At 37.5% G+C, this 70,669-nt stretch overlaps 4 protein-coding genes and 1 long non-coding RNA gene across 8 annotated transcripts; 3 read left to right on the top strand and 2 right to left on the bottom strand.

The window, feature by feature from the left end:
* Nucleotides 1-9,951: 9,951 nt before the first annotated feature.
* cdc42 (cell division cycle 42) lies at nt 9,952-30,297 on the bottom strand. Of its 2 annotated transcripts, none has more exons than XM_067432429.1 (6): nt 30,180-30,297; nt 19,133-19,275; nt 18,904-18,976; nt 18,432-18,541; nt 14,431-14,628; nt 9,952-11,256 (listed from the first exon to the last, which is right to left on the bottom strand). In XM_067432429.1, exons 2-6 carry the CDS (start codon nt 19,235-19,237, stop codon nt 11,167-11,169), a joined length of 576 nt encoding a protein of 191 aa, XP_067288530.1. In that variant the 5' UTR covers nt 19,238-19,275; nt 30,180-30,297; the 3' UTR covers nt 9,952-11,166. The 2 variants fall into 2 exon arrangements, with proteins under 2 accessions (XP_067288530.1, XP_067288529.1); XM_067432428.1 differs by lacking the exon at nt 9,952-11,256 and adding an exon at nt 12,571-13,314.
* A 1,335-nt stretch (nt 30,298-31,632) lies between these two features.
* Nucleotides 31,633-35,538, top strand: ap5b1 (adaptor related protein complex 5 subunit beta 1). Of its 3 annotated transcripts, none has more exons than XM_067431602.1 (3): nt 31,633-31,738; nt 31,854-31,998; nt 32,749-35,538. In XM_067431602.1, the coding sequence occupies exons 2-3, from the start codon at nt 31,855-31,857 to the stop codon at nt 35,407-35,409; spliced, it is 2,805 nt and encodes a 934-aa protein (XP_067287703.1). In that variant the 5' UTR covers nt 31,633-31,738; nt 31,854; the 3' UTR covers nt 35,410-35,538. The 3 variants fall into 3 exon arrangements, with proteins under 3 accessions (XP_067287703.1, XP_067287702.1, XP_067287701.1); XM_067431601.1 differs by having other exon boundaries at nt 31,641-31,738; nt 31,839-31,998; XM_067431600.1 differs by having other exon boundaries at nt 31,678-31,738; nt 31,843-31,998.
* Nucleotides 35,539-35,728: 190 nt separating this feature from the next.
* Nucleotides 35,729-39,261, bottom strand: c22h1orf50 (chromosome 22 C1orf50 homolog). Its single transcript, XM_067431603.1, has 5 exons — nt 39,108-39,261; nt 37,997-38,112; nt 37,816-37,902; nt 36,264-36,395; nt 35,729-35,990 (listed from the first exon to the last, which is right to left on the bottom strand). The coding sequence occupies exons 1-5, from the start codon at nt 39,154-39,156 to the stop codon at nt 35,805-35,807; spliced, it is 570 nt and encodes a 189-aa protein (XP_067287704.1). The 5' UTR covers nt 39,157-39,261; the 3' UTR covers nt 35,729-35,804.
* Nucleotides 39,262-41,537: 2,276 nt separating this feature from the next.
* Nucleotides 41,538-54,314, top strand: p3h1 (prolyl 3-hydroxylase 1). Its single transcript, XM_067430963.1, has 15 exons — nt 41,538-42,073; nt 42,880-43,032; nt 44,049-44,238; nt 44,461-44,592; nt 45,450-45,589; nt 45,724-45,813; nt 45,904-45,956; nt 49,625-49,746; nt 49,839-49,996; nt 50,114-50,206; nt 50,857-50,995; nt 51,101-51,191; nt 51,755-51,830; nt 52,352-52,492; nt 52,769-54,314. Exons 1-15 carry the CDS (start codon nt 41,618-41,620, stop codon nt 53,273-53,275), a joined length of 2,541 nt encoding a protein of 846 aa, XP_067287064.1. The 5' UTR covers nt 41,538-41,617; the 3' UTR covers nt 53,276-54,314.
* A 4,499-nt stretch (nt 54,315-58,813) lies between these two features.
* LOC137058353 (uncharacterized) lies at nt 58,814-65,273 on the top strand. Its single transcript, XR_010900663.1, has 3 exons — nt 58,814-59,402; nt 61,838-62,075; nt 64,881-65,273. It is a non-coding gene; the product is annotated as an uncharacterized lncRNA (long non-coding RNA).
* Nucleotides 65,274-70,669: the final 5,396 nt, after the last annotated feature.

The raw sequence follows: 70,669 nt of genomic DNA, 5'->3' as shown, positions 1-70,669 counted from the left end.
AGATCTCCACCAACATACTTCTCATATTAAAAGAAAACAAGTTACACAAATGAGACAGATGTTTCTTGTTTGTGATGACAGTTGCCATACTCCTCCCCCCTCTTCCCTTATTTTTTTTTTTTTGGTAAAGCATCAGGTTGTGCAATGACCCTGGGCACTCACGAAGGCATCATCTTATAGATACCAAGTTCTGTTGCAGAATCGATTAGCATTCCTTGTGTATCATTTTCACATCTCATCTCAATTCATCTCAGCTCACCCTTAGCAGTAATTAACAAACTAAAGTTTATTTTTCTTTTGATGCATGTATCTAATTTGACACTTTTTCTGCTGAAAACTCGCCTATTACTGCCGAGTAACAAATAAAATAATTGTCTTAAAAACAAGAGATGATTATGAGAACTAAGTAGTTTACAGAGGATGTAAAGTAATAGTTCATACAAAAATTAAAACACTCATTTACTCATCCTTACATCTCTTGAAAGTTCATATGACTAATTTTCTTATATGGAATAATAGAAGACCATCTTCTATGGTTGTTTTGAAGAATGTCCAGTCAAGCTTTAAAATAAACACAAAGCAGTACCTATAGCACTATATTAATTTATTATAATTTTACTTTTGTGTGCTCTTTTCCACAAAAATGCTAGTTAATGTTATCGCCTCTGACTAAAACTATTGACTTTGCTCAAACAGGCTATAACAACTTCCCAAAAAAACCTGATAATGTGCCTTTTTGTTTTGTTTACTTTACCCAGTCACTTTTGACCAAGAACACCACAAAAATTGATTTTAAATCTTGTTATGCTATACCAAAATATTAGATAATTGGATAAATTTGTTTTCTTTTGATAGCCAGTTAAGTGTAAAAAAATACACTCAAGGACTGTCACCAAAAGCGCAGATCAACACAGCACATCATCAATAAAAAACAAAAAACAAAATGTGCTAATTGGATTAAAAAACATATTAAATCCAGTATTTGGTGATAATATAGCATAATGAGAGATTTACAAACAGCGTAAAAGGCTGGAAACACCAAATTAGGTAAAGTATTTTCAACAGCACAAGCGTTAATAAATGTATATTAATAACATTTAGTACCTAAGATAAAATTGTGAATCCTAAACGATTTTACAAATACTCAACAGGCAGCAGGCAACTCATGACAATTTTTTTAATTATGGCATAAAAACTAAAATGTGCCGATATCAATATTTCATGTTGCGATTAATTGATGAAGTTTTATCACGATATACGATATTATCACGATATTGAAATAAGTTGCAAAAAAAAGTGTTGCCATAGCATAACAGCTTTAAGAACTATTTTTGTAAGAACAAAAATAGCTGAATGTTTAAATACAATAATGCACCAAAAATATATACAGCTCTGGAAAAAAAATTAAGAGATCCCTCTTGAGAAATCAATGCTATGTGGTCTCTTGATTTTTTTCAGGGCTGTAAAAGTACAATTTTCAAACAGATTAAAGTGCAAAAGAATTAGGCTATAAAGAACAACAGGTAGGCTTACAAATTACAATAAGGGCTCATTAGTTTATGCATTAACTAAGATTGAGCAATAGCTACATTTGGTACAGAAAGTATAATGTTTTTGTTAATGTTAGTTAAGAAATACTGATCATTGTTAGTTTTATCTTAGGTCCATTAAAAAAGTTATTTTGATTTTGATTTTAATGTTATTAAAAAGTAACTAAGAAATTAACAGAATGATTAATTCTTTATAAGTATTTTTCATTGTCAGTTTGGTAATAATGAATTAACATGTTAACTAATGAAGTCGTATCTCAAAGTTATACTGAACAATAACAAATAATTAGAACAGTTCTAATTATTAGGGTATGTTGTAGTCCAGATTAAAACATAAAAATGTTTAAATTTGAAAATAAATAGCCTATTAAGTCTTTAAGTATTAAGTATTTGGTGCTGTGATGAACAACATTGAGATTACACAAACGAATGGCTGTTTTAAAAACTACACGCGTTTTTTTGTTTGTTTGCGGGGTTTCCGGGGTAACCGGCTGCATTCTGCAGTTCATCAGCGCCCTCTGCTGTCACTGAGCGGCACTTCAGCAGCGCATCTCCTTCACCGGTTCAGTCATGTCGTGTCCCTTTGGCAGAATACAGCGGTGTTGAGCATTTATACGGTTGATGGGCAAAGTATTCTTGAGTGCATTATAAAAAAAATTATAAATTGTTAATAAATTATTATTTACGATATTTTAAAGTGCCCACGATAACAATATTGTGCATATTCATTATCGTGATAAATCGCATTATCGAAAATCGGCACGTCTAAAATAGACTGCATCCATGTAAACAGGTTTTACTTGCATTTAAGACTAAGAGTTTGTTCACACTTGGCAAGATTGGTTCGATTAAAGCAAACCCTGGTGTGATTGCTCTTTTAGTGCGGTTCATTTGAAAGTGTGAACACTGCCATCCGAGACCTGGTGCGCGGCAAACAAGCGGACCGAGACCGCTGAAAAGATGGGTCTTGGTCCGCTTCCAAACAAAGTCTGGTGCGATTCAAATAAAATATAAATGCAACACGGACCAAAAACATGTAAACGAACCAAAAACAGGTGCGACCCTAAAAAGGACAGAATGCTCAAGCACACCCGTTTTTTTCTTGGTGTAGTCGTGATGTTGCCCGTCACAGTTCGGTACAGGCAGGGATTCCTTCAGCAGTTTTGACCGTTTTACATATTTTATAAGCTCTTCGCGAGTTCTCAGCTGGTCAAAAGATCATCATATGTAGGCTACGTACATACAACGAGCGCATTTTTCCCAGGACAAAGCATGCTGGAGCTAAGGTGACGTGATCACTAACAGACAGCAGACAAACGGCTATACACCTGTCAATCAAGTTGCCACGCCCTTAATTATGTAATATTTAAAAGCTTAATATAATGCATGCTCATGAAGGGCAAAATTAGCTATATACACCAAAAAAAAAAAAAAGCTATATACAACTTTTTGCACCAGGCTGTAAACATGCTTTTTTTTTCTGCTGTAAAGTTGGGTGTTATAATATGAAGCTCAATGAGATTCTGCTCCCTTCTGGACTTCAAGAGAAACTGGGGGAGGTTGCCGCTTGGTGTGAACACCCTAAAACACAATTAGTGCACCTTTACACTCAACAACTCCCATTTTGAGTTAAACACTAATGATTGTGAACAGCATGAATGACTAAGGTTCAAGTTGGGAAGTGGCTCAATACTAAGTATTGTTTTAGCATGAGCTACAGGGAATTCCTCCACACTGGCTCATCCATCATGTAGTGATATATAAGGCCTTCTAGCCCGATGAAAGCCCCTCTCTGCCTGGCAGTCAGGAATCTAAATTTGTATCCACATATCTCAGTGCTGATGCAATTACTAAATCTATAGAGGTGCTTTCCATGTGGCCAGATATCAGACCGTGTGATCGGACACAGGTGTAGGGACTGAGATCACGAATACCAAAATAAAAAAGAGGATACGGCTGTAAACAGGCCTTACACTTAATCCATCAACCGCAGCCATGCCGTCTTACCAAACGAGATCTCCCAAACACCTGCACCGCGACCGCATGCTGGTATCTCTAGTTTGGACATGGTTGTCCTGCATCCATGATATGGAAGCATGGTCAGAGAACTGAGCCGCTTGGCAGGCGGGACAGGCTGTCAACAGATAAGCTAAGGGTTTATGGATAGATGGGACAATCTAACACACCTGAGGGGTACTTATTCATTCGGTGGTGACCGAAGGAGACAGCCCATGGACGCGACACATGTATCTGCACACCACAAGAGAACTGGCGTGACATAATAAACTAAACGGAGGGATTAGAGGAGTCACTGCTGGATTCTCTGCACTCAAAACATATTTTCTTCACTGTGGAGAATATGGCAACACTTAAAACTGAGACTCTATATGTTAACATTAATGACATGAACTAATAATGAAAGATACTTCAACAGCATGTATTACTCTTGGTTAATTACATTAAATGGGTCATGAACTGGCTTTTTATTTATTTTTTATACTTTTGTCTGAGGTAATGACGTTTGTGTTGTTTATACATTCAAAAACACATAACTAATAAGTAATAGGATATTTTTTACACTGGTTTTGAGGCTCTCTCCTGAACGTTGGGTTTTGATGGGCGTGCCGCACTGGAGACTTGGAAGTAAACGCCCACGGCTATGAGTAGATAAGATTTGCATATTTAATGAGCTCATGCTCCGCTGTCAGTTCAGTTCACATGAGGGAGGGATTGTTTGAAAGCGGAAACCGGAATGACTCTCTCGACCACAGGGCTTGTAAACATCTTTATCTAACAAACACAATTATTTATTTCTCATCCACCCGCGATTGATTAGAATATTATTTCTGTATTACATGGCCCGTGAGATCGGTGAATATAAGCGCAAGTGCGAACACACACACACACACACACACGTCCAGATCAAGAAAGGAATATTATTTCAGTATAGCCCATCTGGAAAACACATAGCCCCGGGAGTAGTACTATTACATATAAAAAGACGTTTTACTCACATAAGTTTGTTGCACCATTCCTGTCGGATCTAATATAGAAGGCACAGCTTTGTGTCTGCAGATCCAGCATCTGAGACTTTACAAACGATTCCGCAGTGAAATGAAGTGAACACACAAACGTTCTTTCCCACATGAGCTGGAACTTCATTTAAAAAAAATGAAGTATCAAACATTCCTAATATTATGATCCGAAGGAAGCTGAAGCGTGAGCTGATGAGTCGGTGGGCGGGGCTACTGAATTACACGTGCTTATTATTCTGTAGAGGCGTTTCGTCAGCTGATGACGTCAGGATGAAGCATGCAATCGTTTTCTGGGCCTGGTGTCTATAAAAGCTTTTCTTTGACTATCAAGGAAGTTTTCAGCTCTGAAACTTACAGGATATTCTTATATTTTCATGACCTTTTATATATCAAAAGCTCAAGGGAAAGCTGATTTCTCAATTCATCACCCCTTTACCTAAAATTAACTTGCATGTACCGCTGTATTTTTATTGATTAAAATGAAAAGGTGTTGTCGCCTTGCCGGTGGAAAACAATCTGACAGGATTCAGGCAGAAATCATGTTCATGGATAAGCAAATTTATTAAAGATTTATTAACGTTACTTTAGTATGAAGCAGAGCGAGTCTGAAAGGATGGAGCAAGGCAGCTGGAGTGATTGCAATGAGAGATAAGCCGACACGAGCAGTAGAGCTTTTATTCTGCCACAGGCGAGCATTTCCGCTTCTTCATATGTGTGGTAACGCAGCGCTGTTTTATCATATTAGATCCATTTGAGTGTTTTGAAAGTTATGTTATAATGCTTCTCAGTGTTAGCTCGGCATCGACTATGACACTTGGTCACACTGCAGTGAGCTAGATCGATATTAGGCATGGTAAAACATGGTACTCGCGGTAAATCAGGAAAACCAGATTTAAAGAATAAGATTAACTGTGTTGAGCTGTATAACAATGATTAGTTCTCTGTTGATGAATGTATCCAAACAGTTTCTTACCTGACTAATAAAACAAATCATATATTAAAGCGTTTTTAGTGTTTCCATGGTTTATACAAAATTAAACTGGAAATCGAGGGTAACGTGGGTATGATGTCATTGATAGGCGACACAGACATGGGTCGTGTCCTGGATTAAAATTGCTTATTTCTCTGGATTTAAACAATCATGGAAACAATTGGGGATAATGTAAGCACATAAGTCAGTAAAATATTTAACATTGTTAAATATATAAACCTGGTTGTGTGATAAAAAAACCCCTCCACTTTTAAATACACTTACATATTTATTAGCTGTCCATTTTAGATGCAATTGAAATATATAAATCTTAAATTTAGGCCTATATTTTTTATATATGAGAAACATAAACATGCTCATATTATTCACATCTCACCGTCTAAACCAAAGGAACCAAAAAAAGTAGCAGCAAGGACCAATATTAGTCGTATTTCATGTTTTTTTTTTTTTAAGACGAGTGGGGAAAAAGTGTGAGAGACTAACATGTTCCCAAAGACGATCCAACATAAAGAAAGCCAGCGTTTTCTTGCAGTGCAGATGTGGTATGTGCGCAAGACTTGAGTTTAAGCTCTGCTTGTTGCCACGTTACAGATGGCCAAAGGGTGGCAGGGGGCAGGGGATGTGGGTATTGATATAAGACTCTGTAATATTTCAACGCTCATAGCTGTCGCAGTCCACAGCCTAACCTTTCAACACATCCCAAACGTGTTTGGCTTTGACTGGCACATCTGAGGCTTCAACCCAGCCCTCTACTGGCTTATCTGTGGCTTCATCGCTCATCATACGGACTTACGCTTGACACCTCAGTGACAACACCATCACTGAAAGACATGGAGTTGTATTTGTCACCTCCACCGCTAATATTTATGGGTCTTTGGAGGCTTACGTGATTCTTGCGGCCTTCCAGGTTTAGCCTTTGGCTCTAATTGGCCCTTCAGGCATGATGAAGAGAAATGCCATCCTGCGGGAGACATCACAGTGCTCTCCAAGAAGAGCATGGCAGAGCAGTGAAACGAACGTCAAACCTATGTTTGCTTTGGATGAGAATCAGCATTTGGGACAGGAGAGATCCAAGAGCACTGGACAGCTTGGACAATTTGTTTAAGTACTGCCCAGATGACAAATCACCCCTATTCTCAGATAAAAGTTGAACATTTCAGAATCATCCACCTGGAAATTGCGAGTGCAGAGCATGAAGGGATGGGGTAGACCTGCATAGGATCACAATGATCCTCAAATCACACCTCTGAGGATACACATGTGCAAATCACTGAGTACAAACGCTTGCCCTCAACCAACACACAAATCTACCCTCCTAAAAGACCAAGTAAAGAAAACGTGTAAGGACAGACCTGTAAAATTTGAAGCTGCATGATAATACGCAACTGAAAGTGCTTTAGGTGCTAAAGTTGCAGAAAAAAAAGGTATTTTTGCATTGTGAAAGCAAAAGTAATGTCCAGTCTAGGACAATTAACATCTTCATGCTTTAATCAAACATAATTAATTGCAAAATGCATCAGGGTTTCTGCAGCTTTTATTAAGGTACATTTCAGCAAAAGTTAAGGAATAAAGGAAGGGAACATACATGTATGTTCCAAAATGTAAATGTCTAAGAGAAACACGAGTTGCATTAGCAACACTTCAGTTTGAAAATACAATTTCCAACAGATATCCATTAGGTTTGAATTAGTTCTACAACAAAATAGCTTATTATATATATATATATATATATATATATATATATATATATATATATATATATATATATATATATATATATATATATATATATATAAATATAACTAGCTCTGCCCCCAAAAACTAGAATATGGAAACAACTTTACTACCTTCCGATCACACTGCAAAAAAAAAAGAAAAAAAAAAGGTGTTGTTCTTTTTTACTAGTTGTATCTTGATTTCCAGTGAAAATAAAAGATTATTGCAAGTTTCTCAATATTTAAACTTTTTTGCACCCTCAGATTTCTGATTTTTAAATAGTTTTTGGGGCAAATACTATCCTATCCTGTCCTATCCTAACCAACCATACATCAATGGAACGCTTATTTATTCAGCTTTCAAATTAATGTAAAAACAATTGAGCCGTATGACTGGTTTTGTGGCCCAGGGTCACATATCTGCCAAAAATCTTAAGTCAAATGAAAAAGTAAATTTATTGTATTAGTCAAAAAGCAAGTATAATTAAAAGAAATCATGAATTGTATACATTGTTGTATACAATTCAACAATTTATTAAAAGTTTAACAAAAATAATAAATTTTAGTGCCCTATGAAATACATTTTATTTTGACATTTTTGGGTGAATTATTTAATTGCATGAGGTCATTTCAATCATTGATCATTTGAATATACTCCAGGGATTCTACTGATACAAAGTCATTTGCTAATCGCTTAAGTAACCCTTTAATTTGAATAAACAAGTATTATAATAGTAGTAGAAATAATAACTAATAAAACCTTAATTCTTCCCTTTGATTTCTGGAGTGAAATACGACCTGCGCAGCTTCTGGTGAGATTCACCCGATGACGGCAGCACAGCTGGTGATGTTTTCATAACAGTCATCATCTGCATCAGAGTTCTGGCACAGCTGTCAGTAGGGCCAACCTGCACACTGATAATGAAGCTGATAATGAGTGAAGTCCTGCAGGTGGACACCCCCACCAACACAACATTCCACACTTCATAATTCATGCCTTTCTGTGCCGTTTAACACAAGTGAACGCTGACAGCAGTCACGTAAAACACTCAAAGAATGTGTTAACTCATCCACCCCAGCTTCATTTGTAAATCTTGAGTGGACGTCTCGTAAAAACTAAGGTTTCTGCTAAGAAGTGAGTATTTACTGATTATTTAATCAAAAAATGTTGTATGAATGTATGAAAAATATATTAACATGAAAAGTTCAGATTTGTCACTTTTTCTCTAACTGCAATCAGTTCATTTTTTATACTTATACAGCAATAAGGTTAAGAATTTCCCCTGACAAAAGTCAAACCTGCACTTCTTAAATTACAAATGGTTGAGTAGTTTACTAAGGAGTATTATAAATTAATTTACACAAAGGTGGGGGGAGGGGTCACATTTACACCCAAATGGTAATTAAAGTACATGAAATGGAACCCAACACTAAAGACGACTGACAGACTAAATTAGAAATTGTAAAAAATTGTCAACATGCATCTTTAAGAAAAAAAAGGCTGTGTGAATGCCGCAAACGTGCCGAAACTGCAATGATCACACATGAAGTGTGAACGCATTCTTAACCTTGTGGAACTTGAAGGTTGAAGGGATAGTTCAACCAAAAAAAATTCTGTCGTTAATTCCTCAGGTGTTGTTCCAACCCTGCAAGACTTTCGTTCATCTTCAGAACACAAATAAAAGGTATTTTTAAAGAAATCTGAGTCCACTGACAGCTATGCAACTACCACTTTGACGCTTCAAAGTTCAGATCGTAAAACTAATCCATATGAGCTGAGCAGTTTAGGCTTTTCTTCACATATGAACACTGATCTGTGATCATAAACAGAAGCTCAACTGAACCAGCTTGAGAAGCACAAGAATGAACCTCATTGGTTCTCGCAGGTCAAGTAAACATGCTTGAGCTTCCATTTACCACAACTGATGTGTGCGTTGATGAGTTTATGTGTGAATAAAAGCCTGAATTAAGAAAGAATTGAATTCAGTTTAAAGAAAGAAGATTCTCTTAAGAACATTTGGACTAAACTGCTCGATTCATATGGATGTTTTATGATATCTTTATGAACTTTTTGGAGCATCAGGTAGTTGCGTAGCTGTCAATGGAGGGAGAAAAAGCGCTCAGATTTATTCAAATACCTTCATTTGTGTTTCGAAAATGAATGAAAGTCTTATGGGTTTGAAACAGCATGAAGGCGAGTAAATAACAGAATTGAAATAAAAAGGGTTTAAAAGTTATACTGAATTCCACAAATCCTGCTTAAATACTGCTATGAGGACAATTTTAACAGATCTTTGAAAGTTATGCAATTACATTTGTATACTGAAAGTTGCTTAGGACAAAAGCATCTGGTAAATTACCAATTATGCATTTCTCTACTAGAGTGAATAAAAGTCCTATTCCTACGTGCGCATTTTCACATTCAAAGACTGCAAATGCTCACTAAACGTTCACTGCTACAGATCCCTGACGAAGAGGCTGCCTTTCCCCTATCTGGTCATTCAGCACACCCTGCTGGCAGAAAAGTGTTAGATCACAAAACATCATACTGACCAACATAGTCCTACTGAGTCCAACAACTGCTGAGGCTGAAGAGATTGCTATTTAACAAGTGATTAATACAATGTATGCAGCACCTTAAGAAAGGGATTGGAACATAATAAAGGCAATTAAGGTATAAGTTTAATATTTTTTTTTCTCAAAAGAATGCATATACAGTACAAAGGAGAGACTTCATACAGAGCATTTGGTTTCCACCAAAACAAAAACAAACAACTAGGGAGGGGAAAAGACCGGATATCAAACCAATTCTGATCCACCTGTGCTGCACTATTAAACTTGGTTCAGTTGAGAGTTTAACGAGGGGTTATCTTGCACAACCACATAAATGTTCAAGCTTAAAAAACAAAAACAGGTGGATCAGAGAATTGTTGGGATCCAGCCCCTGAACAAAAGGAGAGAAAACAAAAATAAGATAAAAAAACAAAAAAATAAAGGAAGGAAAAAAAATCATTTGGTAAAATAAAAACAATTGGAGCCTACAACAACTTTTGTCAGCTTACATTATTATTAATGTTAACCTATCCAAAGGAACCTGGAGGCTTACCCACATGCATCACAAGTTCTGGAAAACGCTTCCATGGTCCCTAGCGACGCATTAGAACACGCCACTTGTTCTGCTAACACTGTTAGAAAGTTCCCTGCTCGAGATGGACCAATTTCCTTTATATGAGGAGTCAAAGTTATCCACGGAAAACAACTGAACCATATGCAGGGCTTTTGTCTCGAATGCCTATTAAATGGGAATATTGGCAAAGAATAAGGAGCTATTTCTAAGCACTTCAGGTGATGTTGTTCAAAGGTGGAAGAGGGATTCTAATCATACAGCTTTATTTCTTGGGCTAGTGACATTTCAGATCAGGTCAGAGTGATTCAGTAGCCATTTTTGAAAGCTGAACAAAATGTTTGCACAGTACAATGGAAATGGATACAACCTGAATCTACTTAAGACTTTAGCAACAGAGTGCCTGCGAAGCATTACTACTGTATGCGTTACATGAACCCACTTAAATGTCGATATTCAGCTGGCAAACCAAGGCGGCATTCTCTAAATCTCACCATGAAGTACAGAAGTAAGACTCCTGGAATCAAAACTAGAAAAGGCCCTATAGGTTTTTAGATTAATGGGCATGTGGGTTGTGTGTTTTTTCTTGTGTACATGTAAATGTGCATGTGTATGGTGGGTACTCTTTATATCTTTATTGCAGAGCAAATATTGAAACTCACTTCTTTTACACATTGCTTTTTAGAGTGTAAAGCTGTGGACCAGCCTTAGCAGAGACAAAGAAGGGAGGGGGAGATGGGATACAGGGCGCTCATAGCAGCACACATTTACGCTTCTTCTTGGGCTCTGGGGGCTCCAGGGCTGCCAAAATCGCCTCATCAAATACGTTCTTTAGGCCTTTCTGTGAACACAAAGCAAGGGAGAGATGGACACTCAACATGGGTCAACACACAGACAAAAGAAGAAAAGTAAATCAATGGGTGGGTTGGAAAAAATCATTTCTTTCACAGACGCAAAATGATTGGATGACTCAGGACATCATAAAATGCAAAATATAATAGCATCATGGATAAGCATAAAATAAATGTCAATGTGCCATAAAGTAATATTTACAGTGAAACCAAGCAACAAAGACAGCAAATGGGAATACGCCAAAAAGAGCAAAATCACTTTAAAAATATATATATAGTTCAATAGTTTGTTTTTTTTTTTTTTTTTAAGAGTGTTACACTCTTTTTGGTTCCTAAAAGCATAATAACATTAGCCAATCTACTTAATATGGGGGATGTGTTGAATATATGTGTTGAATATAAATAACCAATTCTGCCGTCGTTTCAGCACAGTTCCCATATGGGCCTGAAAATGAACTAAAGCTAAATTTGGTTTGCTTTACACATCCAACCAAAACTTTACACATCTCTCTCTATATATATAAGCTGCAACTAAGTTCAGACCAAGTGAACTGAAAATAAACTGAATCAACCATGCGGAGCAGTGATTCAGACGCAAGGTGTCAAACAAGAAAGTGGAAGTGCAAGCAAACACAGGCTCAGAGACTGAAGGGTTGGTGAGGTGAAGGGCTGGTCAAACAGAAACTCAAGCCTCAGGGTGAAATAAATAGACAAATGATCTAAGACAATGCAACCTGCAGTGTGGAAGCCTCATCTGGGTGTAAAGAGCAAGAACAACACTTTCATGAAATTTCAGATCACTTTTGTTTGTCGACAAGTCAGGTGACGGCTAAAGCAAAGGAGAGTATGTACAATGCGCTTTTCTGTGCAAATGCCCAGATTAGGGGTAAGGAGGAAGTGCTAGGCGCTTGGAAACAATAACCATGACATTGTTCGAGAAAATCGTCCTCAGAAGAGAAGTCTGAGAAGTTATTGTCCAGTCCAGCGCTGTTATGTCTCAAATAAAGGCTGTGACAAGGCCACACTGTGTGAGCTATAGTGAGAAGCTTTTATCTGCAAACAACTGGTGGAAGGTAGATGTGCATTGCGCTTTGTGCAAAAAAAAGACAGTGTGGGTAGTGTTTAATAGTGTGCAAAGTGTGCTGTATGAATCCATTAAGTAGACATTTATGCAATTAAACTGCATTAGCTAGTCACATATACATGGTTGACATTGGCATCAAAGTGGACCATGGCCATTTAAAACCTCCAACTCAGGTTTAAAAACAGCATTAATACATAATTAACGAGAGAGACGCATTGAGTAATGGCAATTGCAGCTGTCCTTTATTAATGGCACATATTTCACAGGATTATATTAAGCCATTTAAACTCTCAAGACGTTGTATGGATAAGAATGGCACCAAACTGCAAACTGTAGCCATACGTCAATAAGATTAGAATTAACTTTATATGATACAATTGTTGCAGTACAAAATAAATACACTGACAAAAGGAATGATTCTTAGAAATCCAAGTAAACTGAGCAGCAATGTACTCAATTATTTTACCTTTGTCTGCTCTTAAATAACAGTAACAATCAAATAAAGACTATGAACTTTAAAGATCCAATGTTTAAAGCAACATATCAGTATTTAAAGCAAAAAAAAACTATATGCAACCCTTAATTGTAAACTTCCACATTTTAATTTTGAAACTGAAAGTGCAAAAAAAAATCTTTAGGAAGGACACAAATGTCACCCCCAAGAACTGGTCTAACTTTAGCAGTCTCAAAAGACAACAAAAAGTAGAAAAAGGAAAACAGCAAAAGCAAATCCTTTAGTATTGTTGAAAGAAGATACATATTTATGATGTCACTTAAGAGATTGGGATACTTGTCTTTTCTGTGGAGCAAGAGGTAACTAAAGGAAGCAGCAAACATCTGGGGAAGAGTGGGGCGTTAGAAAGAGAAGAGGGGTTTAAAATATACAGCACTTCCGTTTTCGCTGTGTTTCAGGAGGTTCGAGGGCAGCTAGGATAGCTTCATCAAATACATTCTTCAGACCTCGCTATGAACACAGAAGGGAAGGGAAACAGAATAAAGCACCAATGTTAGCAGTTACAGAAAACAGAGGAGAAAAAGAGAGAGGAGAGATATAAAAGAAAGGAACTAGCACATTTCAAGAGCACAGCACAGCAGCTAGTGAGGAAGAGAAGCTGCTTGTAAAAGAGTATGTTGCACTGAAACAGTCATTCTACAGGTGCAGATGCCATGCAGGCCTACCGACGACACTAACAATTATGGAAAATGGATACATTGGTGTGGCAGATCGAAAAACAAAAAAAGCAGAGAAAATTTTCCAAAAACTAGGATGCCAATTGCAAATAATATTTATTTCACCATTGCGCTCTTCTAAACCGACTGGTAGCATTTACCAAGTCCACTACAGCAATCAAAAAACAAACAGTACATTTGTTTCCTAAAAAGAAAAACAATCCTGCCAAACACAACATGAAATCATACTAATTACTTTAATATATATTATCTGCCTAAATGCAAGTTACTCCTAATAAGAAAATAAAATGCATTAACTTTGACCACCTAACAACAATTTTCTGCAGTCATAGACAAGGCCACATGGATGCAAAATAATACTAATCAATGACATCATAGTCCCACTTTCTGTGTGCCATTTCATGTTGCCTATAATATGAATATTCCCATCAGATAAGAATCACATATTGATTTATATTCTAATATGCATGCATTAACAGGCTGATAATAGCTTGTCAATGACAGATTAACCCCTGATCACCAACCAAACCAAAGGTCAATCCTTAATCCTTTAAAAAAAAAAATTTAAAAAAAAATCACAAAAAATTGTCTCTGAGCCTCTGACCAAACGCTATAATGCTTCCACTTTCTTGTATATAAATACAAAATACACCTGGAAGCTTTGATTCAACGATCAAATGTAAAATACTAACACTATATAATCAGTACACTTCTAACCAATGAGAACGAAGAGATACCGTTCTCTAGGATGCTGAATTCTCACACAGTCTCACTGAGGATATTTTAGTATGTTAAAATGACCAACTAAAGAGGCTGTTTCTGTTTGTAATGTAGATGATATACATTCATGAACATATATGATGCGTGTCGTATACAAGACCCCCTTTACCTGCGTCAGAGCGGAGCACTCCACATATTTGACAGCCTTCAGATCGCGGGCCAGCTTCTCTGCTGTCTCCGGAGTAATGGGTTTCTGTTTGTTCTTGGCAAGCTTCTCGATGGTAGAAGGATCATCTCTCAGATCAATCTGCGTCCCCACCAGCAGGAAGGGGGTCTTTGGACAGTGGTGGGTGATCTCAGGTACCCACTGAAGGAAACAGCACAAAGGATCAGATCACAATTTTTCTAATTAACGTGCGTAATAGGTCTAACCAGTAATTATTAATAAAATGACAGGGGTTGCATTTCTTAAAAGCCTAAGTAGATCGTAGAACCATTGAAACCAATAGTTTCTAAAATCCACTTAACTCACAATAGGGCTGTCAACGAATATTCAAAATTCAAATATATATTTGAATAGTAAAAAAATAAATAAAAATTTGAAGATGAAAATTGATATTCGAATATTTTTTTTAATCTATTCGCGCCTGCGGTAGTAGAGGCGTGGCTGTATGCTTTGCGAATGAGCGCACTCAGGGGGTTCAGAGACAGGTCACAGGAGTCGCACTGTCAGCCACAGCGTCAATGCTGAAAGTTGACGTGTCTTGCATGGAAGATGACAGAAAGTGCAGAGCCTAACTTGACCAAAACAGAGAAAGCGATTTCATCCCTCCAAAATCTACAAAGCCATGTCTGGACGTACTTTGAATTTTGGTCGGTAGGAGGTAAAATTGTGAGCAGCGAGATAAAGTTGTATGCAAGCTATGTAAGCTACAGTTAGCATACCATGCCTCATTTTATTTAAGGTTAAACAGAAACATTACTCAAATATAGTCTACTGTACTGACTGAAGAGATATTACATGAATAAAGGATAAATGCGCCAGTATCACTGGTGTTATTATTTACCGTTTCATGTCAAGGAAAAGTTCCATGTTTACCACAGCACAGCTCACTTGGACCGTTCAATATGATGTAAAACCTAAATTAATATGAATAATATTTGTTTCAATCACTGAATGAAGGCTGCTATATTTGGGACAAGGGTCACAACCTTAAACTGCTTGCACAAAACTCTTATTCAGCACCCAGTTTGTTCATTTAAACGTTATGTGCAGAGCGCGTCTTGGCCATTAGTTGATTTACTTGTTTTTGTGTAAGTAATACGTTGTCAAATATGTCAATAAGTTAAACTTGAGCTATATTTGAAATATAATTTGAATATTAAAAAAAACTAACAAATGAAATTCGAATGGGATAACGGAGGAAGATTGACAGCCCTAACTCGCCGAGCTTTTGAGAAAAACAGCCCTGACTGAACACTAAACAACAAAATTGCAGGCAATCATTTTAGACTACTGGCAGACACAAGACTGCACAACACAAAAGATAGACAATGCAATAGGGCTGTATGTGCTGCTCAACCACGAAACATGCAGTGGACACAAGCAAATGAAGCGTGTGCAGCAGAGTTATGTTTTTATATATATGTGATTTATCATAAAGAATTATCACGGTATGAACGGCATACCAGTGATCAAATAGTAATGCACAACTAATAATGAATATGATTTGAACTGGCATATTACATAACATTATAAAGAGAACAATACTGTAATAAAACATTGTGAATTATTTGGGTTTAGTTGTCGTGTTTCAGCGCGTTCCTCTAGGAAGAGTGCAGACCATGAATGAAAAGCAAGTAAACTTAGCTCAAGTGCAGATATAATTTGTAATATGTTTATTTTGTATATTAATCTCCTATAGGATGCATTTCTTGGATTTGAATTCATTGGGTTTAGCTGGCCCTTTCAGCTCGTTTTTCCAGGAAGAGCACGTGGACACATTCTGCATAACAGATCTGAGTTGCGGCGTTGGTGACACATTGTATTAGTCATTAAAGCCTATTTGATTATCAATAAATAAAAAGTAATTTAATTAAATGATCAATCACATCAACTCATTTTACAATCCTATTAGCCCTTTATTTAGACTAAAAACCCTTCTTATTAATTTAGTGATGAACACAGCGTTTTGAGCTGCATTTACACACCCTGTCATGCTGTTGGCTATAAGCCATTGCAGTAGACGCATTTTGCAGTATCAAGTCTAACAATTAATCGATTGTTAATTTAAATGACAATCGATTGTGGAAAGTTGTGTAATTTGACATCTCTAATTTAAACGCATTAATGAGAGAGCGTTTGCTTGTGTGAATTAGCCATACCGTCTCTATTAATTGTGAAGCTGTGGGCTGTAGTTACTACTAAAGTAAAAAAATCTATGCAATAACTGTTGAGTTTCTAAGCTACTTTAGTGATAAATATCAGGACAGCGTTGACAATGAGTTTCTGCGCTCATGAATGTTTCTCTGTGCATGTGATCTTCACGTGATGTGCGAGCTACTGTCTGTATGTGTTTGTGTAGGGCCCTATAATTTCCGCGATCACGGAATCGCGGAATTGGCATATTAACGGGGAATCTGCATATAAATGTGGAATCTGGTGTTAACGCAGATTTCCCCAGAATTTTTCATATTTGTAATGAAATTCTGTGTCGTGTGGGTTAAGAACGTATGTCTGAGGAAAGTGCAGAATGGGGGAAGCAAATCTTCGCGACACAACCGCTCCCGTCATTTCAGCTCGCCCTTCAAAACAATGAAAGAATGGCGAAGTTGGTCTCCACAGCTCTGCTTTCGGCAGCGAAAAAGTTAAGAAACTCGACGCTAACGCCGGTTTCACACTGCACGCGCAGGCAGCGCAAAAGCTTTGCGTATGGAGAGCGGGAGCCGTGCGCTCGTTGTGCTCAGGCAGCATTGGTCGCGCGCGCACCTGAACCTCGGCTCGTGTATTGCACATACAGACAAATATTGTCCATTCTGTCAGATTTTCCGGTGTTCTGCTCGACCCCTGTCATCTCGTGCTTTGATTTATAATGGGCACATTAGGCAGCAATGCATATCTGCTGCAAATGCGACCGTTTTCCCCTCTGTTAGTCTGTTCCAAACATGCATTTAACATGCTATATATGGGTAGTTTACATGATAAGTAACCTTAAAGTTAAAATTAAGCATCTAGTTTTAATAACTTAAAGGGGCCTTTGAAGTTGGGGGAAAAAACTTCAGGCAGTGTTGTGTTTTCGTGTATTTTTATTTTTCACAGCTCTGGATATCATAATGGTGATTGTTAAACACACAGAACAATTCACTACATGATTTCATGGTGAAATGTGTTATTTTTTAATGTTAATTTTCAGCTTTAAATGTTTTACTTAATAGTACTGTATGTAAAAGATGATTCTTATGATTTTTTTTTTTTTGAGTTCTTTTTAAAAAAAATTACCCGAAAGAAAAAGCCAATGGAGCACTTTCATTTTAACTTATATAAACTATTATAATGTATTTTACCGGAAAGTTTAAAGCTAATAAGCATTTTTGTTTTATGTTCTATTATATTAACATTAAAAGCACACTCTTTTTTCACCAAAATAACAGTAAAGGGTAAAAAAAATGAATTGCCAAACATTTTAACGGAACAAAAGGAATCTGCAAAAATTAAAATGGAAAAAACGGAATTTGGGAAAAAATAAAACGGATTTTATAGGGCCCTATTTGTGTGTGCCACAATATATCAGCGCATTAGTTCAATACAATGATACACATACGATGGTCTGAAAGCACTTGAAATGTTCAAACTGGCAAGCCTTATAGACAAATAGACAAAACTTTTGTGAGGCTGCAAGCAAACGTGATCTGGCTTTGGGTTTGGCTGTCTGTATGTGTGCTGATGACTCCTGTGTTTAGAGTTCTCCTAATGTTGCTTCCATGTCGATGATTGGATGGGGTGGAGTCACGTGACTACACACACGGTAGTATGATTTTAAGGGGAAAGTATTCACAGGTAAAAAAAACGAAATAACCAAAACGAGAAAATTTCGGTTTCGATTACTTTTCGATTAATCGTCCAACCCTATGCAACCAACAAAATGTCTGGTTTGAAGGATTCAAGCTCACCTTTTCTTTGACGTTTTCAAATGAAGAAGGTGAAACAACTGAGAAACAGACTAAGAAGACATCTGTCTGAGGGTAGCTCAGGGGTCGTAATCTATCATAATCTTCCTGACCTACAGAGAGATGGAAATAACAGGAAATATTAAAACTAAGAATGCAGTTGTGATCCTGAGCAGCCGACAGGCATCATTCAGCCATGCGCTCAATGGTGCATTTGAGCACATGCACAGCAAAAGGCTCTGGTCCCACAATCCTCCAAAAAAAGCAGTTTCAAACCCAACCACCCTCCACAGGAATGTGTGGAATTCGCTCCCGAAGCTCCCGAGGTCGAATTTTCATAACAATGACGATCATGAATGTTTTTTTTTCCTACCAGTATATGATCTCCACCCTTGCATTCAGACAATCTAAAAGCTAGATAATTAATGTTAATCAAAAGGCTGTAAATGAGAGAGTAAAACTATTGGTACTGTACCTGCAGTATCAAACAGCCCAAGGGTGTACGGCTCACCACCAATCATAACCGTAACTGCATAGTTATCAAAGACCTGTAGGCAAGCAAAAAACGTGTCCATTGTACATTCAGACATTTTTTGGGGGGGTTGTTTTCTAACACAATAAAGGAATTTCAGCCATAAAAAAAAACAGCAGGAAATTTGACTTTTTACAAATGAATGTGAAATGAACTGGAAAATGCTACTCACCGTTGGTACATATTCGGAGGGGAATTTATTAGTTGTATAGGAGATTAATAGACAGGTTTTACCCACTGCACCATCACCAACAACGACGCACTTGATCGTCTGCATAGCTGTGCTTTTACAAGTCCACTGTTCTCATTCAAGATCTGCAACGAAAGACATAAGCATTCACATGAGACGCGTTGCACTGTATTCAGTCATAGCTTGCACTCTGATGGTGTGTCATTCTCAAGTTCAAAAGTTGTAAATGGAGACACTATTAGCCCACGAGCATTACACAACACCTCTATAGGTCTATAGGTGCGTTTACATGGAGCACTGTAATTGGTTTAAAAGACAAATCTGAATGAAAATGCTCCATATAAACACCTCAAGCGGAATAAAAATGCCCAAACCGAATGAAATTGTAATCGGTTTGAGAGGGGTGGGATAAACCTTTTCATGAACCGATCAAACGAAAAATTTCACCATGTAAATGACCTGATCCGATTACTTTTCAGTGTGCGTCCTTATATGACGTGATACACAGCGCGCGCCTTCACTACTGAAGAGCACACGCCGCGCTCTCACCAGGCTATAATGCTGACAAGAGAGGAAAGTTCATTTGTCTGAGGGGTAACGTTAAACTTTTTATTAAGTTATATATACGTTAAGAAGATAATGTTGGCATAATGACACAGACATAGCCTGGCTACACCCTCATCTTGAGCGTTTATCCCAGGCACTTTTTACTTCAACTGCACCTGACAAAATAAAAAAAAAATTTCTGAGATGGTTACACTTTACAATAAATAAATAGCTTTTATAAAACTTTTTATAAAAGTCCTGGTGGCCGCTGAGAGTTGCTATGGCATCCGCGAACACATATCTGCTGGAGAGGACACCGTCACATTTCTGATGCGGCAGACAAACTGCTCTGTGATGATTGCTACTGAAAGTCATCACATGTAAACCCCAGATCGGTTTAGATAACGTCTCATGTAAACAGTCCACTAAATCTTTCAATTGGAATTATTTTAATAGAAATAACAAAAAAATGTGCATGTAAACATGGCTAATGTCCACTACTACCATGTCTGTGCAGAGTAATAGTGTGTAGGCAACAGAAATCACCCATAAATTATGGTCATAATCATGCATCTATATTTAAAATCAAATAATTTGCTTAATGCAGATAAAAGCAAAAATTAAAGCTCACACATCTATTAAAATGTATAGCGGGAAAATGGTCACCATAGAAACAACCAAGATGTATTTTTATCTATTCTTTCTTGTATTTGACCACTTTTATAAAGCAGCGTCAAATGAATTTAGCAGGGGAAAAGTCTCCTATTCTGTTTGATCTGAACTGACCATATGATTTAAATCAGTGTTTCCTGTACCACAAAACAAACAGAGTGCAAGCAGCGTTGACTGAATCCTGACCAAATGAGCCAGTACTTTCATTGAATTGCAATGCATCCAGCACACTAGTTACTAAATCAATATCATATGACAAACTGTTGTTAAAGATTCATCAATGCAAATGTTGTTTTGGTAAATAATCATATGATAAAACACATTTTGTAGTGTCGGTGGTGCAGAAATCCTTTTTTATGATCACATCAACTAAATTAGTCAGTATAATACCAAAACAGACTGGAAGACAGAATCTTCACAAAGCTGTTGTTGGTCTGCAAGTATAAAACACCCACATTAGAAACTGTGACAGGCTTGGCTGCGATCAACTCAAAATGTGGGAAATTAATCAGTCCCTGCTTTCTGCTGGAGAAGACAGAATACGTCATGTTCAAATCACAGCACAGTAATGCATTTCCTTTAGTCTGACATGTTACTGGTGATGGGCTCACATTACATGCATCCATGCAAATGGTTTGTGCAATAACTTAACTTGCATTATGGCTTTTATATTACCAACCCAGGGTTTTTCCTGGGTCAGAAATGGTCTTCGGTGGTGGCTGTCTAGCTGACCAGACATGGTCATCCACACACACGCGGGCACGGGCACAGGCGCACACACACACACACACACACACACACACACACACACACACACACACACACACACACACACACACACACACACACACACACACACACACACACACACACACACACACACACACTAAAAGTATATATGCGTGATATGTCAGCCCAATACAGACAATAAATGTAAAATAAATGCAAATCTTTTTTTTTTATTATTATGTATGATGTCTTGAATCTTGATGTGTTTCTTTTGTTCCCCGTTTTTACCCAGTTTGTATGGTTACTGATTAATTATTTTGGCAACAATCATTAAAAAATAGCATTTAAAATGTAATAACAAATGGTCTCATTCTCTACCATATCTACAATTTAATAACATTATCAGCCAGCTATCAACAACTTGCGTTGCTCTGGTTTCACCTTATTCCAGTCTAAACTAATTTTTTTGTGGTAATTTACTACACATTATCAATATAAATACCCAAAATAAACACAGGAAAATACTGTGGATTATTAAGACTAATTCTTACTAACCCCTCTTGTTTAATGGGGTAAGCACACTTGCATTCTCATTACAGAGGTGTTGTGAGTAAATGATTAAACACTGATTCGTGAGTTCAGTATTGGACAGATCAGTTCAGTAAAATGAATCGGTTCAAATGAGTCATTAGTTCGTGAATCGGACAATAGCAGACGTGTATATGTGAATCCAGACTTATAAAACAATGCAAAAGATTTGTCATCACAGAAAACACTTTATAAGAATATTTTTCCGTGTATTTGAAAGTATGGTTTATGGCCGCTTTATTGAGCGCAATTCACACCCAACAGCAAATCAAGGGGAAAAAAATTGCAAACGCGCCACGTGGAACATTGAGTCAGTCTTCCGACCTTTTACTTTTGTGTAAGTTCAGCTGATTTTGATTGATATGTGCGAGTGAGAAAGAGCTCTGACGGTGATCATTTGAAGACAGAGAGTAAGCACAGCTCTCTGCTCGTTCTCTGTCACTCAGTTAACGTGCGCCCTTGTCACGCGCATTAGTCATCCACATCAATATATAAATCACAATAACTCATCAAATAAAGCTTTGGCGGGACAAAAGTTTGTTTTGGCGGCCGCCAAAAAAATTTCAATGTAGGAAAAACCCTGCAACCTACCCAGGTTTGATTATATTCAAGCTAAGTGCATACTACCAGACTGAAAACTGCACACCCTTTTCTTTAACAGTAGATAGATAAATTTATAAGGACATCTTTAGATGGAATTAAAAAATTCTAAATGTGTCATAAGCTTCCAATCAAATTTTGATATACAGCGCTTCCTATCAGTTGGCACATACTAACCTAGGGCCCTATAATTTCCGCGATCACGGAATCGCGGACGGAATCGCGGAATTGGCATATTAACGCGGAATCTGCAAATAAACGCGGAATCTAGTGTTAACGCAGATTTCCCCGGAATTTTTCATATTTGTAATGAAATTCTGTGTCGTGTGGGTTAAGAACGCATGTCTGAGGAAAGTGCAGACGGGGGGAAGCAAATCTCCGCGACACAACCCCTCCCGTCATTTCAGCTCGCCCTTCAAAACAATGAAAGTATGGCGAAGTTGGTCTCCACGGCTCTGCTTTCGGCAGCGAAAAAGTTAAGAAACTCGACGCTAACGGCGGTTTCACACTGCACGCGCAGGCAGCTTTGCGTATGGAGAGCGGGAGCCGCGCGCTCGTTGTGCTCAGGCAGCATTGGTCGCGCGCGCACCTGAACCGCGGCTCGGTGTATTGCACAGACAGACAAATATTGTCCATTCTGTCAGATTTTCCGGTGTTCTACTCGACCCCTGTCATCTCGTGCTTTGATTTATAATGGGCACATTAGGCAGCAATGCATATCTGCTGCAAATGCGACCGTTTTCCCCTCTGTTAGTCTGTTCCAAACATGCATTTAACATGCTATATATGGGTAGTTTACATGATAAGTAACCTTAAAGTTAAAATTAAGCATCTAGTTTTAATCATTTAAAGGGGCCTTTGAAGTTGGGGGAAAAACTTCTGGCAGTGTTGTGTTTTCGTGTATTTTTATTTTTCACAGCTCTGGATATCATAATGGTGATTGTTAAACACACAGAACAATTCACTACATGCTTTCATGGTGAAATGTTATTTTTTAATGTTAATTTTTAGCTTTAAATGTTTTACTTAATAGTACTGTATGTAAAAGATGATTCTTATGATTATTTTTTTTTAGTTCTTTTTTTTAAAAAAAATACTTGAAAGAAAAAGCTACTGGAGCACTTTCATTTTAACTTATATAAACTATTATAATTTATTTTACCGGAAAGTTTAAAGCTAATAACCATTAATATTTGAAGTACTTGAAGTGCAGTGTTATGCCAAATATCATATTTGTCCTAAAAAGTAAATGTGATGTTTGTTACCTCAGTAAATTTAAGGTCATTCCTATTTTTTGTTTTATGTTCTATTATATTAACATTAAAAGCACACTCTTTTTTCACCAAAATAACAGTAAAGGGTAAAAAAAACTGAATTGCCAAACATTTTAACGGAAAAAAAGGAATCTGCAAAAATTTAAACGGAAAAAACGGAATTTGCAAAAATTAAAACGGAAAAAACGGAATTTGGGAAAAAATAAAACAGAATTTGGGAAAAAATAAAACGGATTTTATAGGGCCCTACTAACCATCCTCTAATAATTTCTTAGTTTTAAAAAGCAGACTTCATATTTATCTTTTGGATCCTAATTAGGAGAGGACAAACACATGATGAAGCTTTATGCCGTGCTGCTTATAGTTCTCAAGCAGTAAATATGCCCCTTCCCACACCCACAACAGGGAAAGAGAGTCCGAAGCAAGGACTGGTGGTACAACTTTGTCTCGAACCACTTCACATACGATGAGTGGAACTGGAAAGGGGGAAATTAAATTGACACACCAGCCAAAATTACACTATATTCAACAAAGAACAGCTCATTCTGTGCATCATACTTTCAGTGTTTACCATACATTGATTTATTTGTGGTAGCCCGCAACAATATCAACATTGACCGTCACAATTAGATTTCAGGGATTCCCATAGCTACATTAACTACCCCAAAATATATTTAAAATAACATAAAAGGACTTAAATGTTGTGTTTTATGCCATTGCTATCAAAAGGCGTTAAATAAGGCGTTATGTCTTTATCAAAACGCAAAAGACTCAAATTTGTGCAGCGCAAAGATGAAGTGCACGCTTCATGCACGTGATCAGCTCCGCGTCTGCTCACAGTGAATGAATGCAGTGATCTCCATCTTTGCATGTGCTGAGTTTGGCATGCATTTGGGAACGTAGCAGGCACAAGTTACCGATAACTTTCACATCTGCATAGTTGACGATTACCGCATTTTACTAGATTTGAATTGAGTGTTGATTAAACATGTTTTCTGTCAAAATAAAAGCTCGACTACAGTTAAAATAAAAAAGCTCACGTGTTTATCTCTCAAGTATAGAAATTAGTCAATTAGTATTTTCCAGTGCAAGTTTTACAATATATGGCTATAAGTGTAATAGGATTAATATTGTAACTTACATATTATATTATTATTATATGCTATTATTATTAGGGCTGTCCAAAATTATCGAAATATCACAAATGTACATATCGCAATATGCATATCGCAACGGCATGCAATATCTGAATGACTTAAATAGGCTATTTAAACATTGTGAAAAGTGTCTGTTTTAGGACGACGCATAGCAGAGAATAGACTTGACACACGACTTGTTACTTATGTGACTTGTTTGATGTTAAAAAGAGTTAGTAAATGCAATAATATGCGGAAAAACAATAACTTGCAGTCTACCCTTGGCTGACACACACACACACACACACACACAACACTGCTGGTCACTTTCAGAAGTTGTAGGGATGCTTTCTTTTCCCAGAAAGAATGTGAAACACAAATGGTTTAATTCTCAGTTTTTAAATATAATTTAAATAGATTTTACACACTAATTGCATTATCAGCATTTTTCTTTAATATCGCACAGCCATAATTATTATTACTATTATGTGGTGCAAGACTAAAATAGTTTTTTATTAACCTAAAAACTGGTTTGAGTCCCTATTAAAATTGAGGTTTTGTTCAATTTGCATATTGAATATGGGTTGGAGCTCTTAATTTTGAACTCTTAAAGTGCACCAAATTGATGAATTTAACATTAAAAATGCACAAAATCTTCCTCCGGTAGGGCATGCCCCCAGACCCCCCCTACAGTGACAGAAGTTACATTTTAAATGTAAGACATTGCAAGACACACACTGTAATTCTAATTTGACACAGAATCATCTTTAAACTTAATGCAAACTTTAAATAATGCGTTGAAGCAGCCCTATTTTACTTAAGCCTATGTTACCCTAAAGGCAAACTAAAGGTTGATTTATACTTCTGTGTCGGACCTGCGCCATAGCCTCTACCCCATGGCGGTGTGCACTCGACAAGTATTAATTGCGTATAAATTAAGCATACAGTTCTAGAGCAAAGTTCTTTCCTCTATAAATGTAGTTTCTGATACATTTCACTTTTAAAACATTTGAATTTCCCCCTCTCTGACGGGCCAGTCGGCCCCTCCCCTGTTAGGATTGTGGGTCACTGCAGCTTTAAACCCAAGCATAACGTCATTGGTCTTAGCACATCGCTTACAGCGGGGTCAGTATGCTAAACCACTTTTCACACAACAGAGACACTGAGCCTGTGGAGAGGAGACACAGGGGCAAAATAGAATAGTACGACGATATCCCTTTCCTTTGGTGTGAGACTGAGAGAACCACTTCCTGCTGTTTGCACCGCGCCTGAGCAGCAGCTAAGCCTCTGCAGAGCTCTGCAGTAGTAAGCGGGCGAGCCTTCAAGCTCACAGATGGTCAGGACGAGGAGATGGAAGCCCATCCCGGCTGTTTCCTTCCCCTCGCACACCGCAATCAGCGGAAGCAAGGCCTGACCTCATTTTACCGTGGAAAACCCACAATCAAAGCACTGATGGTTCTGTCACCTGTCCAACACAAATTCTTATCAAAAATGTAATTAGTTAAACTAGATTGCAGTTACAGTGCGTTTACACATAGTTAAACCTGGATTAAACTACAACACTCGCATTGTCAAAACTCTATGATGTATATTGATTTATTTTAAAACACCATTGAAATCCTATAGCAATCAAACCGAAAGAAACGCGAGTGGCAAGTTTTGTACTGGAAATAACTGTATTAAGGCCAAACTTCAGCTCACCTCAAGCGATAGACTTTGTAAAGCAATATAATCCAGACCCATGTGCATACCCAGACGGTAAATCCCCTCTTTAAAACCAGGGTACATTTGGACAAGCCTATGCTTTGAATCAATCTCACCTCAAATTCTTCTTTTTTTCCCCTATATTCACCCTTATTTTTAAGATGGAAAATATTAGACTACTAACACGATTTATAAGACTATACACACATAAGATGACAGTGCTGTTGGTACAGACAAGTGAATGACCTTTTTTTTTTTTTAAAGAATTTTATGAATGATACTACTACACACTATTTGTGGCAATTCTAATGAACAGCCTTATAATAAAATACAGAAGGTCGAATCTTATATATAATAATTTCATAATGACGATCATGAATGTTTTTTTTCCTACCAGTATATGATCTCCACCCTTGCATTCAGACACTCTAAAAGCTAGATAATTAATGTTAATCAAAAGGCTATAAATGAGAGTAAGACTCAAGTTTTTTTTTTTCAGCTTCTGACACTATAATCAGAGATTTGTAATAGAAACGCACTTACATATTTACATACTTATTGATAGAGATAATGGATACACTGATAATACATTTTTCCGATAGCCAGTGATTTCTGCCGATACTGATTTTCTTCAAAAATCTCTCCAAACTAATGCTGTAGACTCTACAGCAGCATCCCCTCTCATTTGGTACAACAGAGTCCAACCATTATATTTAACTGCTATCTATTTTCAGGTATAATAATTACACTCAAAAGTGAAATGTTGTATACATTTCAAGTATGTCATACTCATCATGACAAATTTATTTAAACATACATATATAATTAACAATAAATAAGCTACTCTCTAGTGTTTTTCCATGTAGTTCACTGACAAATGTTAACACTGGATAGCTTTCCTGAGGTAAATGCAAGCTTAAGTGACATTGTTCACAAGCTGTTTCACGGTTAAAACACAAACTGAGTGATTACAGGAGACATGATACAGTAGTTGTATGGTATCTTTTGATGTTCATGCATGTTTTTGTGCTATAATTTGTGTAAAAGTGGAAGAAAAAGTTCACACTCCACACTGCCACTTGAACTGAGGCACTAATGTGTCATTTAACAGCACCAAAACAGCATTTATTGTTTGGATTTTGTGATCAAATGGACAGAATATGATAGATGAGACTAAAGGAAAGCACAAAGCTTTTTGTGATTATTGGATGGGAGATGTTTTGGCTTAAACTATGGTTGAGTCATATGGTCAAAAAGAGTCTGTTTTAACATCGCTATTTTTTAAACTGTTAAGCCGCATGTCAACCAAAGCGTTTTAGCAAACTGAAAACATCCCTAAATTTAACATGAGACAATTTCTTCACACATTTCTTGAGTTACAGTCTGAACACATTTTTCCATCCATCACCAGCAGGATTGACAGGATGTAATTGGCCCTGATCATCAGCTGTTTTTAAACAATTGACCAATACCATTTATTTCCCAATACATGTCACGCACTCCTAGTTATTAGCAATAATAATTTAACAATAATATGAGCCATTTTGCTATCCAACCTAATTGTTTAGCTACAGATTTTTCACTTGAAAATGAATGGCAGTTATGTAAAAATATAAGTAATAATAATTAGGACTGTCCTCAACTTAAGCCTAGTAATTGTTGATTTAAGCCTTTAATTGCCTATATTTAATACATAGCATAATTTGCATTCAAATGCATGCATAAAGCTTACCACAGCGCACCGGCAAAATTATTATGAATAGTTGTGAAAAGCTGAAGACCGTTTAAACATTTTAATAATGTTTTCTGCTGCAGAGATTAAGTTGACGATGCTTACTCGTCATCTCCACAGTAGTGGACGTGCCTATATGTACGCTTCATATGGGCTATATAATCCTAGGATATGTTTCCACTTGAATTTATTCATTTAAAATAGACATATTTCCTTAGATATATACAAGTATACACTGAGTTTCAAATCAGTTTTTGTGACGCTCAAGTTCACTGAGACCAAGACAGCAGAAAGCGCATCCTGATTGTTTTCTTTATTTTACAAAAATCACAAGGTTTTGCTGTTATTGTAAGTTTACAGAAATAAAAGTAGACCCTTTACAGCTTCCATTATTCTTATTAGTATGACCAAAAATTACTTCGTATTTTATGTTAAATGTAAAAGATCGCACCGGCGCCTGCATGTTATGCAGTAAGCACGCTCTCCGCTCAAACACTTGGATATAAGGCTAATAGTTACTTGCATATGTCAAGTGATTTCAAGCCATATTTGAGGTGGATGAATTGGATTTTCTGCCATTAAGGATCTTTCATCACAGCCTGGATGAATTCGCCACTTCCTGCGACTAACCGAATAATACAATTTTGGTCAACCAAGCCTCTTCTAGTCAACTAATGGTTAGTTGACTATTAGGGCGAAACCCTAATAATGATCAAAACCACATATTAAATATGTTACTTTAAATGCTGTTGTTGGTTGCACCAAATAATGTAATTTACCAGTAGAACATAAGTGAACCAAAACACTGAGATTATAAAAATGTAATTTATCATCAATTTATACTTTTAAGCACAAGGCTAGATCAGTTTTAGCTGCTGGATTCGTCCATTCTTCTCGTTCAAGTCCTGCCTTCTTCCTGTGATACTTTAACGATTCATTTGTGGCAGGAAAAGCATTTCCTCAATGACAAGAAGAGAAAGAGAACTTGTTGCAAAATACACAGTGATACAAGTAAAAATGTATGCTGTGTCCTCCTCTAACCAACAAATGAATCTGAGAGGGAGTAAAGCTTCCTTCACATCATTCAGTCTACAAGGAGAAATACGTCAAAAACAGTATAAAGGATGCAAATATCCATCATTAATGCTGTTCTTCTCTTTTAATTTTCATGACCCAGAACCTGCAGACAAGTCAATACCAGTACTATAAAAACATGAACTGTATAATGCATGTGTTAGAGAGAGACATCCCTGACACAAATGATGTTTGGCAGCAGGAACCAATGATCAACTAGTACCACAAACATCCATCCATCAGTCTATCTATCTATCTATCTATCTATCTATCTATCTATCTATCTATCTATCTATCTATGTTGGTCTAGTTTAAATGGCAGCGAAGTTTGCAAAACCTTGCTGAGTTCAATTATAAAATTCAGACAATAGTATCCATGTTAAACAAACTCAGATTCAATGCAGAATAATTAAAAATAGATAAAATGCAGCATATTTCCATTTCCAATGATGCTGTAACAACTAAAGGCCAGCTAAACACAAAATTTCTACTGAGCAAGCATGCACTGCACAATTCCTTTATATCAACCAGAATAAATCAATCTGTATTTATTGAAGAAAAATTAGAAATAACATGCAAATATGAAAATATAAATAAATTATGACATCTACCGTTATCCGTCGTCAACAGGCGACTGCAACGGATGACAGATTGAAAGCCAGAAAGATCCTTTAGATTTAATACTGCCATGGTATAGATTAGTGATTATAATAAAACAGACACTAAATATGTTATACAATAACACGATAAAGATTGTAAAACCGCCTGTGGTAAAAATCTGACCGGTTCTCCACAACCTCGTTTAGCCGCCTGTGCTAACTGCCATTTAACACGTTTAATTCGTTAAATACCCCTTCAAAATATATCTATTCACACTGTACATATTCATAACTCGTTATTCAACTAGGTCAAGCGATAATATTGGTTGAAGGAAGTTAAATATGGTTGATATTTTGAGCGTCATTGGCACTCACCGTATCCTTTCTGTTTGTTTCTCTGCGCCGGGCGTTGGCAGGTCCGTCCGCGCGCTTGGGGTTTCCAGAATAGAAGAGCAGGGGCGAGTCGCGCGCTGCGTCACTCTCTGCCACACTTCATTAGAACTGAGAACATATTATTATTATTTATTTAAAAAAATAAAATCGGCCAAAATACAAATAAATGCAACGCTACACTAATATACGTAACGTTTTATCACTTCCTTTTTAAATTCACAGTCAGTATACCACATTTTTGACTTCGATTACTATTTCATAGAAAGAGCATAAAAAGAAAAGATCAATTAGGATTTTATCCAAACAAGGGAAAGAAACAGATTATTTTGCCATTTATTTTACACAAAAATATAGTGGTAATCATGTATATAAACAATAATAATAATAATAATAATTATTATTATTATTATTATTATTATTATTATTATTGTTGTTATAGGCTATTTTTCACCTTGCAAAATACAAATAAATGCAAAGCTAACATAATATATGTAACGTGTTGTCACTTGTTTACATGTACAGTCAGTAGGCTATACCAATTATGCACATAGTTTTATTTTGACTTTGATTAATATTTCATTAAAAGCGAGAAAATATACATTTTATCCATACAGCAGAAAGAAACAAATGAATGTGTTTGCATGCACATTTCAATGAATCACTATTTAAGAGTTGTTCTACACAAAAACATAGTGATAATCATGTATATAAAATATTATTATTAATAAAAATATGATGTATAACATTGGATAGGCATGTAAAATAATGTTTTTGAACACATTTTCCTTTGAATGTGTGTATAGTATATAATATATAATATAATAAGTTACATATTTAAGTATGTATCACTAACATGGCCAACATTTCTTTTCATATACATTTATATACTTCTACAATCTATAGATTACATATATTCCTTATATTGTTTTGCACATATTGACCACATTCTGTGCTATACAATGCTGTTACTCCAGTCATTTTGACCTAAAATTTACAATTTGCAATGAGAGCAAATTAGTGTTGATATATAATGACAGCAATATATTCTTAAATTTCAAGATAAAATGTCTTGCAAACCATGACACTATTATTCATTGTAGAGGGTATAATTTTATTATTTTTTAATTATTTATTTAATTTTCTAATTCAGGTTGCTTTTTGACAACTTTCTTTAAAAACACCACACGATGGCAGTAAAACAAAATAATCATGATCACTTCACCGTGTCAAAATACAAGTCCACAGTTGTTTAATCTCAGTCATGTAGCGTAAATAATATGTGTCCAATTCATCGAAAATTAAAATAAATCTATATATTCTATATAATTACAATACAATTATATAATGAAAACAACCTGACAGTTATTATGGATTTTTTAATCATTTGGCAATTTAGACTTTTATTTTAAAATATACGGAACCCTGTCACTATTTGGTTTATCATATGACAGCTTGGGAACACGTGATTGTCAGAGACGTCAATAGATGGACGTTACACAGTGATTTGTCTTTTTATGTTTTTAAAGTGTGATCTGATAGAGGTAAGTCGTTAAACTGAAAGAATGCACTTTTTATTTGAATGTTTGTGTACATTTTTAGCGTCATTGTCATGAACATAAATGCTTCTGTTCTGATCTTAAGTCAGGTTATCTCCAGAATGACTATCGCGGGTCTCTGGGATCAGAGGATAGCTGCCTTTCTACTGAGTCCATCTCAGTTTTTGGCCACCACCACTTCTGAGAGTTTCTTGGCTGAACTTCTACACGAACTGCGGAATGATAAAGCCAATGATCAACTCAAGGTAATGAGAGCAAGCAGTCAACCACATATACCTGCATGTATAGTTCAAAATTAAAATATTTAAACATAGTATTATATATTAATGTTATTTTGTAATGATTAGTAATATGTTTCATAATAAAGTGAATAGGGTTGCACCGATATCTTCTTGGGCATTAACCAATAATTTGTTATATTTAAAAGCCGATAACTGATAAATTGGCCGATAAATCTAAATCCATATTTTTAATATAATTTTTGACAGCCTGATTACAAAAACAAAAGTCTCACCATTAAAAGCCATGTCCCAAGCACACAATTATAATATTAATGACAGACGAGCTGTTGCACTGACTGAACCGTATTTTCCTTTTTGAAGTGATTTCAATCATATTTCAAACAATTGAATACCATAATGGCGAACAGTGCGCATCTGAAGTGTCTCAGCTGAAGGAAATAATCAATTATTTATTGGCTTTAATATATCGGCCACATTTTTTCCAGGTCGATAACATTAAAAATGAACCATTATATCGGTGTCAGCCGATATATTGTGCATCCCTAAAAGTGACTATATAAAAAATTTATACTAAACGTTATTTAATGCAAAACGTTCTATTATATTGAATGTTCATTAGCCAGAGGCACAAATCACTACTCAGTCTGGTATATTGCAAATTAACAAACATGCTACCATCACATTTTCTTCATTCTACATTTCCCCTGTCATTTAAAATTGCTTAATATTGTTATTTCTCTTCTTTATTATAAGATACTCCTTGTGTCTGTGCTACTGGAGCATCCAACCATCCTCTGCCCTTCTACTTCTGTGGGAGAAGAAACGGCCCTTGAACTGCTGTCAGTCTTCTCTCACATGCCACAGAAATCCATCAGCCTCAAGTGCAACGTCATGCTGGCCATCACCAACGTGATAATATGCACATCCTGCTTGGCCACACACACAAAGATGGCTGAAGACTGGCTGGATCTTCTATATCAGACAATTCAGGATACCAATGACTACAGATGTGGGCTTTCCCAGCAGCCTATAAGGGCCACCGCCTGTGACTGCCTTCGAGAAATGGAAACCTGCAGCCCCGGTCTTCTTTCTCAAAAGTTAGAGGCCCTGTGTCTTCTAAAACAGCAAGAAACTACAGTTCTGCATCAGTCCTACTGTATGCTGTATACACTAGGGCTGAAGAATGCCATTCGCATCTTGACGAACCAAAAAGATGTTACTGACCTAGAGTTTAAAACCATCTTAGCAGGAAATGAAGGGTTTGCATGGAAAAGTAATCCATTAGGCTTGACCTTCTTGCCAGTGAACATGATGGTCCAAGTCCCACGTTTGCCACCCGGACTGGATTGTAAGGAACTCAAATCTATAATGTCTTCCCTCTTGGAGGAGTCTTACCTGCTAACGCCCATTTCCCAGTCTGCCCTGCTCAGGGAGCTCGTGGAAGTTGTTGCCATGGTGCCGGGACTTTCTCCAACGTTATTCAAATCGCAACTTCTGCGACTCTTTGGAACTGCAGAAGTCGAGCTCATGCATGCCACGCTCTTCATGAAAGACACGTTCACAGACAGCCTTTTCACCGCCGAGGATGAGAACTTCCTGCTCAAGCGTCTCGTCAGCACCGCCCAGCATCCGCTCCTAGGAATTCCTGAGAAGCTCTTCTACATGGACTGTATTCTGCACTTCCCAGAGAACCGGCCCATATCCAGCAGCGGAGAAGAGAGTTTACCCGTGCTGGTTACACCACGTCTGGCAGCATCTCTTCTTCCAACAGTTTTTAACGACAGTGCTACTATGCTCTGCAGACTAAACCTTCTTTGTCTGGTGCACCTAGAAGCCGACGAGGGCGAAGACGACAAAGGGATCAACTACCTGTTTAATCACATAATGGCTCTTTTGAAAATCGTAGACAGCGATGGGAGCAGAGAAGTGGTGGTGACCTCTTTCAGGGCTGTGTATATTTTTCTCATGCACTTCAGCGGCATGGAGGAACTCTCTGATAAGCTGATCGACAAACTATGCGACATGTATTCCCGACATAGCCGACTAGCTCAACATTTGATTGGCCTCGCGGATCGCATCCAGGAGCGTCTGGACGACCACGTCTGGTCTGTTAAGTTATTGAGAGGGCTTCAGAAACGCATCATGGAAATGCCTCCATTGCAATTGACGATTCATAATTTGAGTTGGCACTTGAAAGTCTTGAAAAGAGTGGCTAAAGAGGGTCATATTACCCAGAGGAACACCATTTACCTTCTTCTCAATGTTCTCATCAACTCCAACTTGTGTGAAAGAGGCAACTGGCAGGTTGGAAACGCAGTTCTTGCTGTTTGCCGCAATCTTTTGGAGCACCCTTCCATCGATAAAGTGTTTATCGAGTTGGCTGATCTTTTGCAGTACATATCGGTTCATTATGAGGACACAGACATACAGGATCACGCTCGCTTCTATTACACATTGCTAACCAACCTTTCATGGGAAAAGCTGACCGGGGTTCTCGCCAAAGGTCCTGATGGGGGACGTGCCAAAGAGCGGTCGCATTCTGCCATTATGGCTGAGAACGAGGGGATCGCCAGTAACCTGACTGTACACAAAGCTGAGCGGCATGTTTTACGACTCGTCAAGGTGCAAGAAAAAACCTCACAACGCTTTTCAGACAGTTCAGAGTCATTAGAGGTGACAGGAGAGACTAAGAAATGGTTGGAGGTTTATCAAGAACAGTTTCAGATGCCAGGCTTTGGGTCAGAGGTCACTTTGAGGTACAATCTGACTCATGCAGATGAAACAGATTCGTTATTCGATAGAGTCTTTACAGTGTGTCTGCATTTCGAGCTGAAAGATTCAAACTATGCAAAGGTAAGTGACATACACGTACCATGCGTGTTCAGAGACCGAAAGCCACCTGAGGTCAAAGTAAGGCTCAAACCGTTCCAACCCTACCCCACTACTTTAAGCGTCAGTGCCATATTCACAACCCAAGATGGATGCTCTTGGCACAGCCGACTACCTGACGTGAGCGTTTCATTCCCTGAGATATTCCTTCCTCTCCCTTTACCGCTAAATACATCTTGTGCATGCAAAGAGGAAGTGTTCGACCGCATCTGGGAGGCCGCGGCCTCTGGGAGTCCTGACAAATCTGCCATTAGCCTGTTCTGCTTCAAAACTGGAGATGAAAGTCTAGCTGATTTGATCAAGACACATTTTCAGGGTTACCTGATTACAGATGAGCTAAGCGAAAGGTCATGGAAAGTCTTGTTCTTTCTTCCACCAATGTGCCATGTCCTGTTGATGATTACACAGGCTGAGGACGCAGTTCAGGTCAGCATTGCAACGGACAACTGGGAGCTATTACCCTTTGTGAACTCTTACCTCCAAAACATTACTGATCATTGTTGCACAACAGTAACAGATGGCTAAACAGATGCTTTGCAGTTGATTTTAACCAGTTAAGTTTATTTTATAACTTCTTTAAATTGATATAATACCATTTGTTTTTGTATCTAACATCCTTGAGTAGTGTGTTTAATAAAGTATATATAAACACGTCATGCTGTTTCATGTACAGTAAGCAGTGCTTTATACAAAATCAATACAAGGCACAGAATAACTGAATGAATGATTTAATGAAAACCAAAAGGAAAAAAGATACAGTTCTTAAATTTAGATCCATTTGAGAAAGCAGCATTTAAAATAGATAACTGACCATAAAGTTTCAGCAGTACTGACGAGGCAATTACACTTTATGTTAACAAACAATTAGTATATTTTAAGACCACTTCAGATAAGACCGTCCATGAGTGAGCTGTGCCCTTTCATTGTGAAATACCCTCAAAGTTGGGCTCTGTGCAGGCTGGTAGAGCAATTTGCCTGTTCAACAGTTTGTCCATGATGCCAATTTCAGCATCCCGCTTTTCAACCTCCTCTTGTGGTGTCCAAGACATGTCATGCTGGAGTTTGTATCCGCCAAGGAACTTGTGAGGGCAACTAGCACCCCATTCCTGTAAGAGTTTGAAACCATATTATATTAAATTAGCTGTTAAATACTGTACTTTGCTTTAGCACAATTATTTGTTTTCTTGTGACTTTCATTACATCTTTCTCCTTTTTTTCATTACTGAACACAGAATTCCTCATTTCTGAAGTTATAGTGCAATTAAAGCAATGCACACTAAACATTTTACTAGTTGGCACCAACCAATTCAGATTGACCTCACTTCTCACTTATTACAACTGATAAAACCAAGAGACACATAAGGTGGTAATCGACTTACTTGCGGAGACAGAATTGAGAAGTATCGCTGACCAGATTCACGCATGTAAAGATAATACATGTTTCCTGGTTTCTTTACAACATTGCAGGCGGCGTGATGAAGCTCAGCATCTTTCTTGGCATCTTCCAAAACCTGAAGTATAAACAGGAAGCAAATTATTTTTTGTGCATGAAAAGTATTCTCGTCGCTTCAAAACATTAAAGTTGAACCACTCGATTCGCATGGACTACTTTAACAATGTCTTTCCTACCTTTCTGGGCCTTGGAAGTGGTAAAATAAATATATGGAGGGGCCTCAGAATAATATGAAGTAATATGGAGGGATCAGAGCGTTCTCGGATTTCATCAGAAATATCTTAATCTGAGTTCCGAAGATGAACAGCAGCCGCCTTTTACAGTTCCTCCTGAACCAAAAAGGCGAGCTTATGCTGCGTTCACACCATGTCGTAACCATAATTACAAGATGCCAACCTGTGAAATTCTTCCTGGAGCTGTTCACGTCCTCAGAATCAGATTTATGCGTTTCTATGTCAGAACTATCAACGCTGAAATTAATCTGCACCAGTCGGGTAGTAAAACTAGAGCTCTGTAAGCTGTTTACTTTCATTATTATTGTAATGTTATGTGCTTGGAGCAAGCCTGCAGTCTCCCTCTCATTTACTGAAGCTTTCGCGCCTCGATCGCCCCCCGGTGACCGGTCCCAGTATAGCCGCCCCTCTGTGTTTTCTAATGGACGTGAAGCAAACTAAATAATAAAATTACACTTCAAATATTTTTTCCCCAAAGTTAGTTTGTCACTGAAGGCAGTTATCATCACGATGATTTCATTTCAAGTGTTCGTTTTTAAAATAAGTTTAGTTTGAGTTAGTTATTTGATGCTATAAAAACGGGGGGTGTGACGTCATGACTGACAGCTGAGACTGACGGCTTCTCTGAGTGAAGTTGTCACTGAGGCACTAACTGACTTTTTTCGAAATTTTTGGGAGCAGATTGGAGCTTTAGCTTTAATTTCTACATTTCCATAACTGTTTATTTCACACCAACATAATTAATTGTTCTGCATCTGCGAGAGTGTAGGCGGGCTTTTGATATCGCAGCTGTACTTCCTGCTCTACTTCCTGCGCTCTACTGCGCAACTCCAGTCCCGAAATCGCTACTGCGCAGACTCGGTCCCAAGATGTCCGCGCCGTGCAGGCCGCCTAAAAGCTTCAAATCTGCCAAGCGGAAACGGATGATGTCGAGTCGTCCATATTTTTTTACGGCCTATGGCTTGGAGACATGAGGTAATTTAATGCCGTCTCTTGTGAAACTTTTCAGACCCTGCAGTACGTTCAGGTGTTTTAAAGGACGTGTGGCTTTGAAAAGTTCTCTGAAGGAAGGCTGGGATCTTATGCTTTCGGAGAAGGCTTGCTATTGCAAGTCTCTCCGAAATTGCCTACCCTGCCTTTAAACAAAAATATATATTCCAGTGCTGCTACCAATACAACTCCAGGGACATTTATCAGACTGCTGTATAATAAAAAAGGGTACTTTAATAGACAATTCATTCCCACCTTTCTTGCTTGCTCCTGAAGGTATCTTATCTGTTCAGCAATGACTGTAAGTTTGTTGCAAGCATTGGCTCTAATAAAGTCATCTCCCTAAAATCCCACACACAGACACACAATTATCATTAAAAGATGATAAAAACATTTTTTTAATATCAGAAGTATGACCTCCTAAAGCATAATTTACCTTCTGTACTTGTTGTGCCAGACAAACTAGATCCATGGGATCCCCAACCCGGTTGGTCTGGTAGGGACTCACCAGCATTATTCCACTTGGGTTACTAATGGTTTCCACCAAGGTTACTGTAACATAAATATATTAATGTTCACATGTAAAATCTAGAATAAGAATGATGGATAGTCTTACAAAACTGCATGGTAACCATATCTAAGCAAAAATACCATAGTTAAGACAAAAACACTTCCATATATATTTTTTTTAAATCCCAAAAGACTTTTTACCAAAAGCTTCCTGCACTGATCTGATCTGAGATACTACAGTAGTTTCTACTAAATGAAACAATGGAGGGTAATGCAGGTATAATGTCATTGACAGGTGATGCACGGTCCGTGTCCTGGTTAAAATAGCTTATTTCTCTGAATTTGAACATTCTTGGCAACATTTGGGATCATTTAGAAACAAAATCAACAAAATACATAACATTGTTCTAGTGGTTTTTGGATATTTTAATACAAAAATCTTACATATCGTGCCTTTAATCATGAAACTATTATGATGATTTTTTTTAAGGTAATTTTGTAACCGGTTAGATAAGCTCTCAAAAGTAAAAGCAAACACCTCTGGAGCAGAGCAGATACTCGGGGTGTTTAATATTTTTACAATGCAAAATATAAAATAAAAACAATAATACTTCTTCAAAATACATTTTGGCAAATCCATATAAGTTAAATAAAAAAATCTGCCTGTTACCTGTCAAATTCCACATCGACTCTGTTAAATGTAACCAAAAGCCCGTGTGAAAGAAATCAAGCTAATAATTTTAACTTCTGAAAATGCTTTTAGCTTAGTATCACTGACTCTGATGTACAGTATGTTGCGTTTACAGTGAGCCAATAATTGGACATTTGATAATATTACAAAATTGTCGAATTATAACAATTTTGTTTGTCAATGAAAATACTTTTAAGCAAAGTCATTCAACCTGTTTTCAACTTATAACAATCATTATGGTGCGGTGGAATGATTAAATCAATACAATACAATCAATCAATCACTGGGTGACAAAATATGACATGTTCATATAGTTCCTAAACTGAACACAGAAAGCATGTCTTACCCGTGGTGGTTTTGTTGGGTTGGTTTGGCAGACTGACAGTTTTATCCATTCTGTAATAAACTATTTCTCCAGTCAATGAACACAAGACTTATTCTCACCGGTGTTACCAAACTAGTCTGGCACAACACCAACACGCAGGAGGCGTTTCTGGGGTCCTACTGTGTGTTTGTTGCCTCAAGTAGTAGCCATGAAACTTGCCTGTATAAAAAAAACTATATATTTTTTATCTAATAATTTCTACACATATTTAACGAGGGGTTAAACTATAGCATGTGTTTATATGATAATAATTTTTAATATTATAAGACATTAATATTCATTATGCCGATAATTCAAATACAAAGCGATTGTGCATGTTCAGAGGTAGCCTTCGCGTGTCGTGTTACGTAGACTGCAAGATAACGAGTTTTCTGCAGTTATGAAAGACCTAGTTTTGAAATTATAAAACCAAAAATTGCAAGCCTGTACAAGTTTATCATTTCACATTTGGACGTTTCCCCCGTGTTATCTATATTATGCAAGCTGTTTTTTTTTTTTTTTTGTTTGTTTGTTTTTACAAAGTTCATTTAAATAATCGCAGGCTGATCTGTGTATGGTTACAACAATAACAATCAATACATTTTTTTTTTTTTTTTAAAGAAGAAAAAAGTACATTTTGGTATATCCCAGATGGACTTACTTAAGTAGATAAAGGCTGTGAAATTAAAATTTTAGTACAACTTTCAAATAAGCTGATAAAAGGTTTAAAGATCTAGGTGGCCTGTGAGTGCTGTGACTACACTATTTTGTGAAATTAAACATTAAACGTTTAACTTAAATGACAAGGCAATATCAATATTACTGCATTTTATGTAGGCTACATTTCTATTTTATTAATAATTGTTAAAGGGGTACTTCAGCGCTGGGAAGATGAATCTGTATTTAAACTGGGTCATCAATGCAGTAGAAATGTGAAATTATTTTCGAATTTGGTGTCTTCTAGACTGAGAAAAGACAGAAAATGTATTTTTGTCCCATGGGGATGAAAGACTACAATTCCCAGAATGCTTCGCTGCCCCGTGAGGCCATTCCCAACACCACCAACTTGATTACTGTGACTGAGTTAGAGACACTACAATTAAAAACTGAACGTGTCTGTTCAATATAATGAGTGAGTCACTGCGAGTATCACAGCACTGAGCACTAAATGCAGGAGTAATGAGAGCTGAGGTAATCGCGACTACATTCGCGGGATACATTCACAACGCGAGTTCAGTCTGGCGTGTTTCAGTTCATGCCTTTGCAAGCTTAACTTTCATAGAAATTAATTTGAGAAGTTAAAAGACTTACATTGCTCACCATAGCTCCGTTTAAATGAGTGCCTGTAGCTGAGCTGAGCTCTCCCTGCGAGCTGAGTGTGATCTCCATCCCCCATGCACAGATTCAAAACATGCAGAAATGGCTCCCTCTGCTGGCTGTAGTCTTTAGCCTTTGGGCAAACATTCCTCCTATGATGCAAAAATCGTCAATTTGCATCATAGGAGGAATTTTTCCAGAAATAAAATGCATAAATCTCTTGTCTCAGGGGGATATGAGGGGGGAAAGCACAATCATTTGAATATACTCCAGGGTTTCTACTGATACAAAGTCATATGCTAATCGCTGAAGTAACCCTTTAAGTAATGATACTAAGTATTAACTACTAAGTAATAATGAGCTGTGAAAAAGTAAGGAATTACTCTTATTTTTTCAATATTTTAATTAGTTTCTTCTGATGTTATTGATTTAAATACTGCATATAGACTGTAGAACAATTATACATAATGCAAAAGTGGAATTCAATTAACATTATAATCCCAACTTTAAAAATGCATGTTTTAATGTATCTATACGTGTAATACTTTGGTCAGAATGATTTGAAAGAGATGTCATCTTTTAATCAGTCAATGTTGATCCAGGATTTAGAAAGTAATTAGTAATAAGTAATTAAATACTTTTTGGAGAGACTAATTTGTACAGTAATCTAATTAGCTTGAAGATATAATTAGTAACTAGTAATTAAAGGGATTTAATTTTTTACCTTTAATGAACTACCCTTTTATGATGGATAGATGCACTTTTATAAGCTTCAAAATAGAAAGGGCCATTCACTGCCATCATAAAGCCGGGAAGAGCCGGGATTGTTTTTTATATAATCCAGATTTTGTTTGTCTGAAAGAAGAATGTCATAGCTACACTGAGGGTGAGTATATCATGGGTTGATTTTAAGTTACTGTAAAGTGTTAACCAGCTCATTTGTCATCTTTAAGAATACAAACCCAATCCATGCAGTACTTTATAAACTTAGTTCAAAATGCCTCAATTGTCACTCAAATCTGCGAATAGACCTATATTCACACAGTTGCCCTAAATGTCTCGGATCTAACATAGGCTTTCACACAGTCCTGGAGCTCCACCCTCTCCAAAATACTTTAGGAGAATCTCCAATACCGAGTTCTACCTCACAGGCCTACAGTCCTACAGTCTCCAAGATGTGGACCGCACTGTCCCTGATCTCAGTCCTCTCCACTGTACATTTCACCTTGTGTGACACCCAAATCAATGGATTATTTGAGCCATACGATCTGCTTTTTGACAATGCGGTGGAGGCGTATTATAGGCAGGACTGGCTAGCTGTGATCCTGAACATGGAAAGAGCTTTGCGGAATAAAGGAGCTCTGCGTAAAATCCAGACGCATTGCCGCTTATCCTGTGCGAATCACACCGCTTTCGGGGATTCTTTTCCCGGTTTGGGTGTGCCGATCCCAGGAACCGGGGCCGTGGAGGATTTAGCGTTTTTCCAGAGGATTCTCAAACGGGCCGATTGTGTGAATGCATGTGAACGCGAGAAACTGGGACCACCGACACTTCATAAAGTTAGTGAAACTATAGAGCAGGAGTTCAAGAAGAGGACGCCTTACAATTATTTGCAAGTGGCGTACTTTAAGGTAACGAAAAGAGGCCAGAATGAATGAAATGCATACATTTTTTTTATTTTATAAAAACGCAAAGGCATTTAAAAAGTGAACAGGAGAACAAAATCAGTGCATCTCATTGGACGTGCTTTTTGTAAACAAGGGACATCGAGCTGTGTATATCAGATGCATATCAATGCATACATGTGCATCAGATGTGCATACGTATAGATAGCAAAAGATAGCATTGAATGGTTAAATGTTTGAGAAGCTCCACGTTTTCCCAACCCCCCCAAACTCATTACACTCTGTGCCACGTCTTTAGGTGGAGCCTTGCAGTCTCAAATGCTTCCAGAACTTCTTTGAGGGGCTCTAAAATGCAACTGCTTATTAAAATGATGGTTTGAATATGATATACTGTCGGGCCTGTGAGCCGAGGGACCACTAGGCCCAATGAAAATGCATTAAAAATCATACTTAACAAGTTATACAGAGATAAAATGGTTCCTAGAATAAAGCTAAGCATGACAAACAAAAAATATTTCAAATGTGCATATTTATTTTGAATAAAAGAGAATGCAGTTTTTGCATTAAAGCTGTTGAACTCTGTGTGTGTGTGTGTGTGTGTGGGGGGGGGGGGGTGATATGATCTATTTAATGCCAAAACTATTCATTTTCATATGTATACATAATAAAATGTATATTAACATGTAATATTTTTGGTTGTCATTCTTGATTGGCTATATTCTAGGAACAATTTTGTCTCTTAAGTATAACTTGGACAGAATTAGTGTTTTCTAACCAATATCTGAATATTTTTGTTCTCTTTATACCTACAGATAAACAAGCTTGACAAGGCAGTGGCAGCAGCAAATACATTTTTCATGGCAAATCCTGAACATGTCGAGATGAAACAGAATTTAGAGTACTACAGGATGATGGCTGGGGTGCAAGAGGCTGATTTCAAGGACCTGGAGGAGAGACCGCACATGGTACGAGGAATGTTTATTAATATGACTATATCTTGATGGATGGATGAATAGGAAGATGGACGGATGGATGGATGGGTGAATTAATGAATGCAAAGGTAGGTGGATGGGTGTATAAATACATGTGAATGAATTAATGAATGAATGATGGATGGATAGCTAAGTGGATTGATAGATGAATGGAAGGAAAAATAGGTAGATGGATGGATGGATGAATAGGCAGATGGATTGATGGATGGATGGATGGATGGATAGGTGTATGGATGATAGACGAATAGGTTGGTGGATGGATGATTGATGGATGAATAGGTAGGTGAAAGGATGATGAAGATGGATGGATGGATGGATGGATGGATGGATGGATGGATGGATGGATAGGTAGGCGGATGGATGAAGGATGAGTAGGTAGGTGAAAGGATGAATAGATAAGTAGATGGATGGATGGATGGATGGATGGATAGGTAGGTGGATGGATGGATGGATGGATGGATGGATGGATAGGTAGGTGGATGGATGGATGGATGGATGGATGGATAGGTAGGTGGATGGATGGATGGATGGATGGATGGATGGATAGGTAGGTGGATAGGTAGATGGATGGATGGATGGATGGATGGATAGGTAGGTGGATGATGGATGGATGGGTAGGTGGATGGATGGATGGATGGATGGATGGATGGATGGATGGATGGATGGATGGATGGATGGATAGGTAGGTGGATGATGGATGGATGGATGGATGGATGGGTAGGTAGGTAGGTGGATGGGTGGATGGATGGATGGGTAGATGGATGGATGGATAGGTAGGTGGATAGGTAGATGGATAGGTAGGTGGATGGATGGATGGATGGGTAGATGGATGGATGGATAGGTAGGTGGATGGATGGATGGATGGGTAGATGGATGGATGGATGGATGGGTAGGTGGATGGATGGATGGATGGATGGATTGGTAGGTGGATGGGTGGGTGGATGGATAGATATAATGCTGGAGTATAATTGACTGTTTTTTTTTCTCAGGCTGAGTTTTTAGAAGGAAAGATGCATTACAGTGCAGAATATTTTGCCCCAGCCATCGATCACTTTGAGGCCGCTGTTGAAGAATACTTCACCGCTTATGAAGAATGCAGAGTTCTCTGCGAAGGAGCGTTCGACTATGACGGTTACAACTACATGGAGTACAACGCCGACCTCTTCCAATCTATGACAGGTATGAGGCATTCTGATGCTTCTGATTTTGAGCGAACAACACCAGATCGTGCTGGTTTCTCTAGGAGAAGATTCTCTTTGACTGAATCATTTATGTAATTTTGATATCATGATGTTTGATGTCTTATTTGAGTTATTTTCCTTGTATAATATTCTGTTGCATTAAATGTTTCATAAATTTGTATTTTTGAAGTATTCATGCCTATATTCACTTTGATCACAGATCATTACCTTCACGTTTTGAGCTGTAAACAGAACTGCGCCGTGGAGCTGGCATCCACCACTGGAAGAGAGAAGCCTTTTGAAGATTTCCTCCCCTCGCACTTTAACTACCTTCAGTTCTCATACTATAACAGTACGATGCCCTCTTATTCAGCATAATCATATTCAGCACCAGATTCCAGTGCTGTTATTGTTGACTAAAAGCAAAGCTATTAAAAATTGGGTAACACTATAAAGCCATGATAATGTATGTTATAATGCATTATATCTTTTCATAAATAATTGTAACCTTATGTTCAGATTACTTGTTACAATTGTTCATGAGATCATACATTTTATTATTCATTTCAAGGCATAATTAAAGGGACAGGGACTCCAATATGACCAAAAATGTAATTTACTCACCCTCATGTTGTTTCAAACCTGCTGAAGAAGGTATTTTGAAAAAAATGTCAGTAACCAAACAGTTGATGGACCCCATTGACTTCCATAATATTTTTCCCCACACATTTGGAACAACTTGAAGATAAAAATATTTATTTTTATTTTTGGGTGAACTATTCCTTTAAGGCATTAAACATACCTTTATTATATATAAATGCTTTAATTTTTGGTGTTACCAAAAATAGTTTTCAGTAACTGAAATAATATAAATAAATAAATAATGAAAAATTATAAATTGTGCAACTAGCTGAAATATAAATATGTTGAAGTACTAAAAAATGAACTACAAATTAATTAAAGCTATATATAAATATATATAAAAAAATGACAAAATCACAACAAAAGTACAAAAATAAAAAATTAATAAATACTATATAATAGTTTATACAATACAAAAATAACAGATTTAGCATAAATATTAATATTTTTAGAAGATGATATATTTAAGTACACATTTAAGTAAGTTTGCATGGCAGTTAAATGCAGTGGAGTAAATGCATCATGCATTATTTCTGTCTGAGTTCATTTTAAAGCTTTCTCTCCCAGGTGAGAAATACGAGCAGGCCATCGAGTGTGCTAAAACATTCCTGCTCTTCCACCCTGAGGACGCAGTCATGGCTCAGAACTTAGCGTACTACTCCGCCGCGCTGGGAGACGAGAAAGCCGTCAACATTACAGCCAGAGAGGTATCGTCTGCACATGGAAAATAATGCACACGCATTCCTTTTTTATCGACAGCATGTTTATTGGTCATGTCGATTAATAAAAACATGATTTTAAAATGACTTTAAATGCAGACTTCACTCATTTTGTTTTGCAGGTTGTTCAGCAGCATGTTAAGCAGTCTCTGCTGGAAAAAGAGCTCCTTTACTTCGGCTATGAGATGTTTGGTAAAACGTTTGTTGATCCAGTAAGTGTTGACATGCACGCAGTGCAGTACTTCTCACGTTTACGTATTTGTGTTCAGTTGTGATAAAATCTTGATCTCCTTCCGTCTCAGGACACATGGACCCCTGAGGATGTCATGCCAAAGAAACTAAGAGACAAACAGAAGTGAGTGTATATCTTTGAAATGTTATTACAATTTAAAATAGCTGTTTGAATATATTCATCCTTTCCTCACACTTTGTAACAAATCCTTCCCTCGTGGGTCAAAATGACCCAAAACCCTAAAATTATACTTGTCCAAAATGCTTATTTCATTTTCAATTCGTTTTTTTTTAATGCAATCCTTTTGGAGATTTTCTTATTTTTAAAATTGTATTTACCTTTAAATTACTACATTTAAATAATAATTTAAAGCTACACTGTGTAACTTTTTTTGTTTATTTTTAGCTAAAAACACGTAGTTCTTTCATAAATATATGTGCTCATTAATGTATATTAACTTCTTTCAAGTAATAAAGTATTCTCATAAGTTTATAATATGCCATTGAAAATACATACGGGTGAGGGGTTCAAATGCCGGTCGCCATGTTGCCCCTCCATCTTGAAAGTACAGTAGCCAAAGAGGGACATACCCGTAAATTCAAGCTTCGCCTTTCACGTTTTAACACTCGATGGCACCGTGTCGAATGTGAAGAGGGGGATTGCCATGTTAATCTTGGACTAAATCAGCCACCATAGGAGTTAAAACGAAATCAGAATTGAGAGGAACAGAAACTATTATTCACTGGATGGTCATATACCTTTTCACCGCTAGATGGGGGAAAATATCACACTGTAGTTTTAAGCAAATTCTTCACTTTCTTTCAACTCACAATTTGATGCATAAGCTTTTTAATTCAGCTCAAAATATCTTAAATTGGGTGAGGGGAAAAAATTATCTTGTATCTTAATAATTTTGGATATTTTGGAATCTTGTGGGGGAAAAAAATATAATATATTTCATTTTAGAGAAAGTGGTTTACGCACAGTTCTATTCGTATTTGAATACTTTTGATATTTTAGACACATTCCAGTCAGGTTTTAGGACCTGTCACAGCACAGAATCAGCTTTGCTTAAGGTCACTAACGATATACTATTATCGTTGGACTCAGGATCACATGTTGTTCTGGTTTTATTGGATCTGAGCGCTGCCTTTGATACGGTTGACCATGAGATTCTTCTCAACCGTCTGGAATGTTGGGTTGGGGTCCAGGGTACAGCCCTTCAGTGGTTTGCATCGTATTTAAAGGACGGGACAGTTGCAGTGAATCTGGGACACTTTACTTCCACATTAGCACCTTTAGTTTGCGGTGTTCCTCAGGGGTCGATCTTAGGACCGTTGCTGTTCTCTCGTATATGCTTCTTCTAAGCTCCATTCTTCAGAAGCATGGTATTGCATTAGCCTGACAAGCCAGACCCACATCAAGATGTTTGGTCTGGAAACTCACCATAGACAGGGCTCAATCCGAGGGGCGGATAAACGGTTGTCTTTCAAACTCCCTCTGCACGCGATAGGATAGCGCTACACCAACCAGAGCAACGAAGGGGAAGCAGAGCTCGCTGACTGATTAAACATTCGCCGTATCCGGTCGGCTAAACTACGAACACATCTTCCCTTTTTAAGAATGACTTCAGTGCCGCTCTTTGTTCTTTTCTCAGAGAAAAGCTTAACTTCAAGTCTTCCAGAGTCTCGGTCAGAGCTGTTTTCGAAAGACTGCTGCCGTTCGCCAGTTTCTGTTAACTAGAAGCACGCAAACGCAACTTGGCCGTCGTCATTATGGCCCCGCCCGCCGACTCTATACATGATGTGATTGGGCCGTCCAGATTTTGAGGAACACAGCTCAGAATGGTATTGAGAGTTCCTAGACGACACTTGCGGGCAAATTAAATTTGCTGCCGCTAGGGTGCGTCTAGAATTCTAGGCTAGTATTGCATGTCACTGCTATGCTGATGATCTTCAGTTTTATTTTCCTGTGAGTTTAGATAAAACATGCTCTCTGCATAAAGTACAGGAATGTTATAATGATATAAAGCTTTGGCTCTCAAATAACTTTCTCCAATTAAATGAGAGCAAAACTGAGGTTTTGATTGTAGGTTCTGCGACATCACATGCTTTAGCTGGCCAGCTAGGTTCCCTGTCCTTAAAGCTTGAGGATCATGTTAAGAGTTTAGGGGTAATTATGGACTCATCCCTAACTTTTAACAGACAGATTGGGGCCGTGGTTAAAGGTAGCTTTTTTACCCTGAGATCAGTTGCTAAAGTAAAGCATTTTTTATCCAAAAGGGATTTGGAAATTGTGATTCACTCCTTCATCTCATCGAGGTTAGATTATTATAATGCGTTATATATTGGACTCCCCCAGACTGCTTTAGTGCGCATGCAGCTAGTGCAGAATGCAGCGGCAAGGTTTCTAACAGGAGCGAGGAAGAGAGATCATATTACCCCTGTACTGCAATCCTTACATTGGCTCCCTGTGAAATTCCGGATAGATTTTAAAATTCTCTTGTTTGTTTTTAAGGCAGTTTCAGGCCTGGCTCCTCAATACATTAGCGGTCTTCTCATTCCCTAGTCTCCCTCTAGAGTTCTTAGGTCAAAAAAGTTCTTAAAGGTCCCTCGCTGTAATTTTAAAACGAGAGGAGAGCGCGCTTTTTCCGTGGTAGGTCCGAAACTTTGGAATAGTCTCCCACTTCATGTGAGGTTAGCTCCTTCAGTTGAAGTTTTTAAGTCGTATTTAAAAACGTATTTATTTTCTTTAGCTTTTGAATGCTGAGTTTGCTTGGGTATATGCTACGTTGAATTTTGTTTTAATGTTTTTATTTTATCTCTGTAAAGCACTTTGAGGCAACGGCTGTTGTTTAAAAATGTGCTATATAAATAAATTTTGCTTGCTTGCTCATGCTTCCATATTGCCTGGCTCTCACCAGACCAAGCTCAATTTAAAATTGAACATTGGTCTGGGGAGTCTGCTCTATTTTCTACTGCACAAGAGGCGTGATCAACGGGCATTATTCAAATGACTCTGAATTCAATTGGATAGTTCTTTAACCAATCAGACCACGTGATCGACGGGCAGCGAGCCATCATTTCTCTATCTGTCATCGTTTTAAACCCACCAATAGCGTGCCAGTTGAATAAGCCTGTGATTGGTTTCCGCAAAGGTGTAACAGAAGCAGTAGAAATGAATGTACGGGTTTCCAAACTCAAATCAATGGCAGATCAAGCTGGGTTTACCCAGTCTAGCTTCCATATGCATTCAGATAAACACACAGACATTATATTTTTTGGTTAACGTTTAGCATTTTTAGCTTGAGTTTTGAGCATCTTCAGATTTTTCTGTGTGTACTGAAGCATTCCATTCATTCCTATGGGGGTCAAATTGACCCACGGGGGAAGGATTTCCTTTTTTTGTTTTTGTTTTATTTCAACCACAAAACTCCTAGTACATTTTTTGTGTGTGTATTCAAGTACAACAAAAGTCCTAGGGGTGTGGAACCACCCCGATGAACCCAAATGAATTTCGGGTCAGAATGACTACGTCAGTCTTCAGTCACATGACCTTTCAGAAATCATTTGAATATGCTAATTCTCTGCTTAAGAAACATTTCTTATTATTATCAGTGTTGAAAAAACTGTGCTGCTTAAGATTTTTTGAAAACCATGATACATTTTATACAGGATTCTTTGATGCATGGAAAGTTCAAAATAATATATATTTGAGACCAAAGTAAGAAAATCTTTGCTGTTGCATTAAAGTTCAACTGACCTGCCATTGGTTTCCTCTCGTGCTCGCAGGGCGGACAGAGAAACAGCCGCAAGGATCACAGAGGAGATTGGGAACCTGATGAAAGAGATTGAGACACTCGTAGAAGAAAAGACTAAAGAATCCTCAGACATTTCCATTATAGTAAAAGAGGGTAAGATGTGTGGATAAACAAGTCAAATGACCAAATCCTCCACTTTTACATGCACATCTTTATTCAGTGATACAAAACTGGTGCTATTTCAGATATCAAACCAGCACCTCCTCCAGAAACTGGCAACAAACTCCCGTTTGGTGACATGGGGGTGACCATGACATCCACGGCTCTGAACGGCTCACAGCGAGTTGTCCTGGATGGCGTAACCACGTCTGATGAGTGTCAGGAACTTCATCGCCTCGCCGGTGTACGTTTCCCTTTTTTCTTGTGATTTCCTAAAAGAGTGAACAAAGAAGGCATGTCCGTTTAATGCAATCAACCAAAAGTGTCTCTCTTTTTAAATTGCTGAACTGAAATCTCACAGGCAGCAGCTCTTCAAGATGGTTTTAAAGCAACACCGTCCCCTCATTCAGCGACGGAGATGTTTCAGGACATCACCGTTCTCAAAGCTCTGCAGGTGAGACATACAGTTTAAAAAATCATCTTCAATTCAATGAATTTACATGAAACTAATATTTATAAAGTTGCTGATGAAGCAACTTTCTTGTGCTCACCAAGGCTGCATTTATTTGATCAAAATACAGTTAAAAGTAGAAATATTATTACAATTGAATCTATTTTCAAATGTCATTTATTCCTGTGATCAAAGCTGAATTTTCAGCATCATTACTTCAGTCTTCAGTTTCACATGATCCTTCAGAAATCAGTCTAATATGATTTGCTGCTCAGGAAACATTTCTGATTATTATCAATGTTGAAAACAGTTCTGCTGCTTATTTTGTGGAAACGGCAAAACATTTTATTCCAGATCCTTTGATGAATAAAAGTTCAATAGAATAGCATTTATTTAAAATGTAAATCTTTTGTTGCTTTTTAAAAGTCTTTACTGTCACTTTTCAATTTTTATGCATCCTCGCAGAATAAAATGTTCTTTTAAATTTGAACATTTAGTGTATTTTTAAAACAAAATCAAACAATAAAAAAATAGCTTGAGGTATAGAGCTGATTTAAATTATGCAGACTCTGTATGCAGTTTTACTGTGAATTTTCTTTTTTTTTTTAAATCATCTGTTTTTTTGATGTTGTTTTTTGTTATTCCTTATCCAGGAGGATCTGGTCCCATTAAAGAGTGCTCATTTGTTTTTCGATCTCAATGAGAAGGTCCATAAGGTTCTGGAAACCAACTTTGGTCTGGAATCGCCCCTTTATTTCTCCAGCTCAAACCTGGTTTGCCGATCCACCATCGGTAAAATGACTTTTTGAGAAAGATATACATTATGTTTTCAACTTGAAAACAGACCTATTTAATTCTTAAGCAAGAACATGTTTGTTTGTCTCTCTTTCTATCCAGAGAAACAGGAAGACCGAGCAGACTGTCTGCTCGTCTCCGAGCTAAACGAATGTATCCGAGAGCCGTCAACATACAGTGATCAAGGCTACAGGTTTGCCCATTAAGCCTTATGGTTGTATAGTTTATTATGAAAGCTTGTTACCTCCAAGGAATAAAACATTAAAAAGGTCATTTTTATCTCACAATTCTTACTTTTTTCTAAGAAATTCTAGATATAAATTTGCTATATATATTTTCGCAATCATGTGTTATAAAGTGAAATATAAACATATAAATTCATATATATGAATATCGCAAATCTTTTTCTCAGAATTGGACTTTATAACTTGCAATTATGAGTTTATAAATGACAATTCAGAGAAAAGAAGTCAGAATTGCGAGATAAAACGCAGTTGCAAGAAAAACCTGCGAGAAATAAAGTCAGACGTGCGAGTTGTGAGATTCTGACTTTATAACTCACAATTTAATATCTCGCAATTCTGACTTTATTTACTTTACGACAGAATTGCGAGTCGTAAAGATTCTTTATAGACTTTATTTTGTAATTTTGACTTTTTTCTGGAGAAAAAAAATCAGAATTGAGTGAAAGTTGCAGTTATCCAGCTTCTTTAAGTTAGCAGAGTTTTCACTAATACATTATGTTTTGCTTTGTAGTGCCATTTTGTACCTCAATGATGACTTCGAAGGGGGAGATTTTGTCTTCACAGGGCCAGATGGCAAAACCGTCTCTGTAAGATTTCTAAATGATTTGCATCATTTTCATCCAAACTAGTGAGCTGTGTAGGGGACTAACTAACTAACTAACTAAAAGAAGTGATACTACTAACATATAGCTCAGCTACTAAAAAATACTAAAGCTTCAACCAAGATTGACTATATAACTAATCAAAAACTCAATCCTGGAATATCCTTTTCCTCTCAAATAGCATTGGGAAATCTGATTCATTTTTAGCAAACCAGTTTATTCAAACTGTTTGTTTTCAATGAACCCATTCAAAGTTTTTTTTACAGCTAAATATATAATAAATACTGATATTTATCACTGTGATTTTGATCCCTTTATGAAAACTTTTATCTACTTTAAAGTATTTTGAGTATAATGCACCTTGACAAAGTGGCTTCCCCAGCCATGCTTAGAGTCATAGTCAATATCTATATGGCAGCATGCTCTACTAACTGTCTATACAATTTGCTGGTGTTGTGGCATGAGTTTTCTAAAATGAAGATTATTTAATTCTACCATCTCTTCAGGCAGTGGTGAAGCCTCAGTGTGGTAGAGTCGTGGGATTCAGAGCCGGACAGGAGAACCTGCATGGAGTCACAGCAGTAACTAAAGGCCAGAGGTGTGCTCTAGTGCTTCGGTTCACTCTGGATCCTCATCACAATGAGAAGGCAAGTATAACTTCAAAAATCAATCAACAAAAAACAGAAAAGGTTACACAGTTCAGTTTAAACTGAATGTTGTACATCATGCAAAGCATAATGTAAATTTAATGTAACGATGCTTGATGAAATGCAGAAGACTTAACCAGCTTAGTGTAGACATAAATACCTTTAGCTTGAGCTTCTATTCTGGAAAACGCACTATAACAATAAAACTAACAACAACAAAACATCATCGGCCAAAGGTTCTTTAGTTTCTAACCTTACATTTCCTGGGGTCCACAGGAGCGTTTACAGGCTGAAGAACTTCTGAAAAAGCTTTCCGGCCCAGTTGAAACTGAGGTTCAGAAAACAGGAACGGACAGTGAAGAGAAACCCTCCGAACCTGATGGAACAATTCCTGCTCAAACAACAGACAAAGACACAGTAAGGGCAAGCACGCCTGCAGAACAACCCAGCAAAGCTACTGAAGAAGAGAAAACTGACGACAAAGTGGTCAAGAAAAGCCAAAAACCAAAGGCCAAAGCATCAAAAAAGCCAACCAAAACAGACACCCAAACAAAAGCCAAAGCAGACAAAACAAAGAGCAAAAAGTCAGACAAAACAAAAGCCACTACAGTGGGAAAAAAGAAATCAAAAACACCCAACAAGACAAAACCTGTAACGTCAGATGAGAAAGAGAAACCATCAGGCAAGAAAACAGACAAAAATACTGCAAATGAAGAGAAAACAAAGCCAAAGATCACAGAACATAAAGACTCGACAGCTGAAAAACACAATGATGAGTTATGAGAAGAGCGTCTCTGAAATTTTTCTTAGTTTTTTAATCAATGATGGAGACAGCTGATGAATCTGTTTTTGTACATTTTTCTAAAACGTGCATTGTGGGGGACTTGTGGATGACAATCAAGTTGAGTGTTGTATTTTCTCTTTTGCCTGAATTGTATTTAAATCTATCCATGTCTCAGGTACCGAAATACAGTAGTAACGTTTCATACTCCTCAAAAGAGTATGGCAGGTTTTGGAAATTACATTTGCCCAAAATAATTCCTGAATAAACGCAACATGTTTTTTAAAAAATGATGTCAGTGCAAAACATTGTTTGACTATGCAAAACTCACAGGCACAATGCTAAGATGTTGCTAATGCCGTTGTTCTGGGCATTAAAGTAAAACTATTCCCTGGAAATGGCTCAGTTTACTTCTTTAATGTAATTACATGGGATTATTTTTCACCTGTTGTATGTTGTACCTGTTGTCTTTCAAGTAAAACACAGTTATTATCCAGCCATAAATTCAGTTTTCTTCATGGGATATTTAAGTGATTTTTGAATATGCACTAACACTGCACTAGGTGGCAGCATTGAACTAAGGAACTATTCCATGTTTTTTTCCGCAATGATTTTCCAAGTTCCCTCAACAACACAAGGCTGTTTGTACTGGTTTGAGCCATTTCTATATAAAACGGTAATCCTGAAATGGCACAAAGGCTATTTCACAATACTTATTCGTTCACTTTTTCCTTGACCTTTTGAAGTATTTTGTTTGTTCTTCTGCGTGCCTGGTCCACCTAAAGCAATTTTCTGGACAAGTGCGTTGGCAATTATATTAAGCTGTCTGTAGGACACGTACAACTGCTCTTTAACAAAGAGTCTCCTCTTCCATCTGCTTGACAAAGTCATTTACTGCTGCAAAAAGATTAGAAAGAAGCATCTGATTCCTTTTAACTGACTAAAAAAAGTTAAGGAGGACACCAGAGTCCCTGGATGCAGTTATCATGCCATTTGGATTTCGCATGTGAATAGATCCAGACCTACACATCCAGACTATCATGACGTTGCTCAAATATCTTCAGGCTAATGACTGAAATGCAATTATCAGACATCATTAGACAATCTATACATCAAAAATACTTGTTATATCTAACAAAGACTACATAAATAATATTATTAAGGTACAATGGGGCTACAGGCACACCTTTATTTTATTTTTTGCTTTTTATTACTCCCCTATTGCACAAAAAAGTAATCTTTTTTTTTTTAATGTAAATCATAAAAGTGGTTTATTTTGTTTAAAAATTCACTTTTGTTCAATGAATATGCTGGAATTAAAATGTTAAATGTGTCATGAACTGGCTTTTTTTATGCTGTTGTCTGATGATGGTTTTTACATTCAAAAACATCATAACTAATAAGTATTTTCTACACTGGTTTTGAACACAGACTGTAAAGGTTTTGAGGCCTCTCTCTTTGAAGAAAACAATTAAAACTGATGATCTTGACTCTCTAAAATGAGGATGTAATTTCACCTAAATAGCAATAGCCATTATCAAATCATGGCTCATATAGCTAAACAAATCTTTCTAGGATATTGCGTACTTGTTTTTGCACATATTTAGCTATCAAGAATACTTAGCATTTCCATGCTAACCAGTAAACAATATAGTTAAGTTTTGTGGTAAGAACCTGGCTAGCAAACCAAACCCCATTGTTTTGGTGGTTTACTCATAATCTTTTGAGGAAACGATAAGCTTTTACAACATGTCCGTACAGAACACCACAGTCATTTGCATCTAAAGCATCTGGACTAAACAAATGCTTAAACCAGATGGGTCTTAGCTGACCTTCTAGCCTGGTCATATAACTGGTTTAGCAGGCCATGGTTTTTGTGGGGGTTTGATCACTTCTTTAGCTGGGAGACCAGCTTGACCAACAGGCTTAAACCATGCTATACATCCAGCTAAGGCCAAGGGTAAATCTACGTTTTTATATAGTGCACAATGCACAAAGTTTTACAGCATAAGTGCAACTGTTTCAGTTCATTCTAATGTGGCTTTCTCTTACATATTAGGCCACAGTTTGCAAAGAGGCATTGAATAGTCCACCTGGAGCGTGCTGGCAGTTGAATAGTGGAGGTGACCGTGAAAGGTGACCTGTGGCAGCTGCAACGAGCCCCCTTATGTCCCTTTATCTCCCCTTGTTAGTGGTACAAACAGTTCCTTTTGTGTACCTCCCACTGCTAAGGAGTGGGCAGAACTATCCATGAGCAGAATGCCAGGGACTGATGGGGACAATGACTCTTACAGTTAAAATGTTTCTTGAAGAGCCGTTACTCTGGGTGCAAAGAATATTTAAGCACAGCATCAATTACCCCTTTAGTTTTACAGTCTTGTTCAAAATAGCAGTACAATGTGACTAACCAGAATAATCAAGGTTTTTCGTATTTTTTTTATTGCTACGTGGCAAACAAGTTACCAGTAGGTTCAGTAGATTCTCAGAAAACAAATGAGACCCAGCATTCATGATATGCACGCTCTTAAGGCTGTGCAATTGGGCAATTAGTTGAATTAGTTGAAAGGGGTGTGTTCAAAAAAATAGCAGTGTGGCATTCAATCACTGAGGTCATCAATTTTGTGAAGAAACAGGTGTGAATCAGGTGGCCCCTATTTAAGGATGAAGCCAACACTTGTTGAACATGCATTTGAAAGCTGAGGAAAATGGGTCGTTCAAGACATTGTTCAGAAGAACAGCGTACTTTGATTAAAAAGTTGATTAGAGAGGGGAAAACCTATAAAGAGGTGCAAAAAATGATAGGCTGTTCAGCTAAAATGATCTCCAATGCCTTAAAATGGAGAGCAAAACCAGAGAGACGTGGAAGAAAACGGAAGACAACCATCAAAATGGATAGAAGAATAACCAGAATGGCAAAGGCTCAGCCAATGATCACCTCCAGGATGATCAAAGACAGTCTGGAGTTACCTGTAAGTACTGTGACAGTTAGAAGACGTCTGTGTGAAGCTAATCTATTTTCAAGAATCCCCCGCAAAGTCCCTCTGTTAAAAAAAAGGCATGTGCAGAAGAGGTTACAATTTGCCAAAGAACACATCAACTGGCCTAAAGAGAAATGGAGGAACATTTTGTGGACTGATGAGAGTAAAATTGTTCTTTTTGGGTCCAAGGGCCACAGGCAGTTTGTGAGACGACCCCCAAACTCTGAATTCAAGCCACAGTACACAGTGAAGACAGTGAAGCATGGAGGTGCAAGCATCATGATATGGGCATGTTTCTCCTACTATGGTGTTGGGCCTATTTATTTATCGCATACCAGGGATCATGGATCAGTTTGCATATGTTAAAATACTTGAAGAGGTCATGTTGCCCTATGCTGAAGAGGACATGCCCTTGAAACGGTTGTTTCAACAAGACAATGACCCAAAACACACTAGTAAACGGGCAAAGTCTTGGTTTCCAAACCAACAAAATTAATGTTATGGAGTGGCCAGCCCAATCTCCAGACCTTAATCCAATTGAGAACTTGTGGGGTGATATCAAAAATGCTGTTTCTGGAGCAATACCAAGAAATGTGAATGAATTGTGGAATGTTGTTAAGGAATCATGGAGTGGAATAACAGCTGAGAGGTGCCACAAGTTGGTTGACTCCATGCCACACAGATGTCAAGCAGTTTTAAAAAACTGTGGTCATACAACTAAATATTAGTTTAGTGATTCACAGGATTGCTAAATCCCAGGAAAAAAACATGTTTGTACAAAATAGTTTTGAGTTTGTACAGTCAAAGGTAGACACTGCTATTTTTTTGAACACATCCCTTTCAACTAATTGCCCAATTGCACAGCCTTAAGAGCGTGCATATCATGAATGCTGGGTCTTGTTTGTTTTCTGACAATCTACTGAACCTACTGGTAACTTGTTTGCCACGTAGCAATAAAAAATATACTAAAAACCTTGATTATTCTGGTTAGTCACATTGTACTGCTATTATTTTGAACAAGACTGTATATATTCTAATTTTAACCAAGGTTGTTCTAGAACAACAAAAACAAAGTCCAATTTCACTTTAGATGTCCGTAACACCAATAATATTAGTGTCAGTTTTATGGACAAAGACTACATACTGTTGTGTATTTCATTTAGCAGCTCTCCATTGGAAAGGTTACAAGGTTTCTAGCTGGTCCGAAGCATTACGGGCTTGCTCTGGTTACAGAATCGCCGAGCCGGTGCAGCATCTCCTTAAATACACTGACCAAGAAAGAAAACTCTTTCAAATGTTAACATGTGTTAACAATGGGATTAATCAAGTCCCATAGACCTGTATTGACGACAGGAGGTGAAGACCAATTGGCGGCCAAAGACACACCCATCAAACGTTAAGAAAAATATCTCTAAACTCTTAAAACCTTTATGCTCTGTGTTACTTCTGTGAGAAAAAGACTTTTGTACCAGTCGCACTGAGACATTTCAAATGGTACCAAACATGTATAATACTGTATGATACAAGCTTGTTCACATTTAACCATATAGATTTTGGGTGAATTAACATATGGAGAGGAGAGATGAGGTTGGGGGGGGTGAAATGTAAATTAAAGCATCTTTAGGTTATTAACGTCTCGGATGGAGACGTTAAATGAATAAGAGTTAGTTCAGATGCTAATTTCCTTTGTTTTCTCAGAGAGTAACCATTTCTTAGTAAAGGTTTATCGTTTTCATTTCATTAAATTGGCTTGAACTACTAATTACACAACTACTTCTGAGCCAAAATTTGAAGCTACGACCACCAAACTCTGATCAGACCTCCAGACTGTTCTAACTTGGGTTGCTATATCTTTTCAAACTGATCTAACTTGTGGTTTAGGTCCTATAAATGAAGATTAAAACTAATAAAAGTCCCATACACTTTCAATAACTCTAATAGTATTTAAGCTCCATCCACTATGTATCTATCACTGGCAAAGCCTGGCAACTAGCATAGGACATGTTAGCAAATTGCTAATTCATGTTAGCAATGTGTTAAAACATTCAAGCAACATGCTAATTCATGCTTAAATATGCTAGCAACATGTTAAATCACAATAACAACATTATAGTAACATGCTAGCAACGTATAAATTCATGCTAGCAGCATGCACATTCATTATAACAACATGTTAAATTATGCTAGCAATGTGCTAAATCATGCTAACAACATATAAAATCATGCTAGCAACATTGTGATAGACTGTATTGTTTTGAACACATTCAAAACTTTAAAACTAATTTAAACTTTGCCAAACCTTCTGGCCTGGTGTTTTCCAACCAACTTCAAAGTTTGTCATCAAAATTTACTCATCTACTTTAAATTGATTGGATATATTGTTGGTAGTCTTGTGTAACAGCATTTTTTGGCAGCGACTGAAGACACAATGGAAAGCCACTATGAAATTGGCGAAAAGCCATTTGTAATGATCACACACTCTCATGCATTAATGTTTTGAAATGTGTTTGATTTTACATACCATGGGAGTTTACAGTACTTTGATTGCTGGGCGTTCGGCTTGGTGCAGACATTTACTGTTACCACACATCCATTGTCTTTTGTTTGAGCTGATGAGATGTAAAACAAATGCAAAATAATTCAGAGTTCCATGGTAATGGCTTTGGAAGCACTTTCTGTAGTCTTGCCTCTTTTCTTTTGTTATTTACACACCCCACACGTGTCCATCTGACCTTTACATGAGGACGCTGGCTTTGTGTGCGTAAGGGCTGGGGTCAATTAGCATTGTTGTTGGACAGTTGAAACTGTGACGCATGTCACTTTACGCTAAAATGCATGACTTATGTAGAGACTTCCATGAAGAAAGTGTTTGCATTCTGACATGTTTGACGGCGGCCCAAGTGCATTTACAGTCCTGTTCTCGGGCGTGTGTCTCCGCTGTATGCCGTCTTTGTGTGGGGCTGCCCGCCGTGTCATACAAACTCTGGCAGACACAGACCACATTGTCTGCTTCAGGGATTGTGGTGTATGTGGCTAGCTATTGTTCAGACAATAGAAAAGCAAAGCCTTAACACTGGGACTGGCATTCAATACAGTACTGCATGGATTTACGCCTTTTCACTCAGAAGTAATCTGTGGTGTGTACTAAGCGGTATGAAACTTGCTCTATTGTGTTCATATACAAGCTCTTTTGTCTTGGAGTATGTAAGTATGAGATGTTTATAATGGCAATCACCCCTGAGCCTTATGGGACACAGAGGGGTGAATTCACTAAACAACCTGCGTCTTATTCATTAACTTAAAGGGATGTACAGAGCAACATATTTTTTTGCATTTATCAGTCATTGGATTGATCTTTATAGGAACCCCTGTATAATTAGGCTAGTATGATTGGACTTTCAGGAAGACATTAGGCATGTTCTTGTGTTCAAAAATGCATCAAGTGTAGCAAAAAAGAAAAGAAAAGGGATTATGTTGAACATGATGGCAGCAGCTTTTCTAGCTTATTGTGACACATCTGAGAGAAACGGACATTTGGAAAATAAAATGTTAGAAACATTAAAGCATTGTTCATAGCAAGTCAGGGTTATTATAGGTAAGTAAAACTAAAAGCATTAAAGTTAACTAAATCCTATTCTTCTTCTGAGATTAAAATTGGGACCGGATCTCCTAGAGCTTTAAAGCTACAACCACCAAACTCGGGCCAGACCTTCAAACTGTTCTGACTTGGGTATATATATATATATACACTATAAAAAATTCTGAGTAAAAAACAACACAATGTTGGGTCAAATATGGACTAACCCAGCAGTTGGGTTGTTTTAACCCAGCGATTGGGTTGTATTAAGCAAATATTTAACCCAACCGCAGGATTAAATCAACCCAATCGCTGGATTAAAATAACCTAATTGCTGGGTTAGTCCATATTTGACCCAACATTGGGTTTAAACAACCCAGCATTTTTTAGAGTATATATATATATATATATATATATATATATATATATATATATATATATATATATATATATATATATATATATATATATATATATATATATATAATGATTTATAACTGATCCGATTTATGGTTTTCCTAAAAATTAAAAATCCCAAAAGTCACATAAGCTTTCATTGAGGGGGTCAAAACTATAACATTGAGCAGTGTAGGGCCAAAGGGTGGCAGACCTGGCTATTCCTGGTTGAGGTCGGTGTAGGGGTTTCCCGGTGCAGTCTGTGTGGAAGACACACACAGCTCTGGGTTTAGCAGGTAGGGAAAGGAAGGTAGCTATTCATAGGTTGGGTGAGGCAGCAGAAAGAGCGTCTTGCTGGCTCTGGAGTAGGAGGGAGGAGTCAAGCTGGGGGCCAGGGGAGGGTCCAGTGACTGGCCACCACTGCCGACCCGCCAACTGGAGGGTGTTGTGGTTCAGGGTCGAAACATCCCGTGAAAGTTGGACGCCACCTGACGACATCTTCTCCCGGCTGAAAGCTACAGTCATGTACTACAGTCAGTGACTGAGTTAGACAGCATCATTATAGATGTATCCAATAGAACACAATAACTCTACCACTGTGAATCTATCACTAGCAAATCCTAGCAACTAGCTTAGGACATCCTAACAACCTTAAATCATGCTAGCAACATGCTAATTCATACTAAAACATCCTAGCAAATGCTAAATCATGTTAGTTACATGTTAATTAATGCTAACAAATGTGCAAGAAACAAGCTAATTACTCTTAACAGGATATTAAAACATGCTCACAAATATGTTAACATACAAACATCTTAATTCATGCTAACCAAATGCCAAATCACGCTAGCTACATTTTAAATCATGCTAGGTACATGCTAATTCATTCTAGCAACATGCAAATTCATGTTAACAAGTGCCAAAACATGTTAGCAACATGCTACTTCATGCTGGCAAAGTGCTAAATCATTTTAGCAACATTATTTTACTTTCTTTGAGTAAAACCTTTAAAATGTATGTTATTTTAAACTTTCAGACCTTACTTTGTCAAGCCGACATTAAAGTTTGTCATCTTTTTTAATGTGAAAACATTGTAACGTAACTCCACATTCTCTATCCCTATTCGATGACCACCTTCAATTAATCTTTACCAAGCATTTAATGAGCTAAAAACAGAATTGCATCATTACATTTTAATTAAATATTCAAGTTTCTATGTAGGCTTATTAATGATTGTGCCTTACACACCAAAGTCAGCGCTATTTGTCTAACACAATTAACTACAAATTATGTTAAGCACATATGCTGCAGTTACCTGATTTGCATATTTGTATTAGTGAATAAAATGCAAACAGCATGTGCAAATATACAACGATATCAGTGGGCGAAATCACAGGAAATATGATTAGTTCAATGTTAGCATCTTACATTTTTACAGTAAGGTGAGGTATAGGGCACTGCAGTACCAGGTCTCGTAATCTGCTGACAATTGCTCCTTCCTGTAAAGAGAGAAGTAAAAGTGAAAGAAATTCTGAGAAGTCAATGATGTGGCCTTTAAAAGAAGTGTCAGTTGAGACTAAATAGGCCATGTTTCTTTTGTTTTCTCTTCACAGAAGAAACATTCGCAGAAAGTGAGGAGGTTGAAAGTATCCATTAGTGGTCGTTTCCCCGGAGACAGACTCAGCACGTCTCTCCCAGGGCAGGATTTAGCCAGACGCAGCAGGACACATCCTGACAAAATTAATTCCAACTCTACAGCTTGAAAAGGTGGCCGAGAGAAGAAAAACAGCAGACTTAACCAGATCTGACATGGAATCGCCCAATGTTTGAAGCTAGAGCAACAGGACATAAGTTTGATCCTTTTCATTATAATCACATCACTTTCCTAATATTTCTATTAAAAGCCTAATCAGTTGCAATGCAGTGACTCTAAACTCACTGGGAAGCTTTAAAGGGATAGTTCTGTCATCTTTTACTCACCCTCAATTTGTTACAAACCTGTTTGAGTTCCTCTTCTGCTTCAACAGTTGATGGGACCCAAGTATATTTTCCCATACTATGGAAGTCAATGGGCTCTATCTAATGATCTTCAAAATACACCATATTGCCATAAAGTTTTGGCACGCCTGTCTACACATGCACATGAGCTTTTTAATGACATCCCATTCTTAATCTGTAGGGTTTAATATGGAGTTGGCCCACCCTTTGCAGCTAACAGCTTCAGCTCTTCTGGGAAGACTTTCCACAAGGATTAGGAGTGTGTTTATGGGAAATTCTGACCTAGAATTTCTTCTTCTAGAATTGCATTTGTGAGGTCAGACACTGATATTGGATGAGAAGGGCTGGCTCTCAGTCTCCGCTCTAATTCATCCCAAAGGTGTTCTATCGGGTTGAGGTCAGGACTGAGCAGGCCAGTCAAGTTCCTCCACACAAAACTCGCTCATCCATGTCTTTATGGACCTTGATTTGTGCTCTGGTGTGCAGTCATGTTGGCCATTCCCAAACTATTCCCACAAAGTTGGGAGCATGTAATAGTCCAAAATGTCTTGGTGTCCAAAATATGCTGAAACATTAAGAGTTCATTTCACTGGAACTAGGGGGCCAAGCCCAACCCCTGAAAACAACCCCAAACCATACACTGTAAAAAAAAATAATTCAGGTCTCCAATTGAAAATTTTCTAGTGACGATCACATCTATATTTTTCAGTAGGCCAATAAAGTAGGAAAAGTTCAATGGGAAATAAATTGCATCAATTCACAGAAATTCAATTCGGCCAACTGAAAAATTTAAATGTGATCAGCCAATACAAAATTTTCAATTGGAGACATCTTTTTTTTTACAGTGTAATACCCCCTGTACCAAACTTTACACTTGACTTGTATAGGCATCAGTTTAATTTTATATGAATATGAATGTTCAATATAGTTGGGATATCATACATTTATATTGTTAAGTGAATTTTGTTTTTTAATTTTATAAATTGCATTCACACTAATGTTGTAGTCTAGAATTTGAAAAAAGTTAATGTATTCAAAAGGCAACACCTTTTTAAAACATAAAAAAACCTTCCAATGTATTCCTATTCAAACAGTGTTAATAATTGATAATACTGGTCAAAACTACAGAAACCCAAAGAGTTCTTGCTGTATGCGTTTCTTGTTTTATCATTCTTCACCATTCTTGTGATCTTTACATAAAGTTGCTTTCTCTTAGCCTAGAAATCTAGACGCACCCTAGCGGCAGCAAATCTAATCTGCCGCGAGTGACGTCTAGCAACTCTCAATACACTTCTGAGCTGTAAACGCCAAACTCTTGATATCACATCGTGTATAGAGTCGTTGGGCGGGGCCATAATGACGAAGGCTGAGTTGCGTTTGCGTGCTTCTAATACACAGAAGCTGGCGAACGGCGGTCTTTCGAATCAGTTTTGACCATGACTCTGGAAGACTTGGAGTTAAGCTTTTCTCTGAGAAAAGAACAAAGAACGGCACTGAAGTCATTCTTAAGAAGGGAAGATGTGTTCGGAGTTTAGCCGACCGGATACGGCGAATGTGTAACGAGCTCTGTTTCACCTTCGTTGCTCTGGTTGGTGTAGCGCTATCCTATCGCGTGCAGAGGGAGTTTGAAAGACAACCGTTTATCCGCCCCTCGGATTGAGCCCTGCCAATGGTGAGTTTCCAGACCAAACATCTTGATGTGGGTCTGGCTTGTCAGGCTAGCTTTGTCTGGCAATCTTGAGAAGAAAAAAAATGCACGTCACTCGCTATTTTTCACAAACCATAGGCGCAATATGTACGATTTTTGGATTAAAATATTCAAAACCCATTAGAACAGTGTTATATATTTTGTTGTGTAATTTATAACATATATAACATTATCCCAAATGTTTGCAAGAATGCTTGAATTCAAAGAAATAAGCCATTTTAATCGTTACACTTGATTTTCGCTGTATAAGGTGATTTTGTAAACACACAAAACAATCAGTAGCCACTGAGCGACTGCAGAGGGTAGCATTACAACATAACTTTCAACACACTTAAATAATGTATCTAATATGATAAAACAGCACTGTGTTACCCCACATATGCATAACTGGAAAAAACAGAAGAGGCGACTGCGGCATAATAAAAGCTCTAGTGGCAACCTCTAGTTGTGAAAAATTACATATTGTGGCTTTAATTGGCGAGTAAAAACCATTTCCCTCATGCTGCAGTACATAATAGTTTTTGTGATCTTCAGACCAAGAAAAAACTATAAAAAAGGTCAAATGACCATCTAAAGTAATGTCAGGATCAAGAACGCAACATTTGTTATTTAGTAATCACAAGAAAATTAAGTCAAGATCATGACAAAACAAGATGAAATGATATCAGAAATGATAATGCATGACCTGTAGGGCTTCTGTAGTAACAACAGCTGAAATACTCATACTGCAAAGGCCCGAAACTTTTGCCTAAACCCTTGACAGCTCACATTCTCTAAAACCATAAATCCACATAAATGTATTTTCATATTTTTTAACCAAGTTGCTTAAAATCTTAACCAAATCTTGTCTAAATAGAGACAAAGGGTGGCATTGTTGGTATATTTTGATGGATGCCTGAATGATGACTTCAGTGGTTGCTGCAATGAACTGTCGTCTTATTTCCCCTAAGACTTGGATCATTCTGGTGCCGGGCTGGGACAGGCTCCAAGTGAGTGCGCTTGTGCTTGGGGGAACCATGAAGCTCATCCTTACTGGCTGGAGGAGGGAATGACTTCAAACGGAAGGAGGCGCAGGTATATGTGAGGAAGCGGCCTGTGAAAAGCGGTAGAAGAGAAAAGTCATGGTGTCATTATTGCCTTTGGAAAAAGTGGCTCACCATTTCAATATGAATTCTGTAACGGCATTTCTAAGCCATGGATGTCAGTAATCATGTATAGCAATAATACTTTTTTTTTTTAAAACTGTGGGTGACTTTAAATCCTTGCCATGGTTGTTTTTCCAGCATTTTGATGAGAATGTAATAACATTTCATTCAAAAAAGTCCATCTGCCTGTGAATGCAGTGGCTGTGGTAGAGTTAGCATTTATTAGCATTTTATGTAGGCCAGGTGTTCACAGAAGGAAATGCAGCGCGAAAAACTTCACACAGAACACTTTTTTCCTTTTGAAAACACAAGACGCAGTGCAATGAAGTGGATAAGATGAGAATCATGCAGTTGCCCTTGTTTGGAAACAGGCTGGAAATCGATTTACAGGTAATATAGGTAAAGCAAAAACGTACCACTTCAGTCAAAATGCTGTAACATTTCCATGAAGGAGTCATCTTTGTTGGATGATGATCTGTCAAATAAAGATGTTGCATTGTCCAGGATACAACAGGACAAAGCAAGGTTGTAGCATCACTTGACTTGTTTTAGAAACAAAAATTAAGAAGAAATTAAATTCTATTACTGCATTATGGTGGGGTCACATTTGCTGCTCTGTGAAATCACTTCATTACACTAAGGCCCTCTCTCAAATGGAAAACTAATGGTGCATTCACACGGGGCGGGGTGTCTGTGTTAATGCTTTTAATTTACTTTGAATGGGTGACATTCAAGCGTGGTGTACACAAGTCCTAAACAAAGTGAAGCCAAAGTGTCTCGATCGCCCCCAGGTGTTGGTCCCAGTATAGGTCATAACCGTGTATTCTAATGGGACGTGAGACAAACTAAACAATCAAATTAAACTTCAAAGTCACTTTTTCCAGAGTTGGTTTCTGTCATTTAAGGTCGTTTTTATTCATGCTGATGTAAGTTTAAGTTTTAGTTTAAAAAAAAGAATTAAAAAAAAGTTTTAATTAGTTCTTTGATGCTATAAAAACGGGAATATGATGTCATGATTGACAGCTGTGATTGACAGCTTATCCGAGTAACACTGAAGGACCAACTGGGGATTTTGGAGAGGAGATTTGAGCTTTAGCATTTAATTTCTACACTTCCATAGCTATTTATGTCACACTGACATAATGAGTTCTGCAGTAAATTGTACTAACAGATATTATGGGATTTTAGCCCCATATTTGGACATTGGCGGCTTCACTTTTCAGTGAAGGGGCATCATCCATCTTTTTTTACAGTTTATGGAGACATCATACATTGATGAACTGAATTGTTGGCAGCTTTGTTTCATGCAAGGGTGATGAAGCCCCCCATGCAAATTTTACTCATGTTCAAGTTGGTCACTCAAATTCAAAAAGAACCAAAAGAAAGCTGATTGGTTTGAAAGTGACTTGTGTGTGAGCAGTGCTTCATACATCTCTACATTATTGACCTTTTTTTTACAGGTTGCTAAATGTGACGCACCTTTAGGCATTGCTCAGACAGTATTCTGGTTTTCTCTGGGCGGCAGAATGCCCTTCTACTCTTTGAGGTCAGTAAAGACCTGAGGACCGAGGCATAATGGTGGATTAGCCCAACACATTCCCCTTCTAATCCCCCATTTTCAAACCCCATCGTCCAACTCAGCTGCTCTGCCCCAGGGCTTGGCCCCCTTGAGGGGCATGTTGACGTTGGCTACTCTCGCTCTCTTCATTCGCAGGGACCGTCTCCCTCTCTCCAGCCCAGATGGAAACTCTCGAGTACAACCTTCTATAGGCACCACTCCAGCCTGATGTTTTTCTGTCGGTCAGGTGGAAGAGGCAATTCAACAAAGAGCCCATCCGGACCAAGATAAGTGCATAGCCAAATAAAAGGGACCCCCGTTGTTCTCATTCCTTTCTAGACGTTGCAACGGTTGAGTGCACTCTGACGTCTTCAGAAATTTACCAAATGTACATTATGGAAGGGGGGGCAAAAGAAAAGATCCCTCTATCTCAGTGGCATGAATTCAAGAGGCTTCCCTTAGCTGTATGCGCACAATAAAGGCAAAAGGGGGAAGAGTGGGCGACAACAATGGAAAGAGCAATTATGGGAACGGTAATGGGGCTCGAGCCACAAAAGTCGGTCCTTTCCCATGTCGGAGTGCACGGCACAGGTTCCCGTCCTCTGGGAGGTCTCCTCCATGCATCGGGAACACTCCGGTCTCGTTAGCTGGAATATGACTTGGTATCTTTGATCATGTCAGCTGACTTTTAAGCTCAGCTTAGTGTTGTAAGGGCCTGGAAAAAGAGGAGTGGAAAAAACAGACAAGATCTGACCACCTTCCCTAATGCAAGGATGGATTTTGCGCACGATGTATGTAAACGGCAAATCTGGAATGGGGTCAAACAGCCACATATGGGAGAGTTTCAGAACGATGATGAAAAGAGGCATCGTCACATGAGATGGCTTCTTTGATCAAACTCAAAACTCTTTCCTCTGTTCAATAACACTGTTAATGTTTCATTGACAATTGTTTCCAGTACAGCAGTTCCCATTTTCTCACCCCCCCCCCCCAGCTCAATGCTAAAACATATTGTGTCAACCAAACACATCTAGAACTTCTGACGTGTTCATTTTTGTACAATATTACATTCAACAGATTAGACTGCATTGCAAGATTCCCACCCTTCTAACCACATGAAAATAACAGCGCCTGAGTAGACTTTACAATTTGATAATGCCCTAATTTGTTTAGTTCATCAAACCCCATTAAGCAGTTTCCTGTGAAGACACTTGGTCATGTGATTTACAGACAACATGAAAACAACCCTTCTGTTACACTCGATATTTGTTAAGGCAGGAATACTCTACACTACTTTTGCACAGACTTTTGGCAGATTAATAGTCTGGAGTCAAATTTCACTGAAAATCTGTGAATGATGGGCACTGATTTATTATCAGTATGAAATGGTTTATATTTTAAGTTTATTTTACAACACACATTGTTTTGATTTGTCAAATGATTCTGTGTGAGCTTGTGTTTGAAACAACTTGAAGTCTGATAGTGTGTGATCCTCAATCGTTTAGTGTGAGATGGCCAGTTTTTCTCTGTGACCATTTGCAAAGTTGAAATGTGTATGATGCCACGTGTTTTAAAATCTGCTCATATTTTAAAAGTTGTGGAGTATATTCCAGCCTTTACTCTTAACAAGACACATTTAAAAATGCAGAAACAATCATATGTATTCCAGGTTGTACTTTATTTTACAGTACATGTTTACAGTGTACTTAGAAAGTGCTGGGTAATATAAGGCAACTACATGGGTTAAGATTAAGTTTAGGGGTAGGTTCAGGGTTAGCACCTAGTTATTACCCAGATATTGCATTACTATAAAATGTACATAGTATGTACATGGGGAACAGGACTGTTAAATAAAGTGCTACCGAACTGCATTACATTCTGAATACACATTATTAGTATTCCAATCAAATTTACTCTGATTCGACCCTAGTCACAAATTTGCTGTATAAGGTGAATATCTTTGGCACATTTATTTCTCCATATCCTACAAAAGACTAATATTTTTTTCAAGTCCAGATTTAGAGGAGTGATGGCTAATTTAGACACATTTTGCAATACATGGGTTACACTTTATTTCGATAGTCCACTTTAGACATTCTGCTAACTATAAGTAACTTTGCAACTACATGTCAACTAACTATCATTAGAGTATTTGTAGACTGTCAGTAGACTGGTAGGTTATGGTTAGGCGTTAGGGTTTGGTTTAGTAGAATAAATTGAATTGTAGTTGCCAAGTTACTTATAGTCAGTAGAATGTCTGTTGGGGGACCAACAAAATAAAGTTTTAGTAAATGTTAATCAGACAGTTTACAAATACTCTAATGATAGTTAGTTGACATGCATTTGCAAAGTTACTTATAGTCAGTAGAATGTATAAAGTGGACTATCAAAATAAAGTGTTACCCAATACATTAGCTTGGCAGTTGACTATAATATTTTATTTTGTTTGGCATTTCAAACTTAAAGGGTTAGTTCATTAATGACTCACCCTAATGTAGTTTCACACCCGTACACTCTCAGAAAAAAAGGTACAGTGCTGTCACTGGGGCGGTACCCTAAGGTACAAAAGTAAAAAGGTACATCTTTGTACCTTACTAACCCCTAAATGGTACATATTGGTACCTTAAAAGGTACATAAGAGTGCATATTAGTACATTTTTGGTTTTGTACCTTATGGTACTGCCCCAATGATAGAAATGTAACTTTTTTCTGACAGTGTAAGACCTCTGTTCATCTTCGGAACACAGTTTAAGATATTTTAGTCAGAGAGCGTATGCAAGTGTATGTCCAGAAAGGGAATAAAAGCATCATCAAAGTAGTCCATATGTGACATCAGTTAGTTCATTAGAATCTCTTGAAGCATGACACTGGTGATCTGAATCATGAATCAATCCGCTGATTCATAACCGTTTGAATCTTTATTTGAGGTTTGAAAACAAACGTGTAAGAGAAGACAATGCTGAATAAATTCATAGTTTTTGTTGTTTTTGGACCAAAATGTATTTTCGATGCTTCAAGAGATTCTAATGAACTAACTGATGTCTCATATGGACTACTGTGATGATGTTTTTATTCCCTTTCTGGACATGGACAGTATAGTGTGCATACACTTGCATACGCTCTCGGACTAAATATAAAATATCTTAAACTGTGTTCCGAAGATGAACAGAGGTCTTACGGGTGAGGAACGACATTAGGGTGAGTCATTAAGGACATCAATTTCATTTTTGGGTGAACTAACCCTTTAATGCAACACAATGAATGAACATATTTCTATGCATGTGTATTGTTGGAGCCAAATAACATGAATCCCTTGTTAGCACATAAAAATAAGCGTTCCCAGACTGCGCCTCTTCTCTAAATTGTTCCATCTACAACTGCAAGTAACTTTATTTCTTAAGTCTGCTGTCTACAGAGGTGAAAAAACTCTTTGAATGTCTCAATGCTAATTAGCCAGCAGTGAACTTGACCAGATGGTCTTTTCAATGGTCAGAGTTTCCCAGAGAGCTTCTAAGCCGCTGAAGTTTGGACCTGTGAAGGAGGGGGGACTTTCACTACAATGCACTTCAGTTTCTCCTCTGCCTCCATGTGTGTCCATGCTTGTTACCTTGAGATTAGCACGGAGATGATGATTGAAAATCATAGCTAAAATGTTCTCAAATTATGCTTTTGACTATTTGTATCATTTGCACCATATGTATTAATTGTGCCTCAATCAGTAACTGCAAATGTCTCTTGAGAGAAGCAACAGAATAGCACTTGCCTGTCATGGATTGAAGTGTTGTGCTCTGTTGTTTTTCTATCCATCATAAGCAGTGAAATATTCTTAAAAAATACACAAATATTGTGTTTGTATAAACTCAATATAAGAGATAAAACTCAAAAGTTTTTAGGAATAAATGATGGTAACTGTGGCAAGCTGCGTAAGATACATTGTCACCGGAATCTATAGGCTAGTTGTCATATGACATAAATAACCAATCAATCAATAGAAAGCAGAGGTAGATCCATGGAATAGTTTGCATAGTCTAATGTA

Source organism: Pseudorasbora parva, chromosome 22, assembly GCF_024679245.1.
Source record: "Pseudorasbora parva isolate DD20220531a chromosome 22, ASM2467924v1, whole genome shotgun sequence".
Classification (NCBI taxonomy): Eukaryota; Metazoa; Chordata; class Actinopteri; order Cypriniformes; family Gobionidae; genus Pseudorasbora; species Pseudorasbora parva.
The sequence above is the reverse complement of the archived record's forward strand: the minus strand, read 5'-3'. Positions and strand labels throughout refer to the sequence as shown.

Coding starts and splice junctions, on each gene's coding strand:
- cdc42 (XM_067432429.1), bottom strand. CDS start 19,237: ATGCAGACGATCAAGTGCGTCGTTGTTGGTGATGGTGCAGTGGGTAAA. Junction 18,977..19,132: donor CCTCCGAATATGTACCAACG/GTGAGTAGCATT, acceptor GCTTGCCTACAG/GTCTTTGATAACTATGCAGT. Junction 11,257..14,430: donor AGTGCTCCGCTCTGACGCAG/GTAAAGGGGGTC, acceptor TTGTGTTCACAG/AAAGGCCTAAAGAACGTATT.
- ap5b1 (XM_067431600.1), top strand. CDS start 31,712: ATGTTTTTAAAGTGTGATCTGATAGAG. Junction 31,739..31,842: donor TAAAGTGTGATCTGATAGAG/GTAAGTCGTTAA, acceptor ATCTTAAGTCAG/GTTATCTCCAGAATGACTAT. Junction 31,999..32,748: donor AAGCCAATGATCAACTCAAG/GTAATGAGAGCA, acceptor CTTTATTATAAG/ATACTCCTTGTGTCTGTGCT.
- c22h1orf50 (XM_067431603.1), bottom strand. CDS start 39,156: ATGGATAAAACTGTCAGTCTGCCAAACCAACCCAACAAAACCACCACG. Junction 37,903..37,996: donor TGGCACAACAAGTACAGAAG/GTAAATTATGCT, acceptor GTGGGATTTTAG/GGAGATGACTTTATTAGAGC. Junction 35,991..36,263: donor TCTCAATTCTGTCTCCGCAA/GTAAGTCGATTA, acceptor AAACTCTTACAG/GAATGGGGTGCTAGTTGCCC.
- p3h1 (XM_067430963.1), top strand. CDS start 41,618: ATGTGGACCGCACTGTCCCTGATCTCAGTCCTCTCCACTGTACATTTC. Junction 42,074..42,879: donor TGCAAGTGGCGTACTTTAAG/GTAACGAAAAGA, acceptor TTATACCTACAG/ATAAACAAGCTTGACAAGGC. Junction 50,996..51,100: donor GGTTTGCCGATCCACCATCG/GTAAAATGACTT, acceptor CTTTCTATCCAG/AGAAACAGGAAGACCGAGCA.